General features: G+C 44.5%; 1 long non-coding RNA gene and 1 pseudogene across 1 annotated transcript; one reads left to right on the top strand and one right to left on the bottom strand.

The window, feature by feature from the left end:
* Positions 1-13,834: 13,834 nt before the first annotated feature.
* On the bottom strand, positions 13,835-67,903 carry LOC115156289 (kinesin heavy chain-like; annotated as a pseudogene).
* A 2,982-nt stretch (positions 67,904-70,885) lies between these two features.
* On the top strand, positions 70,886-71,753 carry LOC115155537 (uncharacterized). The gene is made up of 3 exons (XR_003868100.1): positions 70,886-71,080; positions 71,181-71,349; positions 71,661-71,753. It is a non-coding gene; the product is annotated as an uncharacterized LOC115155537 (long non-coding RNA).
* The last annotated feature ends 336 nt before the right edge of the window (positions 71,754-72,089 follow it).

Here is a 72,089-nt window from a genome sequence, read left to right as displayed (position 1 = left end):
AAAACCTGGGGGAGAGACAGAGACAGAAAGATGACGTGAGACAAGACATCTAAAACCTGGGGGAGAGAGACAGAGACAGAAAGATGACGTGAGACAGGACATCTCCTAAAACCTGGGGGAGAGACAGAGACAGAAAGATGACGTGAGACAGGACATCTCCTAAAACCTGGGGGAGAGAGACAGAGACAGAAATACGACGTGAGACAGGACATCTCCTAAAACCTGGGGGAGAGAGACAGAGACAGAAATACGACGTGAGACAGGACATCTCCTAAAACCTGGGGGAGAGACAGAGACAGAAAGATGACGTGAGACAGGACATCTCCTAAAACCTGGGGGAGATGGACAGAGACAGAAAGATGACGTGAGACAGGACATCTCCTAAAACCTGGGGGAGATGGACAGAGACAGAAAGATGACGTGAGACAGGACATCTCCTAAAACCTGGGGGAGATGGACAGAGACAGAAAGATGACGTGAGACAGGACATCTCCTAAAACCTGGGGGAGATGGACAGAGACAGAAATACGACGTGAGACAGGACATCTCCTAAAACCTGGGGGAGATGGACAGAGACAGAAAGATGACGTGAGACAGGACATCTCCTAAAACCTGGGGGAGAGAGACAGAGACAGAAAGATGACGTGAGACAGGAGATCTCCTAAAACCTGGGGGAGATGGACAGAGACAGAAAGATGACGTGAGACAGGACATCTCCTGAAACCTGGGGGAGAGAGACAGAGACAGAAAGATGACGTGAGACAGAGTTACTGTTTCAGTCACAATGCTTGTTGATGGTTATCAACATAAAAATTATAATTAATAATAAATACGTCATAATATCAGACAATACATTTTATTGAATTAATTGAAAATTCCCCAAACTGCACAAGGACAAGAGGCTGAGAACAACTAGCGAGAGTATCGACATCTCTGATGTGAGACCAATAAGCAATCTCTGACTGTTGATAATTGGACATCTCAGCTCAGTCAACCTGAAAGACTAAATACAGGTCTTCAAGTAACTGCTCTGACAGGTTTCAGCTTATGTTCTGTGGAGGCTTGACAGCATGTTGAGGAGTTTCCCTCTGTACCGTATCAGCTATTGCACCTGGACATTCCCGGACTCTCAACTGTCCTTTAGACTGAGAACGTAAATCATAGCCCACCGACGCCGAGACGGGATAGTCCGGCTTTCCATCGTGACATAGCTTCGTGGCTCTGAGACCAGCCCAGAACACACCCCTTACCACAATTTCCAACCAACCGTGGCTCCATTCATTTCAATGTGTTGACAGTTGGAGAAATAGCTTGAGCTGCGCCCTCAAACTCAAAAAGTATGAATGCCAATAGTCCAATATTTTCGAACACTGCTGTGTGTACACATACACATTTGGTACTCTGATAGACGGTTAAAAGACGTATGGGTTAACAGGGTCTCTGTACAATACACATTGAGAGGAAGAGGTTGGAGTAAATAGGCCAGGAGCCTCTTAAAGATGAATTAAAGGGTTGTCTTTGAGGGGACACTATGAGGAAGACAAGAACAATATGATATGATCTATCCATCAACACATTTCTTTAAAAAAGATGCCGGACACATTTGGAACCTCATTCATACCATATAAAAAATTGACTGCCAAGACCATCTGAAATACAGCAGTCAGCAACTAATCTTTTCTCATTTTTCAATTTACCGCCTTTCTTTTCAATCATCAACTCCTCCTCCTGTTTTGCACCTTTTCCCCTTCAGAAGGTTGAAAAGGGGTGGCATGAGCCCTCAAATCCTCAAAAAGTCCCACAGCTGCACCACTGAGAGCATCTTGACTGGCTGCATTACTGCTTGGTATGGCAACAGCACCGCCTTCCATCGCATGGCGCTACAGAGGGTGGTGCGGACAGCCCAGTACATCAATGGGGCCGAGCTCCCTGCCATCCAGGACCTCTATACAAGGCGGTGTCAGAGGAAAGCCTGGAAAATTGTTTAAGACTCCAGCCACCCAAGCCAGAGACTGTTTTCTCTGATTTCGGACCGCAAGCGGTACCAGCGCATCTAGTCTGACACCTGAACAGCTTCCATCCCCGAGCCAGAAGACTGCTAAATAGATAACAAAATGGCTACACAGACAATCTGAGTTGTATTTTATTTAGCATTGTCTCTATGCACACTCACAGGAATCTACACACTCATACTGCTGCTACTCTCTTTATCATATATATCATGATGCCTAGTCACCTTACCCCTATACATATCTACCTCTATCTCTGCACTTGGGAAATATGGCAAATGTTCTTCTTATTTCTATTTCTCATGTGTTTTTGCTCTACTTCTAAGGGCACAAGGCGAGACCCAGATGCAGACACGGGAGGCAGATGGTTTGAGTCTTTTATATTCATTATATCCAAAAGGGGTAGGCAAAAGAATGGTCGTGGACAGGCAAAAAGTCAAAACCAGTTCAGAGTCCAGGAGGTACAGGGAGGTACAGTGTGGCAGGCAGGCTCTAGGTCAGGGCAGGCAGAATGGTCAGGCAGGCGGGTACAGAGTCCAGAAAACAGGCAAGGGTCAAAACCGGGTGAACTATTAAACGAGAACAGAAAAGGCAGGCGCACGGGAAAACCACGCTGGTTGACTTGGAACGTACAAGACGAACTGGCACAGAGAGACAGGAAACACAGGGATATATACACCAGGGATAACAAGCGACACCTGGAGGGGGTGGAGACAATAACAGGACAGGTGAAACTGACCAGGGTGTCGCTCTACTTGATTTTATAGTACTACTGATATTGATTCATGCATTGTTGGGTTTAGAGGTGGCAAAAAGGCCTTTCACTGTACTTGTGCACGTGACATTAAAACTTTAAACTTGTTTCAACCTATATCTTAGTCTTTAAAAGTCACCCTTATTAAGAGAGAGAGAGACTGCGATCTATGGTTGAGTTGCTACTGTCTCTCTTTTCCACACCTAAAGCCACAGCCACATACTCAGCTCTGAATGGATCCCCAGTAGCATAACCAGTCTTTGGGTAAACAGGAGGAGTGAGATCCCAGCAGGGTCTCTGGCATCATACAGGAGGAGTGAGATCCCAGCAGGGTCTCTGGCATCATACAGGAGGAGTAAGATCCCAGCAGGGTCTCTGGCATCATACAGGAGGAGTGAGATCCCAGCAGGGTCTCTGGCATCATACAGGAGGAGTGAGATCCCAGCAGGGTCTCTGGCATCATACAGGAGGAGGAGTGAGATCCCAGCAGGGTCTCTGGCATCATACAGGAGGAGGAGTGAGATCCCAGCAGGGTCTCTGGCATCATACAGGAGGAGGAGTGAGATCCCAGCAGGGTCTCTGGCATCATACAGGAGGAGTGAGATCCCAGCAGGGTCTCTGACATCATACAGGAGGAGTGAGATCCCAGCAGGGTCTCTGGCATCATACAGGAGGAGGAGTGAGATCCCAGCAGGGTCTCTGGCATCATAGGGCCTCTCCTGCTGGGACAGAGTGATGGGATGTGGAAAGCAGATCACAGGGCTGGTCTGAGGAGCCTTGAATTCAGTGTTTTCACTACACTACAGGGGAAGGCAAGGGCCTGACCTGCCATTACAACTCCAGACATGAAGGGGTTTCTGTGGGGTGGGCTGGAGGACCGTGACCCTCTCTGCAGGATCCTCTAAGCCCTGGACCTCAAATCTGAGAGGGCATAATGACTAACCCAGACAACATGTGTTGACATCTGGCAGGGGATGAGGCTGGTGACACATGATGAAAGGACCTGTAGAACCAAATCAAAAATGCCAGCCTAGCCAATCAGTATCACTGATGTTGAGAGCCAAATCAATGACAACATGGTGGTTCCAATTCTTCCCATAAGTATGTACATACAGTGCCTTCGGAAAGTATTCAGACACCTTGACTTTTTCCACATTTTGTTATGTTACAGCCTTATTCTAAAATCTACTTATTTACATAAGTATTCAGACCCTTTGCTATGAGAGTCGAACTTGAGCTCAGGTGCATCCTGTTTCCATTGATCATCCTTGGAGATGTTTCTACAACTTGATTGGAGTCCACCTGTGGTAAATTCAATTGATTGGACATGAGTTGGAAAGGCACACACCTGTCTATATAAGGTCTCAGTTGACAGTGCATGTCAGAGCAAAAACCAAGCCATGAGGTCGAAGGAATTGTCTGTAGAACTCAGAGACAGGATTGTGTCGAGGCACAGATCTGCGGAAGGGTACCAAAACATTTCTGCAGAATTGAAAGTCCCCAAGAACACAGTGGCCTCCATCCTTCTTAAATGGAAGAAGTTTGGAACCACCAAGACTCTTCCTAGAGCTGGCCGCACGGCCAAACTGAGCAATCGGGGGAGAAGGGCCTTGGTCAGGGAGGTGACCAAGAACCCAATGGTCAGTCTGACAGAGCTCTAGAGCTCCTCTGGGGAGATGAGATAACCTTCCAGAAGGACAACTATCTCTGCAGCACTCCACCAATCAGGCCTTTATGGTAGAGTGGCAAGACAGAAGCCACTCCTCAATAAAAGGCACATGATCACCCGCTTGGAGTTTGCCAAAAGGCACCTAGAGACTCTCAGACCATGAGAAACAAGATTCTCTGGTGAAACCAAGATTGGTTTCTCATGATGAAACCAAGATTGAACTCTTTGGCCTAAATGCCAAGTGTCACGTCTGGAGGAAACCTGGCACCATCCCTACGGTGAAGCATGGTGGTGGCAGCATCATGCTGTGGGGATGTTTTTCAGCGGTAGGGACTGGGAGACTAGTCAGGATCGAGGCAAAGATGAACGGAGCAAAGTACAGAGAGATCCTTGATGAAAACCTGCTCCAGAGCGCTCAGGACAGACTGGGGGACAAAGGTTCACCTTCCAACAGGACAATGACCCTACGCACACAGCCAAGACAATGCAGGAGTGGCTTCAGAACAAGCCTCTGAATGTCCTCGAGTGGCCCAACCAGAGCCTGGACTTGAACCCGATAGAACATCTCTGGAGAGACCTGAAAAAAGCTGTGCACCAACCCTCCCCATCCAACCTTGAGAGGATCTGCAGAGAAGAATGGGAGAAACTCCCCAAATACAGGTTTGCCAAGCTTGTAGCGTCATACCCAAGAAGACTCGAGGCTGTAATTGCTGCCGAAGGTGCTTCAACAAAGTACTGAGTAAAGGGTATGAATACTTATGTAAATGTAATATTTCAATTTTAAATTTTTTATAAATTAGTAAACATTTCTAAAAACCTGTTTTTGCTTTGTCATTATGGGGTATAGTGTGTAGATGAGGAAAAAAATACAATTTAATCTATTCTAGAATAAAGGTTGTAACGTAACAATATATGGAAAAAGTCAAGGGGTCTCTAATCTGTTTTACACTGACACAAAATATAAACACAAAGATATTACTGAGTTACAGTTCATATAAGGAAATCATTCAATTGAAATACATTCATTTTACCCTAATCTATGGATTTCACATGATTGGGAATACAGATATGCACCTGTTGGTCACATGCCTTAAATTGCCATCGATTAAAATGCAATTGTGTTCGTTGTCCGTAGCTTATGCCTGCCCATACCATAACCCCACCGCCACCATGGGGCACTCTATTCACAATGTTGACATCAGCAAACCACTCGCCCACATGACACCATACATGTGGTCTGCAGTTGTGAGGCCGGTTGGACATACTGCCAAATGTTCTAAAACAACGTTGAGGGTGACTTATGTTAGAGAAATTAACATGAAATTCTCTGGCAACAGCTCTGGTGGACATTCCTGCAGTCAGCATACCAATTGCACGCTCCTTCAAAACGTGAGACATATGTGGCATTGTGTTGTGTGACAAAACTGCACATTTTAGACTGGCCTTTTATTGTCCCCAGCACAAGGTGCACATGTGTAATGATCATGCTGTTTAATCACCTTCTTGATTTGCCACAGTTGTCAGGTGGATGGATTATTTTGACTAAGGAGAAATGGTCACTAACAGGGATGTAAACAAATTTGTGAACACAATTTGATAGAAATAAGCTTTTTGTGCATGTGGAACATTTCTGGGATCGTTTATTTCACCTCATGAAACATGGGACCAACACTTTACATGTTGCTTTTATATTTTTGTTCATTTTACATTTATAACCTGAGACATTTCTAAGACTGAAGAGACTGAACTTTTAACCTCATCCACACACCCTGATCAAACATTGATGAGGGAGAATTGTTCCAAAAAAAGGAGCACTGACCCTCACCTCACCATGACCATGAATAATACATTCTGAGGGTACTAGGATGGAATATTAAAATACTACTGGCCCAGTTTAACTTTATACCAGTCTGCTTTGGCAAGAATTTCTCTGGGGTCTGGCTAGGCCTTTCGTAAGAATCTCTCAGGGGTCAGGCCAGGCCTTTTGTAAGAGTCTGTGTGGTCAGGCCAGGCCTTTTGTAAGAGTCTCTCTGGGGTCAGGCTTTTTGTAAGAGTTTGTCTGGGGTCAGGCCATGCCTTTTGTAAGAGTCTGTGTGGTCTGGCCAGGCCTTTCGTAAGAGTCTCTCTGGGGTCAGGCCTTTTGTAAGAGTCTGTCTGGGGTCTGGCCTTTGCTCCTCACCTTAACCCTGTATCAAGGGGCTAAGATCTCCGTATCAAGGGGCTAAGATCCCTGTAGCAGAACAAAGTGCTGGGATCTCTCCCTCTGAAACCCTGTCAGCCAATTAGCACAGTGAACTCTGCCCTCAAATCGGAATGTTAATCCCTGATTGGCCATCATCGTGTAAACATACAGTACCAGGACAAGGTGGGCAAGAGGTGAGTGGATTGATGTGTATACCACTGGGAAACAAAGCACAGCTGGAAGTCTTGACCGTGCTTAGTTGATTATTGGTGTCTTGGCTCAACCATTTCATTATAGTAGCATCATGGGATAAGCCTAACTGTAGTTATGAATGTGGTTTGGTTTCCTAAATAATTGCCCAGACCACTTCAAAATGGGCCTTCAATCACTACGGCACCAACAATGAGAAACACTATTGATAGAAGTCATATAACCCAATACCAAACAAATACTTTTCCATTTTCAATCCATCAATTTGTTTTTTAATAACTGAAAAGTATAATCTAAAAAGATCAAATAGTGTGTGGTGTGAAATGGACGTTTTGAGGCACCCTCAGAGTGGGGTCACGGCCAGGGACCAGCCACTTGCTCAAGGGCAGATTGACAGCTGTTACCTAGTCGGCTCAGGGATTCAAACTAGCAACCCGACCCAATGCTCTAACCGCTAGGCTACCTGCTGCCCATTCAATTGAAAACTGTGCTTCACTGCAGTAGATAACTTAAGAAATCTATCAAGTTTAATGCAATAGAAGATCACATAAAGAAAATTGTTACAGCATAGTAAAGCAGGGACTAAATGTTGTCCATGTCAGGCGTTACTTAACATCTCTCTGTCAATAGCATTCACTTAAGATGTATTCCAGTACCTCAGAATGGCTTGATCAAGCGATTGTTTTAAATCGGAGCAAGCAATAGATTTAGGCAACCTCCTATAACTGCTGACAGTAAATGACTGAGTCACAAAGCAGCCATCGGGGACCAGTCTGGGGGGGGTGTATGGTCGGGGGGGGGAGGTAGCAGGAGAGTGCCAGTATGTCTTTGTTAGACTGATGACTCCGAGAGGGCGGAAAGTGACAGGCTCTACGCCTAATAAAGCCAGAACAAAGAGAGCAGCGGCCAGAGCACACACACACACACACACACACACACACACACACACACACAATTAACGGCTGTCCAATGGGGCGTCTTCTGTGAAGCCAAAACACCCAGACAGTGACACACACACACACACACTGTCACTGGTCTTGGACAACAGAAACCCATCCCCCACATATCACACCACACATTCTCTCTCACTGACTGTTTACCTGTATCATTCTTAGATCAATGGTTATATAAACCAACGGTTTGTTATGTAAAAGTTTGGCTTGAAGAAAAACATCAGACTAGGGTAAAAATGAGAAGGTAGCCCAAGGGCCTAATTTTAGGAAGTGAATGTCTTGTTTTGACATTCTCTTCAACACCCTCCTTCATGGTACACGCAAGGGCAGCGTGCAGGTGGTGCCCCTACTGGCTATACTCTCACTGGATAGGGATGTTATGGGAGCTGTGATGTGAGACGGGCCGATCCATCACAACCAACCGTGCTAATCAATCAGCAACATCTTCGCTGCAAGCCGAGCTGAGCGCCACTCCTGAGAAAAGAAAGCAAACAGAAGAGCTTCTGATAACGTCCCTCCAGTTCCCATTAACGCTATCACAACAAATACAGATCGCCTCTCCGATATATGGGGTATCGGTCATTGTACCATATGAACCTTGCACCCAGCTAGCACATAACGTTCAGAGAACCATATGTTTCTTAGAGCGTGGTTGTCCTATGGTTATTTTGCATACAACCTTCCCACAACTTTCTGGGAATGGTGCAGGATAGTTGCTTGGCTTTGGAACATTCTCAGCACATTTAAGGAATTGACAACAACAAAAAATCTTAATATTTCATTACTTTAACAGAACGTTTGCTAAAAGTTCAAACATGGTTACATTTCATTAAAATGTTAGTAATGTTCTAGGAATGTTCTCCAATTGGTTTGACTGGGGAATGGCCTCAAATAGTTCAGAGAACAATAAGAAACAACGTTTTTCTGTTGGAATTTCATTACTTCAGCACAACGTTTCCAACAGGTGTCCTCATGGTTCTAATTAAAGTTATGTTCTCAAATTGTTTTGAGGATGTTAAAGGATACCTCAGGATTTTGGCAATGAAGCCCGATATCTACTTCCCCAGTCAGATGAACTCGTGGATACCATTTTAATGTCTCTATGTCCAGTATGAAGGAAGTTAGAGGTAGTTTTGTGAGCCAAAGCTAACTAGCGTTAACTGGAAGTCTATGATAACTGCTAGCATGTTAGCAGTTATTATAGACTTCCAGTCATTGCACAAATACTCGTTAGCTAACGCTAGTTAGCCATTTCCTTCAAACTGCATGCAGAGACAAAAATGGTATCCACAAGTTCATCTGCCTCTGGGGAAATTGATAAAGGGCCTCATTGCCAAAATCCTGAAGTATCCCTTTAAGTGTGTTCAGGTGTGTTGGCCGCACTCACTAATTGTCCACAAATGATCTTAACGAGTGCGTATTTCCTTTGAAATGGGGTCTGTTTGAATAGACTAAAATGAACAGCTTTGTATCAGTTAAGAAAACATGGCACGCTAGCTCCATCCTGGTGGCACATTGGACTAATTCCATGGATAGAGAACAGAAGATTGTAGTTTTGAATCTCACTGACGCTCTGACACAATAAAAATAAATGTGTTTGAATGATTAATGCCAAAACAAATGAATTTCCATTTGTGCTTGGAGTTCAAAACAGCTACAGTAAGCTAAGTGTTAATAAAAGTATTATTGAAACATGTTCTCAGAACGTTATTTAATTACCTTCGAAACAACCTATAATTTACATTCTCAGAACGTTAAAAAAACCTCCAAGGATAACTTTCTCAGAACCTCCGTGCAACCTAAAAATGTGCGCTCTGACCAGACACGCCACTCCGGGTTTCTTCATGGTACCGAAACTAAAAACAGATTTAATGCCTCGCTCAATTGTGTATAAAGCCATGTCAATTGTGTATAAAGCTAAACTGAGGTTACTCAGTTTAGCTTTAAAAAAAAAGAAGATCAAAAACATATTTGATCACAGCCTCTCCTCTTTTTTAAAGCTCTAATTGAACTGGTACTGTATATATGAATAGTGTCTAAATAGTATTTTTGTTGTCTCTGTGTCTTTTCAATATACAGTGCAATCAGAATGTATTCAGAACCCTTGACTTTTCCACATTTTGTTACGTATTCTAGAATTGATTACATTGATTTTTTTCCTCATCAATCTACACACAATACCCCATAAAGACAAAACAGGTTTTTAGACATTTTTGCAAATTTATGCAAAATAAAAACTGAAATATTACATTTACATAAGTATTCAGACCCTTTAATCAGTATTTTGTTGAAGCACCTTTGGCAGCGATTACAGCATTGAGTCTTCTTGGGTATGACACTACAAGCTTGGCACACCTGCATTTGGGGAGTTTCTCCCATTCTTCTCTGCAGATCCTCTCAAGCTCTATCAGGTTGGATGGGGAGCGTCGCTGCACAGCTATTTTCAGGTCTCTCCAGAGATTGGGTTCATGTCCGGGCTCTGCCTGGGCCACTCAAGGACATTCAGCGACTTGTCCAGAAGCCACTCCTGCGTTGTCTTGGCTGTGTGCTTAGGGTCATTGTCCGGTTGGAAGGTGAACCTTCGCCCCCCAGTCTGAGGTCCTGAGCGATCTGGAGCAGGTTTTTATAAAGGATCTCTCTGTACTTTGCTCCGTTCATCTTTGCCTCGTTCCTGACTAGTGTCCCAGTCCCTGCTGCTCAAAAACATCCCCACAGCATGATGCTGCCACCACGCTTCACTGTAGGGATGGTGCCAGGTTTCCTCCAGACATGACGCTTGGCATTCAGGCCAAAGAGTTCAATCTTGGTTTCATCAGACCAGAGAATCTTGTTTCTCATGGTCTGAGAGTGTTTAGGTGCCTTTTGGCAAACTCCAAGTGAGCTGTCATGTGTCTTGTTCTGCCCATGAGGAAGACTGTTCCTCGGGCGCCGAAGACGTGGATGTTGATTAAGGCAGCCACCCGCACCTCTCTGATTCAGAGGGGTTGGGTTAAATGCGGAAGACACATTTCAGTTGAATACATTCAGTTGGACAGCTGACTAGGCCTTGAGATGTTTCTACAACTTGATTGGAGTCCACCTGTGGTAAATTCAATCGATTGGACATGATTTGGAAAGGCTCACCACCAATCAGGCCTTTATGGTAGAGTGGCCAGATGGAAGCCACTCCTTATTGAGGAGTGGCTTCCATCTGGCCACTCTACCATAAAGGCCTGATTGGTGGAGTGCTGCAGAGATGGTTGTGCTTCTGGAAGGTTCTCCCATCTCCACAAAGGAACTCTGGAGCTGTCAGAGTGACCATCGGGTTCTTGGTCACCTCCCTGATCAAGGCCCTTCTCCCCCGATTGGTCAGTTTGGCCGGGCGGCCAGCTCTAGGAAGAGTCTTGGTGGTTCCAAACTTCTTTCATTTAAGAATGATGGAGGCCACTGTGTTTTTGGGGACCTTCAATGCTGCAAAAAAAAATTTGGTAGCCTTCCCCAGATCTGTGCCACGACACAATCCTGTCTCGGAGCTCTACGGAAAATTCCTTCAACCTCAAGGCTTTGTTTTTGCTCTGACATGCACTGTCAACTGTGGGACCTTTATATAGACAGGTGTGAGCCTTTCCAAATCATGTCCAATCGATTGAATTTACCACAGGTGGACTCCAATCAAGTTGTAGAAACATCTCAAGGATGAGTTTCTGTACAGCACTTTGTGATATCAGTTGATGTAAGAAGGGCTATATAAATACATTTGATTTGATGATCAATGGAAACAGGATGCACCTGAGCTCAATTTCGAGTTTCATAGCAAAGGGTCTGAATACTTATGTAAATAAGGTATTTCTTTTTCTATTTTTAATATATTTGCCAAAAATTCTAAAAACCAGTTTTCGCTTTGTCATTATGGGTTATTGTGTGTAGATTAAAATGAATTTAATCAATTTTAGAATAAGGCTGTAACATAACAAAATGTGGAAAAAGTCAAGGGGTCTGAATACTTTCCGAATGCACTGTAAATATATATTTTACATTTTATTTAGAATATAAAGTAATAACTTGTTCTTGTCTATAACTGTTCTGTACTTTGTCATGCATTTGTATGTAGTTTGTAGAGTGATGAAACGATCGTCGTAGAAAGTAGACGAAGGTGCAGCGTGTTCAGTGCTCATGAAAAAATATTTAATTTAACTAAGAACACTAAAGTAAACAATAAACAAAGAAACACGAACGTCACGTTCTGCAGGCTTTACAGAGCTGTGCAAAAACAAGATCCCACACAGGAGGAGAGAAAAGGGCTGCCTAAGTATGATTCCTAATCAGAGACAACGATAGACAGCTGCCTCTGACTAGGAACCATACTCGGCTCAACACAAAGAAATAGAACACATAGATTGGCATAGAATGCCCACCCCACATCACACCCTGACCTAACCCCAAAAAAGGGAAAATAAACGGCTATCTAAGATCAGGGCGTGACAGCACAACCCCCCCCCCCCCCCCAAAGGTGCGGAAACCTGAACCTATAGGGGAGGGTCCAAGTGGGCATCTACTCTTGGCGGCGGCTCTGGTTTGGGGCGTAGCCCCCACTCCGCCCGCTGATCCCTCCATTCTTGTGTCTCCGGAGGAACCAGACCGTGGATCATCGCCGGAGGCTCAGAACTGGAACTCCCTGCTGGAGGTTCCGGACTGCAGGCCGTCTCAGGAGGTTCCGGACTGCAGGCCGTCTCAGGAGGTTCCGGACTGCAGGCCGTCGCCGGAAGCTCTGGACTGGGAACTGTCGCCGGAAGCTCTGGACTGGGAACTGTCGCCGGAAGCTCTGGACTGGGAACTCTCGCCGGAAGCTCTGGACTGGGAACTGTCGCCCGAAGCTCTGGACTGGGAACTGTCGCCCGAAGCTCTGGACTGGGAACTGTCGCCGGAAGCTCTGGACTGGGAACTCTCGCCGGAAGCTCTGGACTGGGAACTGTCGCCGGAAGCTCTGGACTGGGAACTGTCGCCGGAAGCACTGGACTGGGCAGACGCACTGAAGGCCTAGTGCGTGGAGCCGGGACAGGTGGCACCAGACCCCCCCCAAAAAATGTTCTTGGGGTTTCTGTAGCCTTCCTTCCCGACTTCGTAGCTGTCCCTCCTTCGCTGCTTCCGCCTGCTTCCCTGGCAGGCTCTTTTCTCCTGCCACTATTCAAAAGTCCACTGGTCCTCCCCACGCTGCTTGGTCATATTGAGGTGGGATCTTCTGTAACGATCGTCGTAGAAAGTAGACCAAGGTGCAGCGTGTTCAGTGCTCATGAAAAAATATTTAATTTAACTAAGAACACTAAAGCAAACAAACAAAGAACCACGAACGTCACGTTCTGCAGGCTTTACAGAGCTGTGCAAAAACAAGATCCCACACAGGAGGGAAAAGGGCTGCCTAAAAAAGGGCTGTATGATTCCTAATCAGAGACAACGATAGACAGCTGCCTCTGATTTAGGAACCGCACTCGGCTCAACACAAAGAAATAGAACACATAGACTGGCATAGAATGCCCACCCCACATCACACCCTGACCTAACCCCAAAAAAGGGAAAATAAACAGCAATCTAAGGTCAGGGCGTGACAGATGTAGCTAATGGGGACCATAATAAACTAAAGGCAAAATGTTCACTTCTGTTCTCAGGACATTTAAAATAGCTCAGCTTTACCGGTCAGGAAACTTATGGCTCCATTCCCAGAACCAATCGGGAAACCAAGACTTTCATGGAACCAAATGTGCTATCTGGGTAAGGTGGAGATTCAGCAAATATGAACTGCCCTTTTTACAATTCCTCACAAAACTAATCAGGTTAGTTTGAAATCATCTTTTAGCTTTTTCCATTTCAATGGAGCCAGGCAGTCACGGTCATCAAGCTCTGAGAAAACAAGGAACAACCAATATTTTATAGCGGTTCATAGGAATAGTTATTACTTGGTCATAAATAGTGCAACATTCCGTGGTTTCTTGACATATTCATTAGATATCAATAAAACATGATAAGAAGGTTAATTTCCTAGGTCAACCTTTATACTGCTGACAGAGAAAGTCATAATACCCCTTTATCTCTCACAACTTTATTTGCAATGATCATTTTTGCATATAACTGACCAGACATCGCATGTATTTATGTAAATAAATGTCACATTCCATCTTAGTGCTTGTTTGTCAGATTTCCAGTTCTAAGATCAGATGTGATAAAACCTCTTCACAACATGACGCAGAAACGGGGCCAGTATAAAGCTTGGTGTTGCAAGTGAGCCTCACATGCTAGGATCTATATAAGGGTTATGATGCGCACCATATGATCAAAGACATGGGTCTTCTGCAATGTTACTGAAAATGTAGTCTCTAGATTTAAAGAGATAATACATCTGGTAAATGTAGTCTCTAGATTTAAAGAGATAATACATCTGGTAAATGTAGTCTCTAGATTTAAAGAGATAATACATCTGGTAAATGTAGTCTCTAGATTTAAAGAGATAATACATCTGGTAAATGTAATCTCTAGATTTAAAGAGATAATACCTCTGGTAAATGTAATCTTTAGATTTAAAGAGATAATACCTCTGGTAAATGTAGTCTCTAGATTTAAAGAGATAATACCTCTGGTAAATGTAATCTCTAGATTTAAAGAGAATCTAATCTGGTAAATGTAACACTGTAATTTCATTAAGGTATGTTATTGTGTAAAGCAACATATACAGAATTTTACACTTTTACTAAATCACATTCTTTCCATTCTATTTCAGTTAGGTTATATAAAGTTATGCTATACAAAAATACAAGCAACAATATTTCGTAACATTCATGTGCAAAATGTATCTTATTTGTGACATACTGTGGATGAAGTATTCATAAATTGACTTTGACAGAGCTAAGCGCCAGATTCCATGTCTTTCATTGATCGTCTCCCAAAGTTCTCCCTAATCCAACGGGAATGAGGCATGCTGTTCCTGCCTGTGTCCAGTCAGTCAATTTCTTCTTCCTGGTCCATGTGGAATCCCAAACAGTGAACACCTGACTAGTGTTGCCAGGACAATGAGTAATCCAGGGAATGTTCTGCAGAACATTTAAAGTCTCCCGGTTCAAGACTCTTTCGGCATGCTCAGGGCAGGGCTGGGTGAGGAAACAGTCTCATGGTCTTTACAGTAGTTTATGACTGTGGCAGGGCAGGGCCGGGCGAGGAAACAGTCTCATGGTCTTTACAGTAGTTTATGACTGTGGCAGGGCAGGGCTGGGTGAAGAAACATTAGTTTAGGGCTCTGGAAGAGGTTGGGTGAGGAAACAAGGGCTCTGGAAGGGGCTGGGTGAGGAAACAGTAGTGTAGGGCAGGGCTGGGTGAGGAAACAGTAGTGTAGGACAGGGCTGGGCAGGGTGAGGAAACAGTAGTGTAGGGCAGGGCTGGGTGAGGAAACAGTAGTGTAGGGCAGGGCTGGGTGAGGAAACATTAATTTAGGGCTCTGGAAGGGGCTGGGTGAGGAAACAGTAGTGTAGGGCTGGGCTGGGTGAGGAAACAGTAGTGTAGGGCAGGGCTGGGTGAGGAAACAGTAGTGTAGGGCAGGGCTGGGTGAGGAAACATTCATTTAGGGCTCTGGAAGGGGCTGGGTGAGGAAACAGTAGTGTAGGGCAGGGCTGGGTGAGGAAACAGTAGTGTAGGGCTGGGCTGGTTGAGGAAACATTAATTTAGGGCTCTGGAAGGGGCTGGTTGAGGAAACAGTAGTGTAGGGCAGGGCTGGGTGAGGAAACAGTAGTGTGGGGCAGGGCTGGGCAGGGTGAGGAAACATTAATTTAGGGCTCTGGAAGGGGCTGGTTGAGGAAACAGTAGTGTAGGGCAGGGCTGGGCAGGGTGAGGAAACAGTAGTGTAGGGCAGGGCTGGGCTGGTTGAGGAAACATTAATTTAGGGCTCTGGAAGGGGCTGGTTGAGGAAACAGTAGTGTAGGGCAGGGCTGGGCTGGGTGAGGAAACAGTAGTGTAGGGCAGGGCTGGGCTGGGTGAGGAAACAGTAGTGTAGGGCAGGGCTGGGCTGGGTGAGGAAACAGTAGTGTAGGGCAGGGCTGGGCTGGGTGAGGAAACAGTAGTGTAGGGCAGGGCTGGGCTGGGTGAGGAAACAGTAGTGTAGGGCAGGGCTGGGCTGGGTGAGGAAACAGTAGTGTAGGGCAGGGCTGGGCTGGGTGAGGAAACAGTAGTGTAGGGCAGGGCTGGGTGAGGAAACATTCATTTAGGGCTCTGGGAGGGGCTGGGTGAGGAAACAGTAGTTTCCACTAGCCAGCAAACTACAGTAACTCTATGCATCTGCAGTCCGATGCTCTGCATCCAGTTCTGTAGATCCACTGACCATTGTTATTGGTCCTCTGGCCAATTCTATTGGTTCCATGGATGTTTTTCTCCAGTTCCATTGGCTTATGTAGATCCAACCAGTGTCATCGGTGGTCATTGGTAAACCAAGCATCAGTCATTATGACACTGCTGTAGTCCTTTGTGATTGATCGATCCATGTGACATCTTTATCACAGATTACCATCAGACTTGTAAAAACACACATCCTCCATGTTCAGAGGAACATGTTGGTCTGGTCCAGTCTGGTCTCCTCTATATGGACCTGGTCTGAGGGACATGTTGGTCTGGTCCAGTCTGGTCCCCTCTATATGGACCTGGTCTGAGGGACATGTTGGTCTGGTCCAGTCTGGTCTCCTCTATAGGGACCTGGTCTGAGGGACATGTTGGTCTGGTCCGGTCTGGTCCCCTCTATAGGGACCTGGTCTGAGGGACATGTTGGTCTGGTCCAGTCTGGTCCCCTCTATAGGGACCTGGTCTGAGGGACATGTTGGTCTGGTCCAGACTGGTCTCTTCTATAGGGACCTGGTCTGAGGGACATGTTGGTCTGGTCCAGTCTGGTCCCCTCTATAGAGACCTGGTCTGAGGGACATGTTGGTCTGGTCCAGTCTGGTCCCCTCTATAGGGACCTGGTCTGAGGTACATGTTGGTCTGGTCCAGACTGGTCCCCTCTAGGGACCTGGTCTGAGGGACATGTTGGTCTGGTCCAGTCTGGTCCAGTCTGGTCTCCTCTATAGGGACCTGGTCTGAGGGACATGTTGGTCTGGTCCAGTCTGGTCCCCTCTATAGGGACCTGGTCTGAGGGACATGTTGGTCTGGTCCAGTCTGGTCCCCTCTATAGGGACCTGGTCTGAGGGACATGTTGGTCTGGTCCAGACTGGTCTCCTCTATAGGGACCTGGTCTGAGGGACATGTTGGTCTGGTCCAGTCTGGTCCCCTCTATAGGGACCTGGTCTGAGGGACATGTTGGTCTGGTCCAGTCTGGTCTCCTCTATAGGGACCTGGTTCTGAGGGACATGTTGGTCTGGTCCAGTCTGGTACAGTCTGGTCCACTCTATAGGGACCTGGTCTGAGGGACATGTTGGTCTGGTCCAGTCTGGTCTCCTCTATAGGGACCTGGTTCTGAGGGACATGTTGGTCTGGTCCAGTCTGGTCCAGTCTGGTCCCCTCTATAGGGACCTGGTCTGAGGGACATGTTGGTCTGGTCCAGTCTGGTCTCCTCTATAGGGACCTGGTCTGAGGGACATGTTGGTCTGGTCCAGTCTGGTCTCCTCTATAGGGACCTGGTTCTGAGGGACATGTTGGTCTGGTCCAGTCTGGTCCCCTCTATAGGGACCTGGTCTGAGGGACATGTTGGTCTGGTCCAGTCTGGTCTCCTCTATAGGGACCTGGTCTGAGGGACATGTTGGTCTGGTCCAGTCTGGTCCCCTCTATAGGGACCTGGTCTGAGGGACATGTTGGTCTGGTCCAGTCTGGTCCCCTCTATAGGGACCTGGTCTGAGGGACATGTTGGTCTGGTCCAGTCTGGTCCCCTCTATAGGGACCTGGTCTGAGGGACATGTTGGTCTGGTCCAGTCTGGTCCCCTCTATAGGGACCTGGTCTGAGGGACAGTAGTTTCACAGTAGGACCAGCCTGGTCAGCCCCAGCCCCAGAGTGGACAGTAACTTCAGCCAGCAGCAGCTGCACATCGTCCTAACAGGAGTCTGGGATGGGGCTGAGCTGTAGGCCTGCTGCCTCATGGAAAACACAGCATTGGTGTGGTTGGTAGGGACCTCCACGTTGCAGATCATACCCTCACAGCAAGACACACACTCCTACAGGAGAACAAGGACAGGGAGAGGAGAGAAGAGAGAGAGCGGAGGAGTGAATGACAACAAATTCAAAACACAAGGGCAGCAGTAATGGCAAATACTTTTTAGATGATTCACAAATGAGACTGAGTAGATAATAGTTCGTGTTTTACTGTGTGTGGGGGGGTTTAGGTGATTTACTGTGTGTGTGGGGGGGTTTAGGTGATTTACTGTGTGTGTGGGGGGGTTTAGGTGATTTACTGTGTGTGTGGGGGGGTTTAGGTGATTTACTGTGTGTGGGGGGGGGGGGTTTGGGGGATTTACTGTGTGTGTGGAGGGGTTTAGGTGATTTACTGTGTGTGTGGGGGGGGGGGTTTAGGTGATTTACTGTGTGTGGGGGGGGGGGGTTGGGGGATTTACTGTGTGTGTGGAGGGGTTTAGGTGATTTACTTTGTGTGTGGGGGGGTTTAGGTGATTTACTGTGTGTGTGGGGGGGTTTAGGTGTATGGACTTACAGTGTGACCCGTGTCTCTGTGGTGTCTACAGCCAGACGTATGACACTCCTCACGAGCAGCACACTTCTTGGACACAAACTTGGTCTTGCCGTGACTGGTGAAGTGGTGCACTGTCATACAGAACTGGCTATCTGAGGAAAGGATGACCAGTAAATATACATTACTCAACTGGTTAGCTGGTTCTGTCGTGCATTGCCTATAACTGCATAATCATAAGCTATTATAATAGTGTAACAGCAACAACAACAATGGTTATTAAGTACTTGTTAGCCCCATCAGCAATGCCAATGAGAAACAATAAAGACATGTATAATATCTGACAGTATCTATGTGTAACAACAGAAGGAACTCACTCGGTGGACACCACTTGTCCTCAGCCCAGCGGTTGCAGGTGTAGTTGTCCGCAGCTCTCTCACAGGTGAAGCACTTGAAGCTCTTAGGGAATGGAGTGGCTGTAAAGAGATGTTTTCACTCAAATTCCTCCTGTTCAAACTTCTCTTTTGATGGATATAAATGTTACTTCAGGTAGTTGACGTCATTGTTCAAGAAATTACATCATTTCAACCAGTAAGCAGAAACGCACCTTCCACAGGAGGTTTGACATTGTAGAAGTTGATGCGATGAGATTTAACCTGGTCACATATTGCCACCAGTGCCAGGAGATGGACAGCGGTGGTGAATGACATCTTCACAGTCCCTCTAGCAGTAACCTTCAACACAGACACAGAATCAGGATGGCTATTTTAGTCAGGGATTCTAGTTAGTCATACTTGTGAAGCATTGGATGTGATCTAGAACCAGGAGGGGCGGAATGGAGACGAAGAGAGAAAGGTGTGACTAGAAGGAGTAGTTCATATCGAGACGAACATGAATAAAGAACAGTTGACCCTCTGAGACATTGAGAAGGTGGATAAACACGGTATTGAATAACTCCATGCTGAGGGATCAAGCCTCTGAGCTGAAGGGTAGGACTCCAGAGAGCTATTGAATGGCTCTGTTCTTTATCAGGTCTCGGGACCTCCATCCTTTGAACCTTGACCTCTGGTCAGGTAACCTGGGTTACAGGTGAGTGGGGCGGGGTAATCAGAGATCAGGAGTCACGGCTCAGGGAGCACACTGGGATCCGCAGAGTCCATAGAGGGGATAAAGAGACGGATCCCTCCCTGTACAGCTGATATTTGAGCAGGCAATGGAGAGTAACCTACAGGCCCTTATAGGGACCTCTGGGGCCACTTATGCGAGGAGCCAAGAGCAATCAACAGCTGCTCTTTTGGGACCTTTTGATGAACAGAGCAAACAGGCTGAATCTTGGCTGAACATGTTGTTAATATCACATTATTATTATCAAAGTTGTAATCAAGCATCATTAATGTAACGGTAGTTGTAAGTACCAAAGGCAGGCAAAACAGAAGAGTGGAGAGGACAAAGCACAAAGCAGCGTCAACTGAACACGAGCCTTGTGTCACGTTAAATACTAGCAGCATATTATTGAGATTCTGATTAAAATTAACATTAAAATGACAAATTGGAGGCATTTGAACATAGAGAAAGTCTAGCAGCACATTATTGGGATTCTGATAATATTATGTTGAAATGCCTCCAATTTGTCATCTTAGATCAAAGAGACAAGTCTTTTAGAGACAAAAGTGTCTGCAGGGAGTTGGTCGCAGGATGAACCCCAAGGCACATGATTCAAATATCCAATAAGTTGATTAAATCAACCAAAGGAATTGATTCTACATTGTCTCAAGTCACAATCTTTAGGCCCTCTCTCATCTCCAACTGTCCTCAGTCCCAGACTAGAAATTCACTCTCAAAGGAGAAATGCTGAGTCAGAGTTGAGAAAACACACCTTTTGGCATTTCCAAATCACAAGCGGTTGAGTCATCACTCTGAAATGATTACTTAATAACTATAACATTATGGAACTATATTGCAATGCCTTTAGAGTTAAAAAATGCTGACAGTCCGTCATGTATTATTTGTCAAGTAACGATGCCAATGAAAAACAAGATAAAACAAAGCCCATTTTCCCAGAGGCGATACGTTTTCAGACGACACCCATTTCCTCCTCCTGCCTGGTGGTGCAGTAGAGGCTGGTGTTGATTCAATCACTTCCTGTGTCTAGGCCGACACCTCAAAAACAAATAGACCCAAGTCACCCAAAAACTATTACCATTTTATAACCATTCTACAACACAAGACAGTTTCTTTCAGGTTAGCATAGAGCAGCGATTCTTAATTAAAGTATGGGTCACTACCCACCTGTTAGTCGCGACGTAAATGTATAAATACTTCATTTCTGCAGTTTTCTTGAAGATCACTGAGCGACCCACACGCTGCAGCGCTGTGGTTCAAGCCACCGACGTGTTACTCCGGTCGCCATCACTCACCGCTCAAATGAAATGGACTCATGACAGCCACAAGGTCTGACTGAGCTCAACCGTCATGAAACGCAAATACAGCGATGACTTTTTGTCTCTTCATACAAACTTTGAGAAATAACGAGGAGCGCCCACAGTGTGTTTTGTGTGGGGAAGTGCTTAGTAATGTGTCTCTAAAAACGAACAAATGAATTTAAACGACACGTCCTGACCAAACATCCACAACATGACGGTAAACCCAGGGAGTTATTTCAGAACAGGGCAGAATGCTTCAGGAAACACTGCTTCGAAAGTGGAAAAGTCAGTCAACTAGCAAGGCATTGTTGTCATTTTATAACAGGCGATGATAAGCAGAAATAAGGGAGTACTATATCTCATAGTAGTAGATGTGAGTTTCTCTCTCAAACAATCCCCTAGCCTTGTAACGTTACACAGCTAACGTTAATAACTAACGTTAGCCAAAAAGCAAGCCAACTAGCTACTGATAGTAGTGCAACCATAAGAAACAGAACAGATGAAGATGAAAAATGATCAGGCCTACTGTACATTTTACTGTAGAAATTATTGTTGAAAACAAGTCTAGGTTGGAACTGTTGCTGTTACAAATATTAATATGTATTCTGAACTGGAATAAACTGATTGAAGCAAGATGCTTTTTGAGACAAACACTCACACATTTCTGGGTTGATCATCTGAAGCAGGAAGCGGTCTCCTGCCTGACTGAGAAAGCAGTAGATGTTCTGATCCAGTTTGACACCACCATACCTATGCAAGTCAGGGTTCTGAAGTACAGAAACAGTGTCATTGCTGAGCATCACCTCAGTGTTGCACTGTCTAAAGCAGAGCCCAGAATAGACCTGCTTGTTGAAAACGTCAACCAGACACGATCAATAAGTTTATTCCAGTTCAGAATAAAAAATATGTATTTTAAGAGCAACAGTTCCAACCTAGACTTTCTATCATCAATAATGTATACAGTAAGATGTACAGTAGGCCAGATCATTAAAAAAAATCTGTACTGTTACTTAGGGTTGCACGATCAAAAAGCCTGTGTGTGTGTGTGTTCTGTTATTCATCTGTGTGATGTGATCAATCTGTTTATTCCAGTTCAGAATGAAATTATTTATTGTATTTTAACAGCAACAGTTCCAACCTAGACAGGTATGTAAGAGTGTTTTTAATGAGGAAAAATAAACATGAAAATATATTTATGGGTATTTCATTGTTATTTGTTTTTGTCTATATTGCTTTTTTTTTTAGGCATAAAGGCAATGAAATGTTCTGATATTTACGCATAGTTGCATGTTTTCCTAAACTTGGGTCCCAGGAAAACACAGAATTTCTCATTTGCGTCCCAGGCTGAAAAGGTTTAAGAACCCCTGGCATAGAGACACAGATTCAACTGCACTGACAAGTCTTATGTTTTTTTTAATTTTTCAGTCAAATTTGTAATGATTAGCTAATTAAAGTAGCATTGATTGCTAAACCAAGCACACAGACTGATTAGAGAAGTAGTAAGTGTAATCCTTCCTTAAAAAGACAGTTCACTACGCCAGGCGGTGAAGACAGTTCACTACGCCAGGCGGTGAAGACAGTTCACTACGCCAGGCGGTGAAGACAGTTCACTACGCCAGGCGGTGAAGACAGTTCACTACGCCAGGCGGTGAAGACAGTTCACTACGCCAGGCGGTGAAGACAGTTCACTACGCCAGGCGGTGAAGACAGTTCACTACGCCAGGCGGTGAATATAGCCAAAATGACATGCTAATTAAAACATGAACAGTAGCCTTACCTTAGGTTCAAATTAAGTGAAACCTTATCCACATGTATGTATCCACAGAGAAAAAGTAAGAGCCTTATTTAACCGATCTTTCCGGTCAGGTTGAGTGTGACAAGATAGACCCCTGGTTTACTAGAAGCACTAGGAAGTAATTTAATTCCCTGCCACCCCCTCCTTAAATCAGAGTCCCAAGAGGTCAGCGACCCTCAACTTGCTGACACTGCAGCAATGTGATTGGACAACAGATTGGGGGAACTATGGGAACAGTCACTATCTATCAGGAGTGTGTCAGCTAGTCTGCCTGCCAGCCCACCTCATTACCAATCACACCACACACACACACACACACACACACACACACACACACACACACACACACACACACACACGGAGAGCAAACTCCAAAATACCCCTTATCTAGTGAGTTTGTCCATCAAGCAGCTAAAGGCAGCCCAGATAAAACATGTGCCTGGGAGAGAGATGAGTCATATCATGACAAGTCATTTTCTCCTTCACAAAGCTTAGCCAGGTGGAATCATGGGAAGAGTTGACAGGTTAGTGCATCGATGTACCTGTTACTGAGTCACAGTCTCTAGTATTGAACAGTTAATTCTGTTGCGGCCTCCTGTGACCTATCAGTTCGGTACTGATGCTCAGTCTCGAAACATCTTAGCATACCGGTAAGTCATTCATCTGCTACACACTCCCCATTATCAAACACTTGATTGGAAACAGTATCATTGATAAGACAGTTTGTGCTCTTTGGAAATGACTAGGTTCTCTCTGGTTTCAGTACTAACTACAAAACATCACCTTCCTTGAACCCGATTTCCCTCCTCCTCTATTCCCTTATTCCTCTCCTCCTTTAGGAAATCAGCAGGTCTTTCCCCTGAAGGTCACTGGGATCAGTGTAGGAATCTAGTTCCCATGATAAGGAAGGAAAGGAGTCTGAAATGGGAACAATCCACTTCCAAGCAGGGGTCTAGACATTTTTAAGAGGGGTTTTAACCACTTCCAGAGTTCTGAGTTCCGGTGAAGATCAGCTATGTCTGGAAAACACATTCCAATGGAGCGGTGCACCTGACTGGCTTACTCAGTTAACCAACCAGCACCTGGTTCTGATAACCCAGTACATGTGGGGAGAGAGGACAACGCAGCACAGCAGCCTTTTTCCGCCCAGCTTTTAATTTAAGCCCCTCGGCTTTCTTCACTGAGTCAGGTTGCAAATTGCCCCTGTGCATGCAAACTGCTAAGGATTTTTATTCTCCATGTTGGTTACCATGAGAAGCTCATATTGTATTTAAGGCAGTTGGCTTTCTGGTGAATTCCTCAGTGAATGGCCACGGTCACACTAAAATCTTTGCAGTATGTTGAGTGTTGACCCAGGAGATATGCATGCAATAACTTTTTTTCAATGATATAGTATCGATTTTTTTTATATCTGTGTCCATATTGTCCATGCGTTTCTAGTAGATAGACAATATGGTTCAAGAAAAAAATAGCCTAATTAATGAAAAAAGCATCTAAATCAACAACGGCATTATTTTAAATGACCTCTACAACTCGTCCAGCTATTGACTTTTTTCACAACTGCCACCAAAACACTGCCAACAAATACATACTGACATAGTAGTAAAAAAAAGAAAAGTGTGTAAAAGAAAAAACAAGGATATTTCATGCGGAAACCCTCATATTATACACCAAATGGTATTCACTAAGTTGATGGTTTATATTTAGGATAATTTCCAGCTTTGCCATTCTATTTTTTATTATTTAATTATTTCATATATTTCACGTGATAAGGGAGATAATTTCACGTGATAAGAGATCATTACAGACACCTGTGATAATCTGAAGTACCCAAAATGGCCACTAGATGTCTTGTGATAGAGTACAGTGAGGGAAAAAAGTATTTGATTCCCTGCTGATTTTGTACATTTGCCCACTGACAAAGAAATGATCAGTCTATCATTTTAATGGTAGGTTTATTTGAACAGTGAGAGACAGAATAACAACCAAAAATCCAGAAAAACGCATGTCAAAAATATTATAAATTGATTTGCATTTTAATGAGGGAAATAAGTATTTGACCCCCTCTCAATCAGAAAGATTTCTGGCTCCCAGGTGTCTTTTATACAGGTAACGAGCTGAGATTAGGAGCACACTCTTAAAGGGAGTGCTCCTAATCTCAGCTTGTTACCTGTATAAAAGACACCTGTCCACAGAAGCAATCAATCAATCAGATTCCAAACTCTCCACCATGGCCAAGACCAAAGTGCTCTCCAAGGATGTCAGGGACACGATTGTAGATCTACACAAGGCTGGAATGGGCTATAAGACCATCACCAAGCAGCTTGGTGAGAAGGTGACAACAGTTGGTGCGATTATTCGCAAATGGAAGAAACACAAAACAACTGTCAATATCCCTCGGCCTGGGGCTCCATGCAAGATCTCACCTCGTGGAGTTGCAATGATCATGAGAACGGTGAGGAATCAGCCCAGAACTACATGGGAGGATCTTGTCAATGATCTCAAGGCAGCTGGGACCATAGTCACCAAGAAAACAATTGGTAACACACTACGCCATGAAGGACTGAAATCCTGCAGCGCCCGCAAGGTCCCCCTGCTCAAGAAAGCACATGTACATGCACGTCTGAAGTTTGCCAATGAACATCTGAATGATTCAGAGGACAACTGGGTGAAAGTGTTGTGGTCAGATGAGACCAAAATGGAGCTCTTTGGCAGCAACTCAACTTGCCGTGTTTGGAGGAGGAGGAATGCTGCCTATGACCCCAAGAACACCATCCCCACCGTCAAACATGGAGGTGGAAACATTATGCTTTGGGGGTGTTTTTCTGCTAAGGGGACAGGACAACTTCACCGCATCAAAGGGACGATGGACGGGGCCATGTACCGTCAAATCTTGGGTGAGAACATCCTTCCCTTAGCCAGGGCATTGAAAATGGGTCGTGGATGGGTATTCCAGCATGACAATGACCCAAAACACATGGCCAAGGCAACAAAGGAGTGGCTCAAGAAGAAGCACATTAAGGTCCTGGAGTGGCCTAGCCAGTCTCCAGACCTTAATCCCATAGAAAGTCTGTGGAGGGAACTGAAGGTTTGAGTTGCCAAACGTCAGCCTTGAAACCTTAATGACTTGGAGAAGATATGGAAAGAGGAGTGGGACAAAATCCCTCCTGAGATGTGTGCAAACCTGGTGGCCAACTACAAGAAACGTCTGACCTCTGTGATTGCCAACAAGGGTTTTGCCACCAAGTACTAAGTCATGTTTTGCAGAGGGGTCAAATACTTATTTCCCTCATTAAAATGCAAATCATTTTATAACATTTTTTACATGCGTTTTTCTGGATTTTTTTGTTGTTATTCTGTCTCACACTGTTCAAATAAACCTGACATTAAAATTATAGACGGATCATTTCTTTGTCAGTGGGCAAACGTACAAAATCAGCAGGGGATCAAATACTGTTTTCCCTCACTGTACATAAAATCCCTTAAAGCTGCAATATGTAACTTCTGGGGCGACCCAACCAAATTCACATAGAAATGAGTGTTACAGATCTGTCATTCTCATTGAAAGCAATGAGAAAGGAACTGGTACATCTGTTCTAGGTGCGCTATTTCTATGCTTCCCGGTTTTTAAGTTTAGTTTTTGCGTTTTATACTTTCAGTTATGTACACCAGCTTCAAACAGCGGAAAATACAATATTTTTTTGTTATGAAAAATATATTTCACAGCGGTTTAGACAGAACAGTAAATTCTTTACACTATACTTGATCGTTTTGTCACATAAACAAAAATGTGGCAAACTATTAGAATTTTAGCAACCAGGAAATGGCGGAGCGATTTCTGCATAGTGCATCTATAAAGAAACCAAAGTTCTAAAAGTTAATTGGTAAACTTCGAAAGTTTCCAGTAATATACCCTCCCTTTGCAACCCTAGATATGACCATTCAATTAAAGTAATGTAAATCATAGACAATAAATCCCAACTGTGACAGCTTCTATAAGTCATTTTAAATGGTTGATAGCATAGGGGGCAAGGGAACGGAGAGTGTAATCCGATAAGGAAACGATCAAAGCCATCACCCACTAACGACTCCTACTAGTGCCCCACAGCTCCCTCAAGGCTGACACACTAAACTCAGGGGCGATAGCACAACACACAGTGTTGTTAAAGTGCCTCCCGTCAGGGAAGTTGACTGCATATTGTGAAGAGGCATACAGTGCAATACGTAATTTAGGCATATGTCTAAATGAACAGAACATTCCCCAAATCCCCCATCATCAAGACAATGTTCTCACAGACTAAAAAGACACTTCAATGTAAATAACCATACCTGCATGTCCATAAATACCATTACCATCTAGGTTAAGCAGGTTTCCAGGACTGTCAAACAAATATGGTGCTTTGGTTTACTTGAAATATGGTGGCTGGTTTACTTTAAATAGCTGCTCAGTTTACTTTAAACATGGTGCCTGGTTTACTTGAAATATGGTGCCTCGTTTACTTGAAATATGGTGCCTGGTTTACTTGAAATATGGTGGCTGGTTTACTTGAAATAGCTGCTCAGTTTACTTTAAACATGGTGACTGGTTTACTTGAAACATGGTGCCTGGTTTACTTGAAATATGGTGCCTGGTTTACTTGAAATATGGTGCCTGGTTTACTTGAAATATGGTGCCTGGTTTACTTTAAACATGGTGCCTGGTTTACTTTAAACATGGTGCCTGGTTTACTTTAAACATGGTGCCTGGTTTACTTTAAACATGGTGCCTGGTTTACTTTAAATATGGTGCCTGTTTTTTTCTGACTGTTTATGGTGGCTGTCTCAATTAAACAGAGGTTTGTGGAGTGGTGACCGTCTACTCAGACCAGCTACAACAAGGAAAAAACAAGTACAGAGACTGCTGAGACAAAAATCTTCAGGCAGCTTTACACTGAAATGTTTCAGCCATTTTCTGTATAGTGTTACACCCTACCAGTTTGGAAAGCCCTGGGCCAATCCAAAATTACAGATTTATAGCTTTGTTTTTGTTAAACGTACAGAGGTAGAGAGACGGGGAGTCGAGTCATGACAGGGACTGTATGTAGGTGGACACACCAGTCACTAGTGTCAGCATGGCTTGACAGCGTGACAATGCTCAGTGACGCCTCGAGGGTTGTGGGTACCTCAATGGACACGGAATACAATGTGCGTCCTTATTTTTAGCTGCAGCTGATTCTGGGGGAGGAAAATTGGAGAAAGGCTTGAGTCATGGATTCAGAGGTGTTGTAGAACAGGATGTTGGTAACAAGCTGCTGATTCAGGGACAGTTCTGCCTTCTGTTTTTTTTTAACACAACCTATACAATAGCTATATTTTCTTAGACCCTTTTTAGACCCACTTTCTCAGTTGTGACATTACCCACTGCCTGCCTTGTGACAAGAGACAACGAAATGGGGGGATGGGGGGGTTCTGGCTGCATCAGGTCTGCAGAAAGAGAGAGAGCTTCCATCAGCACCTTCCTGACCTGGCACAAAAACCATCAAGTCTAGAGAGAAACCATCACCTCTACAGAGAGAAACCATCACGTCTATAGAGAGAAACCATCACGTCTACAGAGAGAAACCATCACGTCTACAGGGAGAAACCATCACGTCTACAGAGAGAAACCATCACGTCTACAGAGAGAAACCATCACGTCTACAGAGAGAAACCATCACGTCTACAGAGAGAAACCATCACGTCTATAGAGAGAAACCATCACGTCTATAGAGAGAAACCATCACGTCTACAGAAAGAAACCATCACGTCTACAGAGAGAAACCATCACGTCTATAGAGAGAAACCACCACGCCTACAGAGAGAAACCATCACGTCTATAGAGAGAAACCATCACGTCTATAGGGAGAAACCATCACGTCTACAGAGAGAAACCATCACGTCTAGAGAGAAACCATCACGTCTACAGAGAGAAACCATCACGTCTACAGAGAGAAACCATCACGTCTATAGGAGAAACCATCACGTCTACAGAGAGAAACCACCACGTCTACAGAGAGAAACCATCACGTCTATAGAGAGAAACCACCACGTCTACAGAGAGAAACCATCCCGTCTACAGAGAGAAACCATCACGTCTATAGAGAGAAACCACCACGTCTATAGAGAGAAACCATCACGTCTATAGAGAGAAACCATCACGTCTATAGAGAGAAACCATCACGTCTATAGAGAGAAACCATCACGTCTACAGAGAGAAACCATCACGTCTATAGAGAGAAACCATCACGTCTACAGAGAGAAACCATCACGTCTATAGAGAGAAACCATCACGTCTATAGAGAGAAACCATCACGTCTATAGAGAGAAACCACCACGTCTACAGAGAGAAACCATCACGTCTATAGAGAGAAACCATCACGTCTATAGAGAGAAACCATCACGTCTATAGAGAGAAACCATCGCTGAGAAGTCCTGCCGACAAGAATGTGTTGGCTTTTAGAATCCCCTATTTGGAAGTAGAGAGAGGGGCTCGGGTTACTGTGTGTGTGTGCGTGCGTGCGTGTGTGTGTATGGAGAGCAGCAGACTTGTTGAGCCTGTCGCAAAGACTCAAAAGAGATGCACGTTTTCCCTCCCTGTATCATTTCCCTGGAAGGAATTCCAATAATGCCAATAGTTATAAAAGTTGACCTATAGAATACGATCCCAAACAAATAAAAACGTTGCAGAATGCCCAGAAGGACAACAGAGATGAGAAGCAGAGTGAGGAACATCAACGTAAGGAGCATGCCAACCTAGAAATAACAGAATTACCTGAGATATCCTGATACAATCTTCAGTCAGAGTGTTTCTCTCGGTCTTCAGTCTTCTTTTACATAAAAAAGAGAAGGAGAGGTGGTGAGAAAAGTATCCCCAGTCTTCTCCCGACACTGTCTGCTCTAAACAAGTTCCCGAGCGTGGTTTTAAACTTCTCCCCGTCTCTGTTCTCGTCTTCTCCCGACACTGTCTGCTCTAAAGAAGTTCCCGAGCGTGGTTTTAAACTTCTCCCCGTCTCTGTTCTCGTCTTCTCCCGACACTGTCTGCTCTAAACCAGTTCCCGAGCGTGGTTTTAAACATCTCCCCGTCTCTGTTCTCGTCTTCTCCCGACACTGTCTGCTCTAAAGAAGTTCCCGAGCGTGGTTTTAAACTTCTCCCCGTCTCTGTTCTCGTCTTCTCCCGACACTGTCTGCTCTAAACCAGTTCCCGAGCGTGGTTTTAAACTTCTCCCCGTCTCTGTTCTCGTCTTCTCCCGACACTGTCTGCTCTAAACAAGTTCCCGAGCGTGGTTTTAAACATCTCCCCGTCTCTGTTCTCGTCTTCTCCCGACACTGTCTGCTCTAAACAAGTTCCCGAGCGTGGTTTTAAACATCTCCCCGTCTCTGTTCTCGTCTTCTCCCGACACTGTCTGCTCTAAACCAGTTCCCGAGCGTGGTTTTAAACTTCTCCCCGTCTCTGTTCTCGTCTTCTCCCGACACTGTCTGCTCTAAACAAGTTCCCGAGCGTGGTTTTAAACATCTCCCCGTCTCTGTTCTCGTCTTCTCCCGACACTGTCTGCTCTAAACCAGTTCCCGAGCGTGGTTTTAAACATCTCCCCGTCTCTGTTCTCGTCTTCTCCCGACACTGTCTGCTCTAAACCAGTTCCCGAGCGTGGTTTTAAACTTCTCCCCGTCTCTGTTCTCGTCTTCTCCCGACACTGTCTGCTCTAAACAAGTTCCCGAGCGTGGTTTTAAACATCTCCCCGTCTCTGTTCTCGTCTTCTCCCGACACGGTCTGCTCTAAACCAGTTCCCGAGCGTGGTTTTAAACATCTCCCCGTCTCTGTTCTCGTCTTCTCCCGACACTGTCTGCTCTAAACAAGTTCCCGAGCGTGGTTTTAAACATCTCCCCGTCTCTGTTCTCGTCTTCTCCCGACACGGTCTGCTCTAAACCAGTTCCCGAGCGTGGTTTTAAACATCTCCCCGTCTCTGTTCTCGTCTTCTCCCGACACTGTCTGCTCTAAACCAGTTCCCGAGCGTGGTTTTAAACATCTCCCCGTCTCTGTTCTCGTCTTCTCCCGACACTGTCTGCTCTAAACAAGTTCCCGAGCGTGGTTTTAAACATCTCCCCGTCTCTGTTCTCGTCTTCTCCCAACACTGTCTGCTCTAAACAAGTACCCGAGCGTGGTTTTAAACATCTCCCCGTCTCTGTTCTCGTCTTCTCCCGACACTGACGCTTCACTGTGGATCATCCTCCATTACAGGAAGTGACTGAGGGGCCTTTCACAAACCCCTCAGGCCTAAGCACCTATAAAACCAAAGGGTCCTTTACTTCAGCCTTTACTGCTCTTTTGTGTGTGGGTCATTCTCCCTCTTGTTTGACAATACCAGGCGGTCAGAGCACAGGCAGGCACAGGGGTTGTAAAGCACTCAGGCTCTGTAGACAACCCTCTGATCAACACCAGGGTCTTAGTAATGGCCATTGTGAGCTACAGGGCCAGAAGTCTCACCTGCTGTGGATGGCCTAGCAAGTCTAGAATGGAGGTTGACCTCCCGTCGGTAGGCCTATAGCCTGGGCTGAACGCTTTTAGTAATGACTATTTGAGGAACAACTTGCAGAGGGATTGGCTACATTTTAAAGCAAGTCAGGAAATTGCATTAACAATACCTTATCCTTATGGAAATCACTGTAGATGGTGTTCTAACAGAACACCTGTATTTTCTTCATTTGCTATGTGCTCTCTAAAGTTTAGCCATCAGATTAGTCGGCAATATGCAGGTTAAACTATGTTGGTTCACATGACTGGGCTCCCGAGTGGCGCAGCGGTCTAAGGCACTGCATCTCAGTGCTAGAACTGTCACTACAGACCCTGGTTCGATTCTGGGCTGTATCACAACGGGACGTGATTGGGAGTCCCATAGGACGGTGCACAATTGTGTTAGGGTTTGGCCGGGGGTAGGCCGTCATTGTAAATAAGAATTTGTTCTTAACAGACTTGCCTAGTTTAATAAAGGTAAAAAAATAAATAACTGGTCTCCTTTACGGAATATCCTGAAGACAGAGGATTACAGTAAACAAAGCCAGTGAAGTGTGAAAAAGGACTTAAGAGAATAGCTGGGAGCAAAGCACTCATCTAGCCTCAAAGGCTGCTCAGAAATCTATGGTATGTCTGTGGTCGGTCAGTCAAAAAACGCTGTTGGGAAGAATGTGAACTTTCATCTTTCTTTTTTTACTTTTTCTCTCTAAAATCAGATTATATCAGTCAAGATCTCATCTATAGTTCTCTCTGAAAGCTTTGAAATGCTAATAAAACAAACACAGAGCCTAAACTAGTCCAGGTGGATGGAGTTTAGTGCCTTTTTACTGCCTGGTAATGGCCATATAAAAGCTACCCTAAGTGTTCTGCACGGGACTCCAACACAACGTTAACACAACCATCCGATTAGAGTCAACCATTAGCTAGGAGGTACAGCATTTATTTAGCCATTTTACAGCAGGATGTTCATCAGTTTTGACATATATTTGGACATTTCTGAACTTTGCCTTTGACTATGAAGGCTGATACTAAAACTGTGTGTTATATACATTGCATGTTATATTTAAGCAATAAGGTACGAGGGGGTGTGGTATATGGCCAATATACCATGGTTAAGGGTTGTTCTTATTCACGACGCAACGCAGAGTGCCTGGATGCAGCTCTTAGCCGTGGTACGTTGGCCATATATCACAAACCTCTGAGGTGCCTTATTGCTATTACAAACTGGTTACTAACTTAATTAGAGCTGTAAAAATAAATGTTTTGTCATACCCATGGTATACGGTCTGATATACCACGGCTGTCAGCCAATCAGCTTTCAGGGCTTGAACCACCCAGTTTATAATTAAGCAATAAGGCACGAGGGGGTGTGGTATATGGCCAATATACCACGGCTAAGAGCTGTTCTTATGCATGACAACGCAGAGTGCCTGGATACAGCCCTTAGCCATGGTATATTGACCATGTACTGTACCACAAACCCCCAAGGTGCCTTATTGCTATTATAAGCTGGTTACCAACAAAATTAGTAAAAAGTACTTGTCATACCCGTGGTATATGGTCTAATATACCACGGCTTTCAGCCAATCAGCATGCAGGGCTCGAACCACTCGGTTTATAGTCGGTAGTTTCCTGTCCTACATTGTTTTACAATGACAACAAAAACATGGCGGGAGATGAAAAGACTGGGGGAATCACCTTGGTACTAAATTTGTGCTAGTCCATTCATTTAACCTAGAAAATGGCTTATTGGCGTGCCAGAGACAGCCCTCTCATTAAACACAGCCCCAGGGGGAACAGGTCGACGGTACAGTCTCAAACCAACACTTAAAGCTACCTTGCCTTCCCCCTGGCCATTTCAGGTGGGTATACAGTGATACAGTGGAGGACGTGAGGTGATGAATTGAGGTAATAAATTGGCGAGGGTAATGTGTGGTTGTTATCTGACCTCGTCTTTTCATGCCTCAGTGAGAGGCGAGGGGTGGAGCAGAGCAAAGGGGAGGATCCTGATTGTTTGCCCCTTGGATATAGGTTTTGTTTTCCTGCGTGCTGAATCTTGGGTCATGCTGGTTCTGAATGACGTTCCAGAAAAAGAGCGGGAAAGAAAACACCCTTCTACTGTTAAGTGATTCATTCCGGTTGCATCATGTTAAAGATGTCACGTTCTAGATATAAGCCAAACATGGCAGCTTCTAGTTGTGCTGTCGACAGTGCAGAAACTCCATCTTATGTGGAATATATTGGCAATGGAATCATTTGTGTAGCTCTCAAAGACATTCTAAAGGGGGATATTGAAGACAGAAATGCAACATTGTTGCATATGAATAAATTGTCTTGCATTAGCCTAATAAACGTCTAGCAGTCTCATTCAATGGGCAAAGAATAGGAAATGGTTTGAAGACGCATAAAATGAATCTGACTATGACCGAGGGTGTGTTTAATTCACTTATCCCTCAAAGTGAACTGGGGAGAGAGATGCTCCTCCTCCTGAAAAGTAAGGGATCCATATAAACAGGTTCATCCGTTTCAGATGCCTGACCAATTATGGCTAACTTAAGCAAAACATACAACTCTATGCTAACAGAATGACGGTTTGTGCTGTTTGTGCTGTCATTCTGTCACCAAACTTTGCATCTCCACTGTTCTTCAGTGGAAATTGTTAAAAGTAGTCCTTGGGCATAGAGTTTAACTTTGCAATCATTGATTTTTGTTTGACATACATTTTAAAGTGAGTCTCAGCATCACTGTGGAATTACCCATCTCACATTTCATTCTTATCTCTGAAATAGACAGCCAACTTTTCCTTGTGTATCGTTTTCAACTGGAGAAATGTCTAAAGTAACTGCCAATCCAACATGCTTTAGGATTACTTGAGTAATGTGTATCCCAGCCTAGCTGATCGTCAAACAGTAGTCTACACAGCCCAGACTTTCCCCAAATCCAGGAAACACAACACTAATCTGCACACTCCAAATCCAGGAAACATACCACTAATCTGCACACTCCAAATCCAGGAAACATACCACTAATCTGCACACTCCAAACCCAGGAAACACAACACTAATCTGCACACTCCAAATCCAGGAAACACAACACTAATCTGCACACTCCGAATGCAGGAAACACAACACTAATCTGCATACTCCAAACCCAGGAAACACAACACTAATCTGCACACTCCAAACCCAGGAAACACAACACTAATCTGCACACTCCAAATCCAGGAAACACAACACTAATCTGCACACTCCGAATGCAGGAAACACAACACTAATCTGCATACTCCAAACCCAGGAAACACAACACTAATCTGCACACTCCAAATCCAGGAAACACAACACTAATCTGCATACTCCAAACCCAGGAAACACAACACTAATCTGCACACTCCAAATCCAGGAAACACAACACTAATCTGCATACTCCAAACCCAGGAAACACAACACTAATCTGCACACTCCAAATCCAGGAAACATACCACTAATCTGCAAACTAAGAAAAACAAACTTTTGTCCAGTAGCCAAGTTAAAGCTTGTCAAATAGAGTTCATAGAGCTCGTTTAAAAAGGGAAATCTACTGTAGACTCTTACAGTACCCTGATGTCTAGATTAAATATAACTTTCAACTTTTGTGCCATTTGCTCCACGACATCAAGGCATCACGACACCTTCACCACCTTTACTCTCCTTCTCAAGACAGCACTTCCTCCAGAGAACTATCCTTTGTCATTACACAGGTGTGAGAGAGACTAGACCGGGTCATTACACAGGGGCGAGAGACCAAGGTCAGTTTAATTGACCGTCTGATTCCGCCCCTCTGCATCCCCTTACAGCTCCTTAAACCCCCCCCGCCGCTCCTACCCTACTCCTCGGGTTCCAGCCCGCTAGGTCCAGGAAAAGGGAGAGACTTCAAAACAAGGACTGTCTTTGTATCACCCCACTCTGCCAGGAAATTGAAAACGCTTTTGCCGTTGAGGCCGCAGAGAGGAGAGGACATGGTCCTAGAAAATCACCTGAGCCATCTCAGGTATCGTTGTGATGTCCAAGATGGCGTAGCAGTCAGACGTCTTTGTCCTCGTCTTGTCCCGTGTATATATCTTTTTTCTTCGCATATATTTTTTAAAATATTTTTCCTAAACCTCAACTTCAATATACTCTCCTGCAACCCGCCTCACCCAATGTGGTATGGATCTGCTATTTTCTAAAGTATTTTTCTTTACTTTCAAACCAGATTCCCCCAACAGAAGCTAGCTAGCTAACTAACTAGCTACTAGCTCGTAGTCAGCTAACCACTGCTAGCAGTCACCAGCTAACCGCTAGCTCGGAAATCTCTTGCCAGTTTGCACAACGCGATTCAAACCAGAGCATATCGGACTTATTTTGTCTGCTAAATGACGTAAATGTAAATGTAAATGTCATTTTCTCTCCATACCCCCGAATTCCTACCGCAAGCTTTGAACCTTTTCACCTGGATCATCGCAGCTAGCTAGCTGCAATCCGAGTTGCTACTCCTGGCTAACGTCTCTGTCCTGAAGCAAGCACCAATTAGCCTGGAGCTAGCCCATGCTAGGCCCATCTCCTGGCTAGCTGAAGAGGTCCATCAGCCACTCCTTTGGGCTACAATACCTATTTTGGACCCCTTTTACTACACAAAGCCCTGCTAATCCATCACGACTGGACTACTGACGTAATCTGCCCGAGGGTTATTTTGCAACAGGCCCCTTCGTTGCGACGTCCACTGAATACCCATCCCCTGAATAGGTCCATCGACCAATTTCTTGGGCCACTATACCTATTTTGCCAATTGGACTGGGCACCTTTACTACACGGATCCCTACTAATCCATCCGTCTTATTTCACTGTAGAGCCTCTAGCCCTGCTCAATATGCCTTAGCTAACCCTTCAGTTCCACCTCCCACACATGCGGTGACATCACCTGGTTTAAATTATGTTTCTAGAGACAATATATCTCTCATCATCACTCTATGCCTAGGTTTACCTCCACTGTATTCACATCCTACCATACCTTTGTCTGTACATTATGCCTTGAATCTATTCTATCGCGCCCAGAAACCTGCTTCTTTTACTCTCTGTTCCGAACGTACTAGACGACCAGTTCTTATAGCCTTTATTCGTACCCTTATCTTACTCCTCCTCTGTTCCTCTGGTGATGTGGAGGTTAATCCAGGCCCTGCAGTTCCTAGCTCCACTCCCATTCCCCAGGCGCTCTTATTTGTTGACTTCTGTAACCGTAAAAGCCTTGATTTCATGCATGTTAACATTAGAAGCCTCCTCCCTAAGTTTGTTTTATTCACTGCCTTAGCACACTCTGCCAACCCAGATGTCCTAGTCGTGTCTGAATCCTGGTTTAGGAATACCAGCAAAAACCCTGAAATTCCATCCCTAACTATAACATTTTCCGACAAGATAGAACTGCCAAAGGGGGCGAAGTGGCAATCTACTGCAGAGATCTGTCATACTATCCAGGTCTGTGCACAAACAATTCGAGCTTCTACTTTTAAAAATCCACCTTTCCAGAAACAAGTCTCTCACCGTTGTCGCTTGCTATAGACCACCCTCTGCCCCCAGCTGTGCCCTGGACACCATATGTGAATTTATTGCCCCCATCTATATTCAGAACTCGTGCTGCTAGGTGACCTAAAATGGGACATGCTTAACACCCCGGCCATCCTACAATCTAAGCTTGATGCCCTCAATCTCACAGAAATTATCAATGAACCTACCAGGTACAACCCCAAATCCGTAAACACGGGCACCCTCATAGATATCATCCTAACCAACTTGCCCTCCAAATACACCTCTGCTGTCTTCAACCAAGATCTCAGCAATCACTGCCTCATTGCCTGCATCCATAATGGGTCTGCGGTCAAACGACCACCCCTCATCACTGTCAAACACTCCCTAAAACACTTCAGCGAGCAGGCCTTTCTAATCGACCTGGCCGGGGTATCCTGGAAGGATATTGACCTCACCCCGTCAGTAGAGGATGCCTGGTTATTCTTTAAAAGTGCCTTTCTCACCATCTTAAATAAGCATGCCCCATTAAAAAAATGTAGAACCAGGAACAGATATAGCCCTTGGTTCACTCCAGACCTGACTGCCCTTGACCAGCACAAAAACATCCTGTGGCGTACTGCATTAGCATCAAATAGCCCCCGTGATATGCACCTTTTCAGGGAAGTTAGGAACCAATATACACAAGCAGTTAGGAAAGCTAAGGTTAGCTTTTTCAAACAGAAATTTGCATCCTGTAGCACAAACTCAAAAAAGTTCTGGGACACTGTAAAGTCCATGGAGAATAAGAGCACCTCCTCCCAGCTGCCCACAGCACTGAGGCTAGGAAACACCGTCACCACCGATATATCCACGATAATTGAGAATTTCAATAAGCATTTTTCTACGGCTGGCCATGCTTTCCACCTGGCTACCTCTACCCCGGTCAACTGCCCTGCACCCCCCACAGCAACTCACCCAAGCCTCCCCCATTTCTAGCTGATGTTCTGAAAGAGCTGCAAAATCTGGACTCCTACAGATCAGCCGGGCTTGACAATATGGACCCTCTATTTCTAAAATGATCTGCTGAAATTGTTGCAACCCCTATTGCTAGAATGTTCAACCTCTCTTTCGTATCGTCTGAGATCCCCAAAGATTGGAAAGCTGCCGCGGTCATCCCCCTCTTCAAAGGGGGAGACACTCTAGACCCAAACTGCTACAGACCTATATCTATCCTACCCTGCCTTTCTAAGGTCTTCGAAAGCCAAGTTAAACAGATCACCGACCATTTTGAATCCCACCGTACCTTCTCCGCTATGCAATCTGGCTTCCGAGCTGGTCAAGGGTGCACCTCAGCCACGCTCAAGGTCCTAAACGATATCATAACTGCCATTGATAAGAGACAATACTGTGCAACCGTATTCATCGACCTGGCCAAGGCTTTCGACTCTGTCAATCACCACATTCTTATCGGCAGACTCAACAGCCTTGGCTTCTCAAATGACTGCCTCGTCTGATTCACCAAAGTCTTTTCTGATAGAGTTCAGTGTGTCAAATCGGAGGGCCTGTTGTCCGGATCTCTGGCAGTCTCTATAGGGGTTCTACAGGGTTCAATTCTCGGGCCGAATCTCTTCTCTGTATACATCAATGATGTCGCTCTTGCTGCTGGTGATTCTCTGATCCACCTCTACGCAGACGACACCATTCTGTATACATCTGGCCCTTCTTTGGACACTGTGCTAACTAACCTCCAGATGAGCTTCAATGCCATACAACTCTCCTTCCGTGGCCTCCAACAGCTCTTAAATGTAAGTAAAACTAAATGCATGCTCTTCAACCGATCACTGCCCGCACCTGCCCGCCCGTCCAGCATCACCACTCTGGACGGTTCTGACTTAGAATATGTGGACAACTACAAATACCTAGGTGTCTGGTTAGACTGTAAACTCTCCTTCCAGACCCACATTAAGCATCTCCAATCCTAAATTAAATCTAGAATCGGCTTGCTATTTCACAACAAAGCATCCTTCACTCATGCTGCCAAACATACCCTCGTAAAACTGACTATCCTACCGATCCTCGAGTTCGGCGATGTCATTTACAAAATAGCCCCCAACACTCTATTCAACAAATTGGATGCAGTCTATCACAGTGCCATCCGTTTTGTCACCAAAGCCCCATATACTACCCACCACTGCGACCTGTACGCTCTTGTTGGCTGGCCCTCGCTTCATACTCCTCGCCAAACCCACTGGCTCCAGGTCATCTACAAGTCTTTGCTAGGTAAAGCCCCTCCTTATCTCAGTTCACTGGTCACCATAGCAGCACCCACCCGCAGTACGCGCTCCAGCAGGTATATTTCACTGGTCACCCCCAAAGCCAATTCCTCTTTGGCTGCCTTTCCTTACAGTTCTCTGCTGCCAATGACTGGAACAAACTGCAAAAATCACTGAAGCTGGAGACTCTTATCTCCCTCTCTAACTTCAAGCACCAGCTGTCAGAGCAGCTCACAGATCATTGCACCTGTACGTAGCCCATCTGTAAATAGCCCAGCCAACTACCTCATCCCCATACTGTATTTATTTATTTAGCTCCTTTGCACCCCAGTATCTCTACTTGCACATTCATCTTCTGCACATCTATCACTCCAGTGTTTAATTGCTATATCGTAATTACCTCGCCACTATGGCCTATTTAATTGCCTTACCTCCCTTATCTTACCTCATTTGCACACACTGTATATATAGTTTTTTCCTAGTGTATTATTGACTGTATCTTTATTCCATGATTAACTCTGTGTTGCTGTATGTGTCAAACTGCTTTGATTTATCTTGGCCAGGTCGCAGTTGTAAATGAGAACTTGTTCTCAACTAGCCTACCCGGTTAAATAAAGGTGAAATAAAAATAAATAAAATTGTCCGTAAAGCACTCTGCAGGCGAAGCCAACTGGTACAAATGGTTGAATGCTACTGAGCTATCAGTGATGCAGCCATTAGGGGATGTGTTTGATCTGAGCATCACATCACTTCAACAGAAGGAACTCAAGCTAGGAACGAACGCTTCTCCACCATTGGGGTTGGCTAGACGAAAAGCCAAATGTTGGCTAAATAAAGTAGCCAGCCAAACTGTTGACTCGCAAGAAGTGATCCTAATGGGTAATATACCTTATAGTCCCCACAAGTGGTATGCAATACCACACCGTCTAACAGCTTCTACATAAAAAAAACTGGGAGCTACTGCGAGATGTAGGAAGAATAGAGACTAATGCGCATTTGTGCTGTGTCAGCTAAGTGGTGATCTGTCTATTGAGCTTGAACAGTTTGATCTGACAGTGATTTCCAGGATCAGGCTTATCCAGCTTAGTTTTCAATTGGTTTCAAATGGCGTACTACTCCACCCATCTAAATTTCATAGTAGTGCTGGGACGATAAATCGAAAATTACAGACATGGACAATACCGCTCACTTATTATGGACACGGACCATATCGCTCACTTATTATGGACACGGACCATACCGCTCACTTATTATGGACACGGACCATACCGCTCACTTATTATGGACACGGACCGTACCGCTCACTTATTATGGACACGGACCATACCGCTCACTTATTATGGACACGGACCATATCGCTCACTTATTATGGACACGGACCATATCGCTCACTTATTATGGACACGGACCATATCGCTCACTTATTATGGACACGGACCATACCGCTCACTTATTATGGACACGGACCATACCGCTCACTTATTATGGACACGGACCATACCGCTCACTTATTATGGACACGGACCATATCGCTCACTTATTATGGACACGGACCATATCGCTCACTTATTATGGACACGGACCATATCGCTCACTTATTATGGACACGGACCATACCGCTCACTTATTATGGACACGGACCATATCGCTCACTTATTATGGACACGGACCATACCGCTCACTTATTATGGACACGGACCATATCGCTCACTTATTATGGACACGGACCATATCGCTCACTTATTATGGACACGGACCATATCGCTCACTTATTATGGACACGGACAATATCGCTCACTTATCGCAGGAATTTTGCTGATATCGTTTCATTACGATAAGCAGCCTATACTAGAGAAATGTGAAGTTTGATATGGGTTATTGTTAAATGGGACAATTGATGGTCACAACCATAGTCGTAGATACAAGTAGTTGTAGTTTAAAGGACAATTAAAAACAAACAGCACATTGTTATAAACATATCGTTCTATTTATGGTTATCCCATCAATTCAAGTAATTTATCTCAATATGGATATTTGTCCATATAGCGTAGCTCTAGTGTGTGGTACAGTTCATGTCCAACCATTTACCAGCTACCTATGAAGCACTGCCGTTAAATGTGAAACCCAGCATATACTATAGCTATAGCCTGTCTAAGCTACTTGACCCCATCAACTGTCAACCATAACTGTAAAAAATCCAGAGGGTTGAAGTTTTTTTTTCAAATACAAAAAAAAAAAACAGCACAAAAGGGAATTATAGAATTCTTAAGATTTGGTTATATAGGTAGTCTAAAATGTGCTCAGGAGGACAACGCTGTCTTTCAAACATCAGATGCTGAGTCACAATGAAATAGGTGAGCCTGGAATTGAAGGTGTTTTCCCAATACAAGGCATTTTATTAAATGGAGAAACACAAGGCTTTTTACAGCTGGGGGAGGAAGCTCATTCAAGGGACTATGGCAGTTAAACAGGTTGGATGTGCATTTTAACAGTAAACCAATTAGGCTTTATATATTTTCAATGTGCCACCTGTAACATGCTCTAAACTGGAGCACTACGTACGCACTTCTCGTCTTTTAGCGATTTTAGGGGCACTGGCGGTAACATGCCAACATTTGATTAAAGTCAGTTTTAAGGGCAATGGCTGTAATAGGCCAACATTTAAATAAAGTTGGTTTTGGGGGGACTGGTGGTAACAGGCCACATTTAAATAAAGTTGGTTTTGGGGGGACTGGTGGTAACAGGCCAACATTTAAATAAAGTTGGTTTTAGGGGTACTGGTGGTAACAGGCCACATTTAAATAAAGTCGGTTTTAGGGGTACTGGTGGTAACAGGCCACATTTAAATAAAGTCGGTTTTAGGGGTACTGGTGGTAACAGGCCACATTTAAATAAAGTCGGTTTTGGGGGGACTGGTGGTAACAGGCCACATTTAAATAAAGTCGGTTTTAGGGGTACTGGTGGTAACAGGCCACATTTAAATAAAGTCGGTTTTAGGGGTACTGGTGGTAACAGGCCACATTTAAATAAAGTCGGTTTTGGGGGGACTGGTGGTAACAGGCCACATTTAAATAAAGTCGGTTTTAGGGGTACTGGTGGTAACAGGCCACATTTAAATAAAGTCGGTTTTGGGGGGACTGGTGGTAACAGGCCACATTTAAATAAAGTTGGTTTTAGGGGTACTGGTGGTAACAGGCCACATTTAAATAAAGTCGGTTTTAGGGGTACTGGAGGTAACAGGCCACAATTAATTAAAGTCGGTTTTAGGGGTACTGGTGGTAACAGGCCACATTTAAATAAAGTCGGTTTTAAGGGTACTGGTGGTAACAGGCCACAATTAATTAAAGTCGGTTTTAAGGGTACTGGAGGTAACAGGCCACAATTAATTAAAGTCGGTTTTAGGGGTACTGGAGGTAACAGGCCACAATTAATTAAAGTCGGTTTTAGGGGTACTGGAGGTAACAGGCCAACATTGAAAAGTCCTACACAGTCAAATCAAATTATATTTGTCACATGTGCCGAATACTTTCAGGTGTAGACCTTAGTGAAATGCTTACTTACAAGCCCTTAACCAACAACGCAGTTAAGAAAAATACCTTAAAATAATAAGAAATAAAAGTAACTAATAATTAAAGAGCAGCAGTAAAATAACAATAGTGAGGCTATGTACAGGGGGCACCGGTTAGTCGAGGTAGTTGAGGTCATATACACATGTAGGTAGAGTTATTAAAGTGACTATGTATAGATAATAACAGAGAGTAGCAGTGTAAAAGGGAAGATTTTTTGAGGAATGTGTAAGAATCTATTTGACATATTTATTGTTCTCTGTAATTTTACCCACAAATGTTATATTTTTATTACCTTTTTTAACATAAAAGCACTCTTTTAGTGTAAGTTAAAAACACTTGGTCCAAGTTAATTTAGCCTTAACATAAAAATATACATTAAACATAGCCATTTGATTAGATGTTCAGTAGTCTTATGGCTTGGAGGTAGAAGCTGTTTGGAAGCCTCTTAGACCTAGACTTGGCGCTCCGGTACTGCTTGCCATGCGGTAGCAGAGAGAACAGTCTATGATAAGGGAATTTATATGTTTAAGGTAATGACTAAAGAATTTCACCCTGAAATGTAATTATTAGATTATGTAACATGTATTATGAATAATTAGACAAATGTAACTATTAGTAATTATTAGATTATGTAACATGTATAATGAATAATTAGACTGATAAACTTAAGTCCAATAAGGTTTGGCCGAGACTAGTAAGGGAGAGAAATGTGTGTGTGTGACTATGAAAATACAGAGGACAATTAAAGTATTCATGACCTGACCTGGTTAAAACTCTAAGAAACTTACGACAGGAAAGGGAGTCCTGTCAAGGTCCCTCTAATCTCGGGAGGATAGAACTGCCAGCCTGGTAGTGATAAACAAGGAATGAGGACTGTGGGGAAAGTTACAGACACACAAACAGTAGGTGGGATGTATGTGCTTGTAAGGAGGTGGGGGAAATGGGTGTTATAAAATGTCATGTCTTTGCATTCTTGACTTTAGAACGTTCTCTGAATAAACTTTACGGACCTTTTGCATAAGCTGAGCCTTTGCCAAATTATTATTAAACCCAGGGTCTTACAAACCTCGGGGATTGGTCAAAGCTTAAATAATTGTTTAGTTATGATCATTGGGATTGAAAATTCTCGTGACAGTCTATGACAAGGGTGGCTGGAGTCTTTGACAATTTGTAGGGCCTTCATCTGACACCGCCTGGTATAGAGGTCCTTGATGGCAGGAAGCTTGGCCCCAGTGATGTACTGGGCCATGTGCACTACCCTCTGCAGTGCCTTGCGGTCGGAGGCCGAGCAGTTGCCATACCAGGCAGTGATGCAACCAGTCACAGGATGCTCTCGATGGTGCAGCTGTAGAACCTTTTGAGGATCTGAGGACCAATGCCAAATCTTCTGAGGGGGAATAGGTTTTGTTGTGCCCTCTTCACGACTATCTGGGTGTGCTTGTACCATGTTAGTTTGTTGGTCATGTTGACACCAAGGAACTTGAAGCTCTCAACCTGCTCCACTACAGCCCTGTCAATGAGAATGAGGGCGTAACTTACGTTCGTGTAAGATGGTTAGCATAGCTAGCATACAGAAATCGGTGGTGGTAGTCAAAGTCGTTTTTAACTGAAATGCAGTTGATTGGTAACGATGACAAGAACATGTATTGGGGTTGACATCCATACAAGCATTACACTCCGATTTTTACCTCAACATTAAAGCCTGAGTCACCTTAGACGTAAGGGAATGAACATGAAAACAGTGTACAGTAAGTGTACCAGACAATTTATTGTTGTCTCTGCATTAGCATTACAAATGACAATATGTTCATAATTGTATCTACTGACCAGACATTTAGTTGATCATTTACAATAGCCCAGCATAGCCGAAATATTGATCAACATGAACACTCATGAGAAATAAAGGTGAGATCATTTGACATAAAAAATGATATTAAAGCCATAAGCCTAATATAGACAGCCGGCCGGCCACACTACCAGTGTGCAGGACCCATTGATTCGTACAATTTGTAACACTCATCTCTCGTCCAAATGCTTGAAAAAAAAAACATACAAAAGAATGATGTCATATCACATAAAAGTGAAACCAACTACAGAGCTTGACGGGGAGGGGAGAGGAGAGGGACACATGTAGAGCTCTGTGCGAGACTAATGTATTAATCCCGCTCCCAACCACCACACGCTTTCTGTCTGACTCCCATCCGCTACTGTAAGAGCTGGTCACGAACCCAACAGCGGTCCCACAATGTTATTTTAGGTGTATGTGATGCAGCTCACTTGCCAGTCATGGTCCCAGCAATTGTGTGCCCTATAGGCAATATCAAAATACGCATAAATAACATAAGAAATTGGTTAAATTAACAGAGATTCTCACATGGCTCATTTTATTAGGCTAGTGATATTCCTGCGCTATTTCAGCCAATAGGCTAGATGTAGTTTGAAGAGAGCCAAGTTGGAGAGACATGCACTTTCTCTTGAGCTACGTTTTATAGCCTCACCTTTTCTAGGCAATGTAGTAAACTATAGCCTAATTATTTTTAGGAAGTACACTTCTTTGGAAAGATAACTGCCCTGTGATTCTCCCCCCAGCATAGGCAGCCTACTCTATTTCATTGAGACCACACATATACTAGGCACACTTGATCTGGCACGCCCAACTAGGAGGAGAGGTTGGCTACTTAACTTGAAGCAGTGAATTCTGAGTGTGTGAATAATGTAACAAAGATGTGTTTTTATTACAATAGGTAGACCTAGGCTAACGCATACAAATAAAAAGACAACCGTTTCCCGATAATCGTCAGGATAACAAAAATATTTTCATCCCAAAGTCTGATCTGACCACCTGCTCCCAACCACAGCATGAAAGATGCCGACCGCGCCGCAATGATCTCGGTCGGGACCCGCGGTTCCCAAGCAAAAGCAGCCTTTTAGACCCATGTACCCGATTCAGTCACCCCCAAGATTGAAATAGGAGACAACTCCAGCTATAGCCTCCTCCTTGTCAGGCTTCTCAAACTGGGCAGACAGGGGTCCTGGGATGGACAGCTCACACAGCTTCCTCACAAGGGTCAAGGGTGACCTCGTTGAAGAGTAGATGCAGGAGCCGGTCTACGTAGCCTGTAATGTTTTTGAAAAGGAACATTTTTGTTAAATGGGTATTGAATTCATTGTATTTGTATTTACTGCATTTACTAAGTTATGATGCTATTAATTTGTTGATGTAGTGACCTACTCATTCTACAATGTTTTTTCTGGAGGGTTTTGAAGTACTCAATTTGAAATATGCATTACTTGGTTGTGGACTTTATTGTGAAACTTTTCAATGTTTTAGAGTATGTTGGGTCTGTCTTCACATCAGATACTTCCTTGGAAAAGCTGATTTTGTATCACAGCATTCCTGCTGCGGTGGTTGCCTGGGAAAGCTGATTTTGTATCACAGCATTCCTGCTGCGGTGGTTGCCTGGGAAATCTGATTTTGTATTACAGCATTCCTGCTGCGGTGGTTGCCTTGGAAAAGCTGATTTTGTATTACAGCACTATGGTCAGAGCTTGCGAGATCCACTGATCAGCTGTCAGTGATGGTATGGCATCGGTCTTCAGGATTAGCTTCCTGGCAGGACCAGTCGAATGTTCTGCCCAATTAATAAAGCAACTTTGCTCTAAATGTGCACTGCACACGCGTGCCATGATTGTAATTTTCAGTGCAGCTTGTACACCCAAAATGAAAAGCAGTCACTGCTGTCGGATGTCTTCATTCTTCGGAAAATAGTGTAACGTTAAATTAAGACTATGGCATCCAATCACGACACAGTCTGCTTTTCCAGCATGCCGGTAAGTAGTTTGCTAACTAAAAGTCACAACCCAGATGAAAATGGGTTAGTTACCAGTATCGTTCTGCATGAGCTATCTTACAGTTTGTAAACAAAGCCATATGATGAGCACATGTGATGACGGTTTTAAGGCGTTACATATTTAAATTAGATACGATTATAAGACGCTACCATTGGTGTATAACATTTCTGGGTTAACGTAACGTTGAATAAAGCCAGACGTAATGCCTGCCTCCTGAATCCAAGTGTTTGGCATGCTGAGGGGGTAACATTATGACCAACTGTGTTAATGTACCAACTAGTCATTTTTCATACTTGGGTCAACCTACTATGAAGTAGTTTCATCCAAATATCATCCAATTTTGATGAAAAACAAGATTTTCATTGTTCGCAATAAAGTCTGTTTTAGAGGCACTGGCGGTAACAGGTCAAGTGTCAGTAGATCAACTTAAGTACGTCCGTAAAACTCACCAGTCACACCAGAATATTAACTCAGCAGTCACACCAGAATATTGACTCACCCAGTCACACCAGAATATAAACTTTTCATGTGCACTGACTCACTCAGCAGCATCAGTTTGGAAGAGGAACTATTCAGTTGGGTGGAGTCTCTCTCTCTGGTTTAATAGGCTGTATAATTGGACCGTTCAATCCTTCAGTGACACAGAGAAGAGCAGGCTATTGGGCCATTTCCCCAGTCAGTCTGCCTCTACCTTCGTCAACCTTGCTCCTCCAAGATCTAATCTGTAGAGATGATGAGACTGGATTCTATCCCGGAGTACCCTTGTCCGATTAAGATTAAATGAAACTTCTTGAGCTATCCCACCTGGGCCCAGGGCCAAGCTAACTGAATAGAGATATCTGGACGTTTTATCCAGCTAGGTTGAGGATAGTAATCCCTTCTCTCCTGGTTTCTCCTATGTCACCTGAGTGCAAAGCCGGTGATGGGGCTGCCACCTGGGCATTTTATTGGGCAGTGCCATGGCGGAGATTCAATCAGACAACGCCCTGCGTAGGTCTCTCCTGGGTCAGAGTTGTTGGAGCTACTCTTAACTCAACAGTCCAATGATGAACCATTTGCTTAGGCATTCATCTTTTGCCAGGACAAAACACCTTCTGGTCATAGGTGCCAACATTAAGATCAACACATTTGGGACAAGATTAGAAATTAAGATTTGGGTGTTCTGTTTATGGCCATGAGGTCTTTCCACAACACGTGTGATTCACCACCTTGGAGACTAACCAGAGAGAGCCCACTCCCACTCTGAAAGGCAGATCCATGACAGAGTTTAGTAAGAATTCACAAGTCAGTAGTGCAAAAAATTCAATAAAGCTTTGGCACTTTCTTATACAATACTCTTGCTTTCAGACAAATCTCTCCCACCTCTCTTTCTGCTTTACCCTATCTTGCTTAAAATGTTAATTAAAGATAACCTCATGAGTTCCTACACGTTTTCCTCAGGTAGGACACAATGGGCAATGTGCCAACGGTCGTAAGCCACTCTTATCAGTCATTGTGGCAACCTGTTTGTCTTTGAGCCATAAATTCACCCCTGGACAGGGACCATCACCTCCCATCATCCACTCCCTTTTTTCAACAATGGCACATCTATGGGGATTATTTCCTTTGACATCATGGGTTGGAAAACTACCAGTCAAATGAGAATAATGTGGAAATGTTGTAGAATATCTCATATGCATTTAATTCGACTGGGGATTTCTCAAGACCCCACAGGGAGGCAGATTTCCTGAGGTAACTATGTTTAAGTATGGGGGGGAAGCCTGAGTAGGGGAAGTCCATCAATCTCTCTCTACACACAATGACATCCTGTCCTCATCTTGTCAATGACATAAACCGGTAGGTAGGCGGCATGACAATGGCATGACACCTGTGACAGATGTGTACTGCAGCCTCAGGGCTGAGCCGTTTTGCATGGCTTCATTAAGATCCTACACCTCAAAGCCCTGATGTGAACAAGATATGGGTTCTTCCTGACCCTGTATAATTATCATACGACATATTCATGTAACGTTATGTTCTCATTTCGCTCCTGATGGAGTTGCTTCGATGTTTCACTAAGGTTAACTCCTTGCTGCAGGGGAGTTTATCTAAACGCCTTCTGAACAAAACTGTTTCCATCTGGTCATCCAACTTGATTCACTTTGGCAAGATTCCATTGAGCCTTAAAGTGAAGAAAATGCTCACAAACTACTGTAAGTGAGCAGCTATTTTATATAATAGTTTATATAATATGTAGCTTTCTTTTAGTATTAATGCATGCATCTTTGCATAGTCACTTTACCCCTACCTACGTGCTCAAATTACCTTGACTAACCTGTACCCCTGCACATTGACTTGGTACCGGTAAGTAAGCATTTCACTGCAAGGCCTACACCTGTTGTATTCGGCGCATGTGACAAATAACATTTGATTTATTACAGTAGGTTTGTTGCAGGGGTTTATTTGGAGGGGGGATTCAACGGGGGTTAAAAACTGAGAAGACTGAATGAAAAATGAAAACAAATTTTTCCCTCTCCGCCTTTGCCATCTCTCTGGTCATCTTACCCCACACCACCCTCCATCACTCTCTCACTCCATCTCTCCATCTGTCTCCTTCCCTCTCTCCATCGGGAAAATCCGGACGGTGAACAAGGCTTGGATCCACATTGTAGTTACGGTTGATAACAGTAACTACAATGTTACTGTTATGTAATTTAGTTCATCATGTTGTTCGTTACATCCAGACAGTCTCTTGAAAAACACAATGCCTTCTCCAAAGATACTTTTTAAACAAAAACATTTATATATTTCGGTATCTTTAGTATCTTTCTTTGAAACCAGAGCTTCCACTTATTTACTGCTTTGCTGAAACAACAAAAACACATGTTCAACACATCTACTGTACTTGTCAAGATTCAGATTAGACCCACTCAGAATGTGGTGGTATATTTTATATTAGATGGTATCACCAATGCTTAATTATGACATGTGTTCTTATCAGATAAACTCAGAGTCATAAACCATGAATAAAAAAAACAACATTCTGTTATCTAATCTATCCATAGCATTAGCAGTAGTCTGTCTTCACAGATTGTTTAGTTATTTATCCTGCTACAAATCACTGTCCTAATCTTATCCCTCGCCTACATGTATACATCTGTCTCATGTTACTCCAGTATTCCTGCATTGTACACAAAATGTATTGTTTTCTTTTATTATGTATTCTTTTTATTAGGTAGCCTGGCAGGTAGGAGTGTTAGGCCAATAACTGAAAGGCTGCTGGATCGAATCCCCGAGCAGACAAGGACAAAATCTGTCGTTCTACCCCTGAGCAAGGCAGTTAACACCCAACAACAACTGCTCCCCAGGCCCCAATGACGTGGATGTTGATTAAGGCAGCCCCCCGCACCTCTCTGATTCAGAGGGGTTGGGTTAAATGCGGAAGACACATTTCAGTTGAATACATTCAGTTATGCAACTTACTAAGTATCCCCCTTTGCCTATTTTGATATTGATTACTGCACTGTTGGGTAGAGCTTGCAGGTGAAGCATTTCACTGTACTTGTGCATGTGACAATAAAACGTGAAACTGAAACGTGCTTCTTCTTGACTACAAACTAATAAGCCAGACGTCTGATGCCGACACTCCAGTTTTTTTTACTTTAAAATGTATGTTAAACAAAAACCAATGATTGCAAAGTTAAACAAACCATACAACTCTATGCACAAGGACTAATTTGAACCATTTACACATATTTACAATGCAGATGCAAAGTTTGGTGACAGAATGACGGCACAAACAGCACAAACCGTCATTCTGTTAGCACACTTTGCATCTGCTCTGTTCTTCAAGTAAATGGGGGGTGGGGGGGATGCCAACACCTTGCCCCCCTACTCTTCCCACACACATAACATCATCTGGGAGTTGTCGGTTTTCAGCTTGTTTTAGTTGTGTGGCAGCAGTTGGTGTGTATGGGACCAAGCGGAGAAGCCTAGCAGCTGTCTGGACAAAGCACACCAAGAGTATCCTCTAGTCTAGTGAGTGCAGATGCTTCAGCAGTCCTTGGTTAGTTTTAGTTTCATATCAAATATCTTTAATGATCGAACACAAACACAAATATAGGTAGCGTATGATTTCAAAGCTATATATTGTCTCAGCTGTACATTTACATGAGTGCCAGCTATATGTTGAGTGAGAGCAATACTCAAGACATTTCAAATAAATACACTTATAGAAACTGTCAAAGGCAATATATTTCTGTTGGCTGTGCCTTTCTGTTTCCTGAAAGCTGTGTGGCCATGACTTGGCCATGGATGACAGATTGAGACAGGGGTCAGCCATGGATCCCTGGGCAGGCAGGACACACAGAGAGGCCATGTGCCACTGCAACTGTCATTACTGAACATGAACTGAGAGAGAGAGAGGAGTGTCTGGTTGGGTGGTTTCCTAGACCACTAGAAAAAAACAACTGATTCAATTGTAGGCTAACTGTACTAAACACACACTATAGTATACTAAATGCATTATTCTGTCTCATACTTGCTGAATAATCAAGTTTTGTGTTGTGGATCACATTTATGGACAGTGAGTGACTAAATAAATATGTCCATCTCTCAGTTCTGCCAGTAGTCCATAACTGAGAGTACAGACACTCAGATGTCCATTGTTTCTCCTATGGCTCAAGAATTGTAAAGTATTGGGCATGAGTGTTTCTCACACTATTTCAATGGCCAAATACAATGGGCTTTGTTCCATGGTTAAACATGTCTCCAACAGCTGTCTGCTGGGTGGATAACAGTTCACGACAATGGCCTACAATGAATGTAGCCGCCGTCGATACGATTTGCGCTGAGGAGGAAAATTCTAGATTTTACATGGTCAACACAGCTGCTTCTGGTTCCCCACAATTTAACACTTCTGTAAACATTTCCATATCCGACGATGGTTTTTATAGTTTTCTGTAACACTGACAATAATGCCTCTGTATAAAATATAAACTGTAGCCTGTTCTCTATCAATCACTTATTGGCTTTCCTCCCACGTGAGCCAATGCAACACCGTGTAACCGCGCAAATGACTTACTTTTGGCAGTGTTTGTTTCTGGATTCAGTTGAAAACGGAGAGGTGTCTTTATCGTCGCCTACAGCTTGGCTGGATGAACCATGTTGACTGTACCGGTGGTTGGCAGGGCGGCAGGCGCAGTGGGACCGGGTGAGACGGGAGAGCCAACCGGAGGGCGAGCTGAAGGGCAGGTGAAGTTTTTTCCGCCTGGAGAAGGATAAGCGGATGTGGAAGCTTGCGTGGGCTAATGTCATGACTCAAATCTCCCCCGCACATGCTTGAATATGAAAATTACACCATTTCCCAAGAAAAAAAATACATATTGATTAAAATAATAATCCGTTTTTTATTCTGTCTGAAACAAAGGGTTCAGTTTAGGTCCAACATTATTATGTAGGCCTATGTAAATAAGTAGCCTTGGGCTATTGTTTGCCAACAATATACTTGTTCAGTGTCATATTTAAAAAAAATACATCTTGACATCTGACAATTGAGTCTTACACCATGCAGTCATCACCTGCACAAGTTTGACCAAAACGAACAGTTGTGGTAGCCAATAGGTACAGGACAGATACATATGGCGATGGACATCTATAGATTGCATGTGATGAGAAAACTGCTATATACAGTTGAAGTCGGAAGTTAACATACACCTGAGCCAAATACATTTAAACTCAAGTTTTTCCTGACATTTAATCCTATTAAAAATTCCCTGTCTTGGGTCTGTTAAGATCAACACTTTATTTTAAGAATGTGAAATGTCAGAATAATAGTAAAGAGAATTATTTATTTCAGCTGTTATTTCTTCCATCACATTCCCAGTGGGTCAGAAGTTTACATACACTCAATTAGTATTTGGTAGCACTACCTTCAAATTGTTTAACTTGGTTCAAACGTTTCAGGTAGCCTTCCAGAAGCTTCCCACAATAAGTTGGGTGAATTTTGGCCCATTCCTCCTGACAGAGCTGGTGTAACTGAGTCAGGTTTGTAGGCCTCCTTGCTCGCACACGCTTTTTCAGTTCTGCCCACACATTTTCTATAGAATTGAGGTCAGGGCTTTGTGATGGCCACTTCAATACCTTGACTTAGTTGTCCTTAAGCCAATTTAACACAACTTTGGAAGTGTGATTGGGGTCATTGTCCATTTGGAAGACCCATTTGCGACCAAGCTTTAACTTCCAGACTCATGTCTTGAGATGTTGCTTCAATATATCCATATCATTTTCCCTCCTCATGATGCCATTTATTTTGTAAAGTGCACCAGTCCCTCCTGCAGTAAAGCACCCCCACAACATGATGCTGCCACCCCCGTACTTCACGGTTGGGATGGTGTTCTTCGGCTTGCAAGCGTCCCCTTTTTCCTCCAAACATAACGATGGTCATTATGGACAAACAGTTCTATTTTTGATTCATCAGACCAGAGGACATTTCTCAAAAAAATCTTTGTCCCCATGTGCAGCTGCAAACCGTGGTCTGGCTTTTTTATGGCGGGTTTGGAGCAGTGGCTTCTTCTTTGCTGAGCGGCCTTTCAGGTTATGTCGATATAGGACTCGTTTTACTGTGGATATAGATACTTTTGTACCTGTTTCCTCCAGCATCTTGACAAGGTCCTTTGCTGTTGTTCTGGGATTGATTTGCACTTTTCGCACCAAAGTACGTTCATCTCTAGGAGACAGAACGCATCTCCTTCCTGAGCGGTATGACGGCTGCATGGTCCCATTGTGTTTATACTTGCGTACTATTGTTTGTACAGATGAACGTGGTACCTTCAGGCGTTTGGAAATTGCTCCCAAGGATGAACCAGATTTGTGGAGGTCCCCAGATTTTCCCATGATGTCAAGCAAAGAGGCACTGTGTTTGAAAGTAGGCCTTGAAATACATCCATAGGTACACCTCCAATTGACTCAAATGATGTCAATTAGCCTATCAGAAGCTTCTAAAGCCATGACATCATTTTCTAGAATTTTCCAAGCTGTTTAAAAGCACAGTCACTTAGTGCATGTAAACTTCTGACCCACTGGGATTGTGATACAGTGAATTATAAGTGAAATAATCTGTCTGTAAACAATTGTTGGAAAAATGACTTGTGTCATGCACAAAGTAGATATCCTAACCAACTTGCCAAAACTATAGTTTGTTAACAAGAGATTTGTGGAATGGTTGAAAAACAAGTTTTAATGACTCCAACCTAAGTGTATGTAAACTTCTGACTTCAACTGTATAGCTTCTCTTTAACCGTTGAAAACCGTCTGATCAACATTTTCCCCTGTCTCACAGTCACGAAACACTTGCAGTGCATTGTTGCCTCAGAAACACTTGCTTTACAAACCTATCAATCATACAAAGAGTTAGGCCTACTAACAGTGCCCAAAGACACTTGAGAGACAAAGAGAGAGAGAGGCGATCAGATAAATTAAATTAAAAACAGGAAATGACATTTAGCTCAGTATTTTGACAGAAGACAGGAGTCATCATTCAGTCATCATGATAATACCCTAAGGACAGGTCAATCATATTTATAAGACATCAAATCAGGAACATAAATAAATTGATGACTTTCACCAGGAAGCAAGTATGAAGGGTGAAAGAATGCCATATACCCTGTTCAAAGACACCGTAATAGAACACATTTCACAACAGCATAATGTGGTGGGCTATTTGAGACTGCCTTTTTTTATACCTCGTACAAAGTTCAGCAAAACACTTGGCTTTGTGAACTAGAATGAAAGAAGCATCGATATGAACAAAGCATTGATATCAGCAAAGCATCGATATCAACAAAGCATTGATATCAGCAAAGCATCGATATCAACAAAGCATTGAAATCAGCAAAGAATCGATATCAACAAAGCATCGATATCAACAAAGCATTAATATCAACAAAGCATCGATATCAACAAAGCACTTCATTTGATACATTAGACAGAGCCTATATCTACATAAACATTTGTCTGACTATCACTTAGCACCGTGAATACAAGTGGATCACAAGTGGACAAGTGACATGGAGGAAATAGACTAGTGATAACAATGACAACCATTTATCATTTATAAACCATTCTGATTGTGTTACTTCGAAGGGAGAGCATAAATCAAAAAAAAACAAACATGAAATCCCTGATAAACCCTATAACTCAAATACTCCAGTTCAGACAACCCATACACTGCAAGATGTGCTGATTGGATGATCAGCATCATGGCAGAACCAACCAATCACAGGTCTCATCATCTCATCAACTTCGGAATACCGCAGGTATTCAATAATCTGTTTGGTCCGTGTTTCTATACCTTCATTTACAAAAGGTCAGTTATTCACAATGCACTCTGCTTTAAATAACAACCTGGTATGCGAAATGTTCTAGTCTAAAACACCAACATGAAATCCAGCAAAGGAAGGAATATAATAACCATCTTTTAGTTCTAATTCCTCACGTTTGAGTATTTTCCTGAGCTGTGTGATCCCTCAGTTTTGGCTTCGTATCACCTCATTCCCGTATTTCGACTCGGTTTGCATGTGACACATATTAAAAGATTCAACTCCCCCTGAAACCTAAGAAGAAATTCAAGGTTCTCTCTCAACAATCTATGCACCAATGCTGTTTTAGACTGTTGCTACTGTAGCTTGACAATGATTAAACACATATTGGATACATAATGGGAATTCTAAAAGTCCACAATGAGATAGTTGTTCTGTATCTTACCCATGTTCTTCTTCTCAATAGCATATGAGAAACATACCGTATATATCGAGTAGATTAGTCATCTCTGATCATAAACTCTTCATGTTACTTCAGTGGTGTGTGATATTGTCAAAGCAAATTTTCAAATGACTGACATCAATGTTGCATGAATAAAATGTATAAAATAAATAGCCGATATCAAAGTTGTGTAAATAGTGAAATCAACAAAATTCACTATGAAATAAAGTGGTACTTTCAAAACACTAAGATCTACTATTGAAAGTGATCCAGACAGCCATCAGTAACACTAGGTGAGTTCTAAAACACACTACAATCCTAACAGTGTCTTTTAATCTCTAACAACGTCTGTGGCCATTCTAGTGTTTTTGAGGGTATTGGTATCAGGCAGAAACCCCTAAACAACCATATTCAATGTGACCCTCCAAACCTTCTTTTCTCATAATTTCTCTTATAGGAAAACCAGTCTGTTTCACAAGATACAACAATGAACGAGCATCAGAGAGAGAGGAACCTCAACAACATACAGTAGCTCATTACACAATTTCACTCAAGGAGAAAGAGAAAGAGAGAAAGAGAGAGAGAAAGAGAGAGAGAGAAAGAACGAGAGAGAAACAGAGAGAGAGCGAGAGAAAGAGCGAGAGAGGAGAGAGAGAGAAAGAGCGAGAGAGAAAGAGAGAGAAAGAGCAAGAGAGAGAGAGAAAGAGCGAGAGAGAGAGAGAAAGAGCGAGAGAGAGAGAGAGAGAGAGCACCAGACACAGAGGTAAAGTAAGAGCGATTCAAGGAAGAGATAGAGATGAAAAGCACTTGTTCAGCATTAAGGTGCCTCTCTTTCCTCTTGGCCATGAGGAGAGGAGACCTTAATAAGGATATCTGGCTTACAGAGTGTTTGGGAATGAGGCGTCTGAAGTCCCAGTAAAGGCAGAGTGGTGAGAGAAGAAGAGGAGGATTGTTCACAGTGGTTAGAAAGACAGGTCCATGGAGAAAGTGAATATCAAAGACAGTCCCAGTGTGGGTTCAGGTCCAGAACGGAGAGAAGATCTGTACATCCAACAGGAAAAACCTGCTGCCACCTGCTGCTATTAAAAAACAAAAGAGAAACAGACTAAGGGAGACTCAGAAATATATTGTTTATGGGTCTATTGACTAATATTGCACTGTAAGTGTGAGTTAATGGCATAAGATTGGTGATGCACAGTATATCCGATAGCATGAGGTTATGAAAGGGACAAAAACACAGTTCTGATTTTATAGACATGTGCTGCCCCCTTTTGGACCAATACTGAACTTTACATTTGAGATTTAGAGGCTAAAGTGCCTCTGAACACTTTCCTGGGGACCCTAAGGGCTCCGAGACACCAATAGCGTTTGATGGCCGAGAGTACTTAGCACGTCTGAAGGTAATTTGACAAACGAGTGTGAACCGATTTTACATGTAGAATCGCATGAACAATGTTAGCCGTCTACAGCTGGTGCTCCATAAAACACAGCGTGCTGAACGATCGCCCGACGAATGCTAGATCCATATTCAGCGCGATGTGTACGAGACTTAATGCTCTTTAATATTTAAATCTCTTGTACTTGTTTCTAGAATAGAGTGAATGCTTTGGTCCTGACATGGCTATTGGCACCAACGCAGATGTCAGTGAGGCCTTTGGCTTTCTCTGTAAAACTCAAACTGGTTCAAGCCTGAATTAAAGCCTTTGAAACTTCATTAATTAATGGCTGGTTTCCTGACTGTCATTCATTTTTTCAAAAGGCCAGCATGATTAATTCATGCTAAACACATGACACAAAGAGACGTGGCCACACAGCTGGGCACAGGGTTCTAACACAGATATTTATTCTAAGATGTGATTTGGCTGAATCAAGCGTTCAAGAGGTGTATTGTTTCAATCTGGTTGTTGAAAATGGAGCAGTATGGGAAGTAGGACTTTGGAAACTTGGAAAGGTCATTGGAGTCTATCAGAGAGAAGTGAACTACTAAGCTTTCTGGAGCAATCGCTAAGCACACCCACCTGTTTGACCTCACTAAGTGTTAAGTTCATGTTTTAAGTATCCCTATATTTCTGTTATTACAGTGCTATCACTCTGTTATTAGTACGCCAGCGCAGTAGTCTCACTGGAGATGGACCTGGCCTGAGTGTGATGGCGACTATGTACTGTGGTAATACGGTGAAGCAAACGTTGTTAAACTGGAGCCTAGTCGTTGTGTCATTTTGAGTTAACATTGGTAGCAGAGGATGGTTAATAACTACAATATGCCACCACGCTTCGACGAGAAGAGGTCGTACGAAAGTTGGAAAAATGTACTTGGAATCTGGACACGGGTTACTAATCTGGACGATAAAAAGCAAGCACTTGTGGTGGTATTATTGCTTGAGGGAAGAGCGAGAGATACAGCACTGGAAATATCCCTGGAGGATTTGAACAAGGTTGACGGTATGGGAACTGATCAGAGCACTGGATTCTGTGTTTCTTAAAGAAGAGAAAGGCTGTGCCTACGAGGCATATTCAAACTTTGACAGTGTTACTAGAGACATTTCGGTTGCAATGACGGACTACATAATTGATTTCGAACAGAGGTACAACAGGATGCGCAAGTACAAGAAAGATTTTTGGTGAAAAGACGTCAGTCGGGCCAATAACATGGAATGCAAGTGAGTGACGCAGCATATTACACTGAGCAGCAGAGAAAAGGCGCCAACAGGTCACGTTCTCAATACAACCAGACGAGGGCGTCATTGCCCGGCACAAATCCACTGGACAGGTATGGAAGGAGATCAAAATGTCAAAATGTTTGATTTCTGGTTCCAACCGCTGTGTCTTTGTGAGACTCAGAGTAGGTGAACGGATGATCTCCACATGTGTGGTTCCCACCGTGAAGCATGGAGGAGGTGGTGTGATGGTGTGGGGGTGCTTTGCTGGTGACACTGTCAGTGATTTATTTAGAATTCAAGGCACACTTGAATTTTACCCTCTCGGCAGTGGCCCACAGACGCCTCTCCAGCTTGGGAAGCTCGCAGTGCAGGTCGGCGTTATCACGCACCAACTGGAGAGACGAGTCACGGGGGATATGAAGTTCTGTTATGTGTTTTAAGTTTCAAGTTTTATTCTCGCAGGTACAGTGAAATGCCTTTCTTGCCAGCTCTTTCCAAACAATGCAGTAATCAATATCAGAAGTACTATAAAATCAAGTAGAACAAAAACACACGAGAACTAGAAAAAAAAAAAAACATTTACCATATTTCCAATGTGCAGAGATACTGGAGTGATAGAGGTAGGTATGTATAGGGGTAAGGTGTCTAGGCATCAGGATTTATGATGAACAGAGTAGCAGCAGCATATATGAGGATTGAATGTGAGTGTGTATGCTTGTGTATATAGTATGTATGAATGTGTGTGTGTCTGTATGTATGTATGTATGTGTAACGGGTGTCGTGAGGATCAGACCAAAACGCAGCGGGAACGTGCATACTCATCTTTTTAATGTGAAGAAGGAAAAACAAACAAATCACGTACACAAAACAAACAAACGACACTAACAGTCCTATCAGGTGCTCAGACACTAAACAGGAGACAACTACCCACAAATACCATAGAACAAACACCCCTCTTAAATAAGACCTTCAATTAGAAGCAACGAGAGGCAGCTGCTTGCAATGGAAGGTCAACCCCATTAACTAAACATAGACATAGAACGACTAGAACTAACATAGAAATAAACTAACAAGAACATAGCCCAAAAACCCCGGAACAGTCTAAACAAACACCCCTCTTACATAATAACATAACCCAACAATCCCCGAACCACATAAAACAAACACCCCCCTGCCACGTCCTGACCAAACTACAATAACAATTAACCCCTTTACTGGTCAGAACGTGACAGTATGTATGTATGTATGTATGTATGTATGTATGTATGTATGTATGTATGTATGTATGTATGTATGTATGTATGTATGTATGTATGTATGTATGTATGTATGTATGTATGTATGTATGTATGTATGTATGTATGTATGTATGTATGTATGTATGTATGTATGTGTGTGTGTGTGTGTCGTACCTGTTTATGGACCTTGGTGAGCTGCTCCAGGTTGTTCTCCAGGAAGGTAATCCTCTGTCTCTGAGCCAGACTACCCCCAGCCTCATCATTATCCATCTCTGCACTCTGATTGGACAGAAACAGGGAAGTGACTTCACACAACATACTTACTAACTGAATTCCTTGCATAACATAGGCCATGAACAAACCCCATCCAAGCAATTGCTTCACACAACTTACACATGAATAAATGTCAACATTCCCATATGGGACTTTAGTGTGAGAACAGACACATTAAGTTATTTCCTAAAGGAAACAACAGCCCAACACAAATCAGTAACAGCAAACGCCGTGTCATCAAATACAGCCTGCGGCGCTTTACACTGTGAGACCAGAGTGATGTCACCTTTCTCAGCAGGGAGGGACACACCACAACTGCTGACATTTACAATACATGTCTGAAAAAGTGGTTTCTAAAGTCTACTTGTTTTGTGGTTTGCCTTCCTCTTCTGGTCTTAGATAGTGATAACACTGAACCAAACAACATCCTGTTAGTTGTCAGCTGGTTTTAGATAGTGATAACACTGAACCAAACAACAGCCTGTTAGTTGTCAGCTGGTTTTAGATAGTGATAACACTGAACCAAACAACATCCTGTTAGTTGTCAGCTGGTTTTAGATAGTGATAACACTGAACCAAACAACATCCTGTTAGTTGTCAGCTGGTTTTAGATAGTGATAACACTGAACCAAACAACATCCTGTTAGTTGTCAGCTGGTTTTAGATAGTGATAACACTGAACCAAACAACATCCTGTTAGTTGTCAGCTGGTTTTAGATAGTGATAACACTGAACCAAACAACAGTCTGTTAGTTGTCAGCTGGTTTTAGATAGTGATAACACTGAACCAAACAACAGTCTGTTAGTTGTCAGCATAGACGCTGGATGATATAAGGCATACAGCGTGCCCACGAATGGGTGACTATGTGATAGTTTACAGAGTGGGAACATTGTAGCTGAGATTTACGGACATTTCTCCCCCAAATAGCCTATCCTTCCTGTACTTACCATGCTGATGAGGCAGGTCAGCTCTTGGATGAAGAGCCTGCACAGGTTGTGCAGAGGTCTGAAGCTCCTTGTCCTGGAGGAAGGGACAAATCTCTCATCGTCAATGAGTTCAACATCTATCAACACCTGAGATGTATTTTTTTTTTAAAAGCCAGCACAAGTAACAGTCAGATTGACTACATTATGTTAACTCCACTCAGCACAGTGTCTTCTAGACCCTTCAGAACCTCCTTGGCCTGCTCTCGCTTCTCATTGATGAAGCTACAGCAGAGACACGCAGAGGACTGATGGGGGTCGGACCATGTTATGACCATGCTATGGCCCATCTATACAGTCTAAACCTGGGGCGGTGGAGGGAGGGGTGGGGTGCTGCTAAGCTGATGTAACCGATGTGAAATGGCTAGTTAGTTAGCGGTGGTGCGCGCTAATAGCATTTCAATCAGTGACGTCACTCGCTCTGAGACTTGAAGTAGGGTTTCCCCTTGCGTCGCAAGGGCCGTGGCTCTTGTGGCGCGATGGGTAACGATGCTTCGGTGGGTGTCAGTTGTTGATGTGTGCAAGGGTCCCTGGTTCGAGCCTGGGTTGGGGCGAAGAGAGGGACGGAACCTACACTGTTACACTGACATATGGAATTGTTTTAATAAGGTCATACCAAGGACCATTTAGCTATTGGATGTTGAATTGTAAGACCCCTTGAAGTATGAAAAAAAAAATGGTTTGATGAAACATTGAATTTGGCCTTACTGCTATTAGCCCATACAAACACACTGAATAACACATTCACTACATGGAACAACAGACAGTCCACCAAAACATCTAAAGGAAGTTCGTCCTGAAGTGTCTGTTCTATATCTGAGAAATATAAAACAGATCAGGAAACTATTCATTTTTGTTATACTTCAGCCGAGTCCCAAGACGCGTGTGGGGGTTGTAGAGAACCCTGTCGTGTTCGTGAGAGTCACACCTTTCCATAGAGGGGTCATAATAGTTTTGTAGGCCAAACCGTTCAGATGCTACAGTGAGAAGACTGATTTTCGGGATGACAAACACTGCTTTAGCTCTGCCACCTTTCACTGCAGTTGCGGAAGTGGTGGATTGAGACACATCCAATCCCCAGCTTAAAATGGATTTTGATGGATATTTATTTCTTATGCCAATTAGATTTCTGTGGGGCTGCAGAAATCGACTCTAGGGGGTTATGACCACGTTATGATTATGCTATGACCATTTCTGAGGAGAACCAAACAGAGCTGTGGCAGCTACTGTAATAAATAGACTTGCACAAGTTTCTGCAGTTGCTCGTCCTTCTGCTGCTCCTCAGCCTTCAGTTTGTCATAGTCTGACTGCAGCTTCCTCTGTTCCAGCTGAAGGCCCTGGTTCAGACTAGAGGAGAGCAGATGGGTTGTATACAGTAGAGTACAAATCAATGCTATACTGTACATGCCGTAATTATCTCCTGGGACTGTGTTCACTTCCTGAAATGAGACTTGAAAAAGACCTGCCAATGAAATAAATAAAATCTCTCTTACTCCTTGAGCTCCTCCAAGACCCTCTGCTCGATCTCATCTCTCCGACGGGACAGCTGCTTCTGATGGACCTCTCTATGGTTCTCCATCTGTTCCTCTAGGGTCTTCAATAGGGTGCAGAAGGGAACACAGGGTCAAGGGTCAAGTTGAATTGATTTACCTTTCTCAGGAATTTGAAGAGTGGGGGAAAAAAGAAAGGGGGATAAAGGGGGAGGGATGGGAGGAGGGGAGATAGATAGAGAGATCTTTACCTTCATCTCTACTGCATCCTGCAGTTTGGTCAGGTGCTCCTTCTGTTTATCCATCACATGCACCTCCTTCATTTTGTCTGTGGAGACAAAGCAAGCGACATTGTTTGTTTTGTTCATGTGACGTAATGATTGATGACAGGCTTGTTTGTGTTTGGGGGTCTCTCTGCGTTTCTCAGCCTGTGTGCGTAGAGCCTGAACCTCCTCCACGAGGAAGCCCTGGGTCTCCTCTAGCTGTCTCTTCTTCTGCTCTACGTTCTGCATGGAGTCTGTCAGAGACGTGATCTTAGCCTGGTGCTGCATGGAGGACCCCATCAGGCAGGGACAACAGCTGAGGAAAAGAATGCTGACACTGTCTCTCTTTCCAACCAAGCTGCAAGAACACAATAGTCTACTGAATAAAGGAAAATATTCCATACTCTTTTTTCAAGATATCGAAATGGATGTTAAATCCACTTCCTGGTTACCTGGGCGATGAGTAACTGACAGGAGGCCAGCTCCTTCTCATTGGCCTGCATCCTGCGGGAGGTGTCGGCCAGGGAGCTCTCCAGCTGCGGTTCACCAGAGACTTTACCTCTGATTTCATCTTACTGATGTAGAGACGAGCCATGGTGAACTCCTCCTCAATGACCTCATTCACCTCCATCATCTGAAGAGCAGAGAGATCAGGACTGAGTGTGTGTGTGTGCGTGTGTATGATTACCTGTTACAAACAGTTTATGTCTGTCTAAATAACAGTGTGTATATGTGTGTATGATTCTAATTGCGTAATTGTTTAATTGTGTGTCCTTATAGCCTTGAGGTCACTGGTGCCGATGATGCCTCCTATCTCACTGAGGTCTCGGAGCAGTAGACTGAGAATCTCTACTGCTCTCTTCTTATGATGACTACTGAGCTCCTGTAGACTGGTCAGCTCCCTCTGTAACCGCGCCAGAGTGGTCTGAGACACACAGGCAACATTGACGGATTTAAAAGTGGACAGATGAGTGGACCTACAGAGTACTTAGATTATGACCCCAGCCCTACCTTTTCCACAAATCCTCTCAGCTGTACACAACAGTAATCTTTACTCCTACACATAACTTGTCGTATGTCCTCCTCACTGCGCCCTCCTCACCTGTTCAAAGTGACTTCCAAACCTGTCAACCTTGACAGTGACACATCAATGTAAACAGTATATTCACTTTATGTGGGCCATGCGGAAATCAAACCTATAACCAGAACTATTAGAACCCATCTCGTTTCCTCCCAGAGTGACTCACAGTCTTCTGGTTGAGCTCCTCACTGAGCTGGTTGTTGGAGCGGTTCTCGTTCTCCCCCTCCTGGCTCTTGTGGTCGTAGTTAACAGCCAGTTCTTCCAGGGCCTGCAGAACCTCCTTTACCTCTTCCTTGGCCGCCTCGTTCTCCCTCTGCAGACGGGACAGGTCCTCCTGGAGTTCTCATAGTCCTTACGGGTCGAAGCCAGCAGCTGGATGTACAGGAAGGTGAGATGAGTAAATAACACATACATACACACACACACACACACACACACACACACACAGGCGAATACATACAGGCGAATACATACAGGCGAACACACACAGGTGAACACACACAGGTGAACACATTCAGGTAAATACACACAGGTGAATACACACAGGTGAATACACACAGGTGAATACATACAGGTGAACACACACAGGTGAACACACACAGGTGAATACACACAGGTGAATACACCCAGGTGAATACACACAGGTGAACATACAGGTGAACACACACAGGTGAACACACACGTGAACACACACAGGTGAACACACAGGGAGGGGGGGAGGGAGGGGGGGAGGGAGGGAGGGAGGGAGGGGGGGGGGGGAGGGAGGGAGGGGGGGAGGGAGGGGGGAGGGAGGGAGGGAGGGGGGGAGGGGGGAGGGAGGGAGGGAGGGAGGGGGGGAGGGAGGGAGGGGGGAGGGGGGGGAGGGAGGGAGGGAGGGAGGGGGGGAGGGGGGAGGGAGGGAGGGAGGGAGCGGGGGAGGAGAGACAGGGGGAGGGAGGGAGGGAGGGGGGGAGGGAGGGAGGGAGGGAGGGAGGGAGGGGGAGGGAGGGAGGGAGGGGGGGAGGGAGGGGGGGAGGGGGGGAGGGAGGGAGGGAGGGAGGGTGAGGGAGGGAGGGGGGGAGGGAGGGAGGGAGGGAGGGAGGGGGGGAGGAGAGACAGGGGGAGGGAGGGAGGGAGGGGGGGGAGGGAGGGAGGGAGGGGGGGAGGGAGGGAGGGAGGGAGGGTGAGGGAGGGAGGGAGGGGGGGGAGGGGGGGAGGGAGGGAGGGAGGGAGGGAGGGTGAGGGAGGGAGGGGGGGAGGGAGGGAGGGAGGGAGGGAGGGAGCGGGGGAGGAGAGACGGGGGGAGAAATGGAATGACAGAGGCAGGAGGGAGACAGGAGGGAGGAAGGGGGAGAGGGAGGAGGGAGGAGAGAGGGATGGAGGGAGGGAGCGGGGGAGGAGAGACAGGGGGAGAAATGGAATGACAGCGGCAGGAGGGAGACAGGGGGAGGAAGGGGAGAGGGAGGAGAGAGGGAGGGAGGGAGCGGGGGAGGGAGGGAGCGGGGGAGGAGAGACGGGGGGAGAAATGGAATGACAGAGGTAGGAGGGAGACAGGAGGGAGGAAGGGGGAGAGGGAGGAGGGAGGGGAGAGGGAGGAGGGAGGAGAGAGGGAGGGAGGGAGCGGGGGAGGAGAGACGGAGGGAGGGAGCGGGGGAGGAGAGACGGGGGGAGAAATGGAATGACAGCGGCAGGAGGGAGACAGGGGGAGGAAGGGGAGAGGGAGGAGAGAGGGAGGGAGGGAGCGGGGGAGGGAGGGAGCGGGGGAGGAGAGACGGGGGGAGAAATGGAATGACAGAGGTAGGAGGGAGACAGGAGGGAGGAAGGGGGAGAGGGAGGAGGGAGGGGAGAGGGAGGAGGGAGGAGAGAGGGAGGGAGGGAGGGAGCGGGGGAGGAGAGACGGAGGGAGGGAGCGGGGGAGGAGAGACGGGGGGAGAAATGGAATGACAGAGGCAGGAGGGAGACAGGAGGGAGGATGAGAAGGGGGAGGGAGGAGAGAGGGAGGGAGGGGGCAGCAGTGGTTAGAGTGATGGACCTCAACCAAACATGTAAGTTGTGGGTTATGGAGAGGGGCAGCAGGGACAGCACTGACAGATTTTAGGTCACTAAATGTGCCTACACATCCTTATCACATTCATCAAGTGAGTGTGTGAGAAAATGCACTAAATAAACTGTACAGAAACCTAGTTCAGAGGAGAACAATATCTGCTATCTGTGTCTACGATCCTTCCATTCCGTCTTTCATGATTTGTTAGTTGTATTGAAAAGCGCAATACAAATAAAGTTATTATTATTATTATAAATACAACACATCCTAGCACAAACCACTAACATTTCTCCAGGATCCAGGGATATATTGGGACATGATTATGAGGCAACTTCTTAGGGATCGGCGTCCCGTTAACGGGACAGTTGTAAATCATGCAGCGTTTTATGTCAAGATCACAGATTTTAGAGAAACAACAAATGTCGGTACATATAAGCGTTTTATATCGGCTGAAAGCTTCAATTCTTGTTAATATAACTGCACTGTCCAATTTACAGTAGCTATTACTGCGAAAAAAATGAAATGTTATTGTTTGAGGAGAGCTCTTAACAACAAAACACTTTTTTCAACGCGATAGGTTTGATAAATTCACCTCTGAATGTGAAATGTGTACTTACATTCTGAAATCTTGCTCTGATTTATCATCCAAAGGGTCCCAGAGATAACATGAAGTGTCGTTTTGTTAGATAAAATAATTTTTCATATCCTAAAAAGGTCCATATAGCACGCGCAATCGATTTTGTATTTCCACTCGTTCAATTTGCAATGAAAGGAATCTGTGAAAATCGCACCCTAAATGTTGTTTGAACGAGTCAAATCACGTTCATCTCTATTCCTCAGAGATCCTAGAAGGTAACAAGACTTCACTATTTCATTGGGGGTGTAGTATATCCTATAGGACACCATATTTGGTCAGAGAGCGACGCCTTCATGGCACACAGATGACGCGGGTGGCCATCACTTGAAGGACTTTATCTTTGACAAATAAGCACCAATCGGGGTCAAACAAAGCTAGCTAGATAGCCGGAAACCCCGTCTCGGTCGCAAAATGTAGGCACTAACCTTTTGCGACAGCATGCCTTTTCCTTTTGGACACAACGTATAAGAATATTCAGAGTTATGAAGTTATGAAAACTGGTTGTTTTGCAAATGTTGAAATTATAATATGGCTACTAATACTTGAAAAGCTAAATCAAAGTCCGAGTATACAGATTTGACGATATTCTTGCAGAAAAATGGAAACGATTTGTCCAAATGTACCTGGGGACTTGGTATTCTTGTTCACTCATTTTTCAAGTTATCCATCTGAAACTTTGCACATACACTGCTGCCATCTTGTGGACACTATCGGAATTACAACCAGATTGATGGCTATAACTATGACCTTTTTCTTGCATTTCAAAGATGGTGGTAGAAAAAGACAGGTTGGTTTTTCTTTGTATTATCTTCTACCAGATCTATTGTGTTTTATTCTCCTACATTCAATTCACATTTCCACAAACTCGAAAGTGTTTCCTTTCAAATGGTACCAATAATATGCATATCCTTGCTTCAGGGCCTGAGCTACCGGCAGTTAGATATGGGTATGTCATTTAGGCAAAAAAATTTAAAAAGGGGGCTATCCTTAATAATCTCCGACCGTGTCGACCAGCCAAACACCACCACACTCTGAAATAATCAACACCACACATAATGGTCTCAGAGCAGAAAGGAGGGATGAGGCTGTGCTGGGCAGCTCTCATGTAGACCCTGAGATAAGACGGGAAAGCAAGGGATGGGGTTGTGGGGAGGAGGGTGGAGGTAGAGTTACGAGAGGACAGAGAGAGTGGGGAGGTAGACTTACGAGAGGACAGAGAGAGTGGGGAGGAAGGGGGAGGTAGAATTACCAGAGGACAGAGAGAGTGGGGAGGAAGGGGGAGGTAGAGTTACCAGAGGACAGAGAGAGTGGGGAGGAAGGGGGAGGTAGAGTTACCAGAGGACAGAGAGAGTGGGGAGGAAGGGGGAGGTAGAGTTACCAGAGGACAGAGAGAGTGGGGAGGAAGGGGGAGGTAGAGTTACCAGAGGACAGAGAGAGTGGGGAGGAGGGGGGAGGTGAGTTACCAGAGGACAGAGAGAGTGGGGAGGAAGGGGGAGGTAGAGTTACCAGAGGACAGAGAGAGTGGGGAGGAAGGGGGGAGGTAGAGTTACCAGAGGACAGAGAGAGTGGGGAGGAAGGGGGAGGTAGAGTTACCAGAGGACAGAGAGAGTGGGGAGGAAGGGGGGAGGTAGAGTTACCAGAGGACAGAGAGAGTGGGGAGGAAGGGGGGAGGTAGAGTTACCAGAGGACAGAGAGAGTGGGGAGGAAGGGGGGAGGTAGAGTTACCAGAGGACAGAGAGAGTGGGGAGGAAGGGGGAGGTAGAGTTACCAGAGGACAGAGAGAGTGGGGAGGAGGGGGGAGGTAGAGTTACCAGAGGACAGAGAGAGAGGGGAGGAGGGGGGAGGTAAAGTTACCAGAGGACAGAGAGAGAGGGGAGGAAGGGGGAGGTAGAGTTACCAGAGGACAGAGAGAGAGGGGAGGAAGGGGGAGGTAGAGTAGAACCTAGCCAGGGTTCCAGAGGGGCCATGGTGTATCTGTTACCTTAATGTGGAACCTAGCCAGGGTTTCAGAGGGGCCATGGTGTATCTGTTACCTTAATGTGGAACCTAGCCAGGGTTCCAGAGGGGCCATAGTGTGTCTGTTACCTTAATGTGGAACCTAGCCAGGGTTCCAGAGGGGCCATGGTGTGTCTGTTACCTTGATGTGGAACTCCAGGTTCTCGTCCATGGACTAGATGTGGTCAAAGATGTCCCTGCTGATACGGGGGATAATACCCATCTGCTGGGAGTCATGTAGCTTGCCCTGGGAAAAAACACACTCCTGATCAAATAAACAAGATAGACGACAACACTTAGCATTCCCAAAAGTTGAAATGGCAAGTAGCAATACAGATTCATTACAGAGGGAAAAAGCACTCACCATTTCTCCTCAAACAAAGGCCTTAACCCTCTTAGCTTTCATAAGGCCTGGGTCCTCATATTGATCAGAAATACACATGCTACCTCAAGGGGGTTTCATTAGAAGCTCCTTTGCCAGCCTGAATTTCCTTTACTTTAGTCCCCTCATCCCCCACCTCAATTTCATTCAGTCTTACCTCTCCTTATCCAGCCCAAACATAATAAAAATGATATTGACTTGACAATAAAAATGTAATGGACTATCACAGTCTGTCATTCGCCTCAGGGCTGATGCCATTCATATGGTAATATGATGCTGGCTAGGTAGACAAGGATAGGGAGATGTATAATAGCATCATAGATTAAGCACATAACAAGGATAGTTTTACATTCTGGTCAGGCTGGCAGCGTGGAAGCTAATCATACTGCCACCATCGCTTCCCCGCCCTTCCATTAGCTGCTGAGGAATAATGGAAGAAATGTTTTCCAATTTTATCCTGAGGCTTGCTGAAGGCTCTCTGGGCTGTTTCCAGGGCAACGGCTGCAGCTGAATAGGAGGCTATTGTATGTATGTGTAATCGCATGGTGGCACATCATGTGAACCGTGGCAGAGTAACACCTCACTGCTATTTTGGCGTGCCGTCTGGCAAAGGCAGTCAGCCTAAATAAAGGTATGCCAGTAAGGAAGACGCAGCAGGAGGGAAGGACTGTTGGGAATGTTCTTCCGCAACACCAGCATGAGAGAGATTCTTGCTGAAAAGTCTGTTGTTGGTGATTTATTGTATATGCATACTGACTGGCACCTCCCTTAAATGAAGCAAACATGTTTGACAATCTCAAGTGCTGCCTGAGTAACTACAGCACAATGTCGATCCGCCTGTAAAAAACATGTTTCTGCAACACTATGTTAAATCGTCTAAAAACTCGCTTTTGAAATCATGTTAGGATTATGACTGAGGTAATCATCTTAAAGGGATAGTTCATGCAAAAAAAATATATATATATACTGCTAAAAAAAATAAAGGGAACACTTAAACAACACAATGTAACTCCAAGTAAATAACACTTCTGTGAAATCAAACTGTCCACTTAGGAAGCAACACTGATTGACAATAAATTTCACATGCTGTTGTGCAAATGGAATAGACAACAGGTGGAAATTATAGGCAATTAGCAAGCCACTCCCAATAAAGGAGTGGTTCTGCAGGTGGTGACCACAGACCACTTCTCAGTTCCTATGCTTCCTGGCTGATGTTTTGGTCACTTTTGAATGCTGGCGGTGCTTTCACTCTAGTGGTAGCATGAGATGGAGTCTACAACCCACACAAGTGGCTCAGGTAGTGCAGCTCATCCAGGATGGCACATCAATGCGAGCTTTGGCAAGAAGGTTTGCTGTGTCTGTCAGCGTAGTGTCCAGAGCATGGAGGCGCTACCAGGAGACAGGCCAGTACATCAGGAGACGTGGAGGAGGCCGTAGGAGGGCAACAACCCAGCAGCAGGACCGCTACCTCCGCCTTTGTGCAAGGAGGAGCAGGAGGAGCACTGCCAGAGCCCTGAAAAATGACCTCCAGCAGGCCACAAATGTGAATGAGTCTGCTCAAACGGTCAGAAACAGACACCATGAGGGTTGTATGAGGGCCCGATGTCCACAGGTGGGGGTTGTGCTTACAGCCCAACACCGTGCAGGACGTTTGGCATTTGCCAGAGAACACCAAGATTGGCAAATTCGCCACTGGCGCCCTGTGCTCTTCACAGATGAAAGCAGGTTCACACTGAGCACGTGACAGACGTGACAGTCTGGAGACGCCGTGGAGAACGTTCTGCTGCCTGCAACATCCTCCAGCATGACCGGTTTGGCGGTGGGTCAGTCATGGTGTGGGGTGGCATTTCTTTGGGGGGCCGCACAGCCCTCCATGTGCTCACCAGAGGTAGCATGACTGCCATTAGGTACCGAGATGAGATCCTCAGACCCCTTGTGAGACCATATGCTGGTGCGGTTGGCCCTGGGTTCCTCCTAATGCAAGACAATGCTAGACCTCATGTGGCTGGAGTGTGTCAGCACTTCCTGGAAGAGGAAGGCATTGATGCTATGGACTGGCCCGCCCGTTCCCCAGACCTGAATCCAATTGAGCACATCTGGGACATCATGTCTCGCTCCATCCACCAACGCCACGTTGCACCACAGACTGTCCAGGAGTTGGCGGATGCTTTAGTCCAGGTCTGGGAGGAGATCCCTCAGGAGGCCATCCGCCACCTCATCAGGAGCATGCCCAGGTGTTGTAGGGAGGTCATACAGGCACGTGGAGGCCACACACACTACTGAGCCTCATTTTGACTTGTTTTAAGGACATTACATCAAAGTTGGATCAGCCTGTAGTGTGGTTTTCCACTTTAATTTTGAGTGTGACTCCAAATCCAGACCTCCATGGGTTGATAAATTGGATTTCCATTGATTATTTTCGTGTGATTTTGTTGTCAGCACATTCAACTATGTAAAGATAAAAGTATTTAATAAAATTATTTCATCCATTCAGATCTAGGATGTGTTATTTTAGTGTTCCCTTTATTTTTTTGAGCAGTGTATATATATATATATATATATATATATGTGTATGTGTTAAATTACCCTTACCTTGAGTTGTGTCTTAAGGTCCATGGTGACAGAATCCACAATAATCCATTATTTACTTCTGGCTACAGCCTGGATTTAGCATATTAGCATCGTCAGATTTAATGAATGGAAAGAGCCGAACCGATGTTAGCAAACCTGCACTGCAAGACGAAACTTCTTCAAAAACGCTTCAAACTAAGTTTGGTAGAGTCAATACTCGCGAAGAACCTGTCCAGGTGTTCTTCCACGCGAGAAACATTTTAAATGCTCTGATACTTCCTATGGTTTACCGGTTCCTATGTTTATCTGGAAAGCAATCCGCGTCTAAGTGCCTGCCCCAGGAGGACATCATCAACGGAAGACACATACAGATGCCCTGTGCTGTTGCTACGTGAGGTAATAGTTTCAGTTCTGAGGAACTAAGTTCCAGCAATTATTTTAGCAGTATAAACATTTTTTAAAAATCCCTGCTAACTCCACTAACTACCGAATTTAGTGTGTTTCTGATGAAGTCTCGGCTTGCAGTGCAGCTTTGCTAACATCGGTCCGGCTGTTGCCATTCATGAAATCTGATGATGCTAGTATGCCAACTCTAGGCTGTAGACAGAAGTACATAATGGATTATTGTGGATTCTGTCACCATGGGCCTTCAAACACAAATCAAGGTAAGGGTAATTTAATCCAAATATAGATTTTGCATGAACTATTCCTTTAAACTCCAGTCACTACCAGCTCAGCCAATGGGTCACTAGATCACCTACAGATGCAGGCAGCGAGGCCAAAAGTTAAACCTGATTCTAGTCTGTACCTCTGGCTCCTCTTTAAACGGTTTTATGTCCCATGAGCCTCTCCTTTGTACTGGCTTGTAAAACTCCATACAATTAGCTGCTAATGGTTATACTTGCACAGTAGCTTCACTGAAGCCCAATGTCTGCTGTCCTTAATCTAATCTCTAAAATAATCTCTTTGGTTCCAGCACAAATCCCAGTGAGGCATCAAAATGTCCTTCTGATTTACCTCCATGGTCTGGGTCTTTCCTGATGAGGTCTGGCCATAGGCAAAGATTGTTCCATTGTACCCACCCAGCACATCTCCAAAATGCAGAAACTGGGGTTACGGCTTTCATAATAGCTCTGGACCTGAGTTGATATGATGATGAAATGACGGTGAGGAGGTCAGATAAAGAGACTGCGGGACAGAGTGACTCTGACCTTTGACGATCTGCTTGGCACAGGCATCGTAGACTTGCTCCTGGGCTGTGTTGGGTGGCAGGACTCGGTCAAACACATAGGGTTTACTCTGCAAGGGACGAAATAAAGCAACTGTCAATAGTGTAATTTCACCGTTAGTCCATTCCTGAGGAACCGTTGTAACCGTTGCAACTGAATGTAAGAACATGAATAAA

The sequence above is a fragment of the Salmo trutta genome, chromosome 20, assembly GCF_901001165.1.
Source record: "Salmo trutta chromosome 20, fSalTru1.1, whole genome shotgun sequence".
Lineage (NCBI taxonomy): Eukaryota > Metazoa > Chordata > Actinopteri > Salmoniformes > Salmonidae > Salmo > Salmo trutta.
The sequence above is the reverse complement of the archived record's forward strand: the minus strand, read 5'-3'. Positions and strand labels throughout refer to the sequence as shown.